Raw genomic sequence first — 50,495 nt, 5'->3', positions numbered from 1 at the left:
TGTGGGCATGACATGGTTGAGGGTGTGAATGGGAGCGGGAAGTGCCTTATGAGATGGGCTGCATGGTGTCTCACCAGCCCACCACGGCTGCAAGGTTGGAGTGACGTGCGAATGGGAAGAGACCCGTCGAAGCCGTCAAGCGAAGGTGTGTTGGCCGGGAGTTTGGATGGACGCGGCAGAGGGGTGTGGCGTCATGCACGACACGAGGATCAGGTCTCCACAGGACATAATTGAGGGTGAGGGCCATTACAGCCGACAATACTGGCTGGCGGCTGACGGCTCTTTTTTTGTCTTGTCGGGTCGAGTCCAGGCTAGACGAGGGGCGGGCGTGGTGTCGGTGGTGGTGGTGGTGGTAGTGGTGTTGGTGGGTGCGAGGGGCAGGCCACCTATCTTAGGCGTTGTGATAGATCAGGAAGTCGCGTGTCGTCAAACAAGGCACGTCACCGTCGCAGCCCACATAACCCTTGGAAGCAGCAGTAGCAGGAGCCGGCTAGGCAGGAAGACCCTTGGAGAAACGGCAGGGCGCTAAAGACGGTCCTTTCCTTGTGCTGTAGTGTCCGAGTGTCCTGTCCTGTCCTGTCCTGGCCTGTCCCGTCCTGTCCTGTCCTGGTCCTGTCCTGGCCTCTCCCGTCCCGTACCATGTACGCAAATGGTCGGTCGATGCTATGCCAGCGTACCAGTATCTTGTCACCCTGTTCTTGTCTACCGTACCATAGCACATGGGCATGTAGACGGAGCTCCACACTATCCATCCCGCCCGTAGCTGCATATGTGCCTGTGTGTCTGTGTGTCGACTGATGTTTTGCATCCACCATCCCAAGAAATGAAATGCCACGGGCTGATCTGGTCGCGGTACCTCCACAGCTCTAAGCTCCTTACGAGTAGAATACATGCACAACGTACAGGACTAGGTGGCTAGGTGCAGATGTCAAGACTAATAGGGGTCCACTGCAAGGGTCCCGCGCTCCACCCGTTAATTTCTGTCTGACGAGTGGCATCTGATGGGCGCTCATGTACTGTACTCTACCGTGCAAAGCTGTTTAGTACATCGCCCACTACCTAGGCCAGCAGTGGCCAGCTAGGTAGCTTGGGTTAAAAAGTCAACGCTCCTCTGAGCGGAGGTTATGAGGGTGTCATGGTGTCTGTCGACCTGTCAAGCTGCCCACAGCCCACACAGGCTTGCGACGACACTTTCCAGGCTCACTCAACCTTGCCCCTTTGCGGCCCCGAGCTCCGACATCTCGGCAAACGAGGTCGGATGGGTGCCTTTCCCAGATTTTCCGCGGGGTTTTCAACCTTCTCCTCATTGCTTCTTCCAACCGGTTCCCGCTGCTTCACTCGTTCATATTCCAATCTACGGTACACATCCCCCCCCCCCCGACTTGCGGTGGGGGACTCGGCATGTCGATCTCCCTTTGTTGAGCCTCATGTCTTCAATTGGTGCTAACCTGGGGTTGTACTGCCTCTGAGCTGGGCCCGCGGCTGCAACCCATCTGGCCGTCTCGGCCGTCCTTGTCGTCCAAGGAGGGCTGTTCGAGACCTACCTCTCCGTCATTGTCAATATCCGTCCCGTTCCTGAATGTGAAGAGGCACGGCGCAGTGCAGGACCAGAGCAGAACAGAGCACACTCACAGGCCGCGGATCGAGTCCGGCTCAGATCCATCCTGACTTGACTTGAATTGCAAATTATACGCGTACGTCCCTCCAGCCATGCGTGTCCAGTTGTCTGAATGGCTGTGTGACCGTCGCTTGCATCCGTCATGTCTCCGCAACAGTGGACCGCACCTGTCAATCAACATACGAGGGGTATCTCGCGCGGGACTGTGGTGCAGCCCGATGCCTGGAGGCCGGATGCTCGTTTTCGCCGCTCATTCTCGCCTCTGTCGTCAACACAGTAGCAACCGGCCGCTTTTCGCATACAATTCCTCTTGTCCAGACGCTTATCTGTCATTTTTCACATTTGCCTTCGCTCTTTTTTTTTTGTTCCATTATTCTCCCCGCTCTCGCCTGCCCAGGTGACTCTCGCGACTTGTCCCAGTGCTGGCCTGTCAGTTGCCTTGATCAGTCAGATCAGTCAGTCCTTTCCCGCTCCAATGGGCAGCCCCCACCATGGGACTCGACCTTCTCCAGCCTGTAAACCATACCCGCGCCCGCACCCGTCCCCGAGCCGTGCTAGTGCCCATCTCGATCTTTGCATGTCCCAACAACACAACACATAACCATATCAACAACCACCTCCACCACCGTTGGGAAGCTCCGACCGGATTTGTCTCTCATCTGTCCTGGTCGATGATATTAAACTTACCGTCCTTGGCCTTCACAAGCTTTTACAATTGGCTTTAATTACAAATCGACGCCACTCAGGCCGTGCAGCCAGACAGCCTGCAGCAAAACAAAAAAAAAACAGGGGCATGGCCGTGGTTGAAGCATGTTGGTCCTTTGACGTGCAGATGAGGCCATTCACATGCAGCAGCCGTCCCCTCCACCCTTCCCCGTCTTTTTAGTCATGAGCCCGGACACCTTGGGCCGGCCTGGCAGGGCGGCAGGTTGAGGGCCATCCACACATGCCGCAATGCTGCCCTCTGGATGCGGTATACACATATTGCAAGGCGCCTCTGCGTCTCCACCGCATCCGCAGCGTGACAGCTACAGTGGGGAGGGGCCCATGTCAGAAGCCAAGCTCTGGCTACTCGAACAACGGGGGGAGCCCATTGTAAGAATCCACAACGGGAGATGCGACGACGCCCTTTTTGATCGGCGGCGGGACGACGTGACGTTTGGCCCTCTACTGCTCCATCAGCGTCGGTGTCAGTGTCCATCTCCCCCTGTCCACGGCACGGTACTGCTCATCCATGGACCCCTGCCCTCCTCCGAGACCCCTGGCAGGAGTCCAACCCACCCTCTCGAGCTTGACAGGTGCGGGCCCCCGGTCTTCCGCCGTTCTCACCCTTGTCCCTTGCACACCTTAATTGTCCTCCTTCCGGCGCCACATATAAAGTCGTCTGTTCCTTCTCAGGTGATTTTGTCTTGTACTGCCGCTCTCTATCTATCGGTGTTCATTCATATACTCACGTCGAACCTCTCACTCTTGTTCTTGTCTCCGAGAGTTGTTCCCTCTCCAACCAAACCTCTGTTTCTTCTCTGCGTTACGAAAACCTGCTATTGCATTGGCTCCTCTTCAAGTGTGAACAGGCTTTTTCGAGGCTGTCACATCCTTCTTCACTCTTTGTCCATCATCATCCATCTTTCTCGAGCATCCAAAAACCACCACCAGTCACCATGAGCGGAAGCGGTGGATTCTACAAGTACAGGTGCAAGTACTTTTACACCCACAACTGCACAAATTGGGTCTATGTCAATAACTCACCCTGTGCCAATTGTCTCGTGAGTCCCCCAAACCACTTGGACATCCTACCATTGTGCGGGGGTCGAGCCAGCCGACTAACCTTTCCCACGTCCAGGCCGAGGGCAGGGATTCCGTCGAAACCCCAGCCCAGCAACCGTTCAAGGACATCATGGTGCCTTACTGGGACGTCAATGGCATGCGGCAAGAGTGCCTCATGGAGTATGTCGCGACGGACGCCTCGGGCGTCTACTGGAGCCTCAGGTATAAGGCCCCCGTGCAGATGGGCCCGACGGTCACGAGCGACACGCCCAGGCCGGTCTACCCTCCGTCGTAGGCACAGGTCTATGCTGCTGCTGGCTCCTGCAGCATCTGCTGTTGTGCCCCGAGTCTTCCGACCAGAGCATCCTTTGCACGACTTGGGGCCCGTGGAACCAACCCCAACACACCCAACCACTCCGAAGCAACGATTCCGGTCATATGAGGCTCCTTTCTCTCTTCTTTCTATCACCACAAATCATCCTCAATCGGGACCATTTTAGGATGGGGACGGCGAGATAGTGACGCCAGTCAGCAAGAGTGGCGGATTCAGTGGAGGCTCGCATGATGGCCACGGGTCAATGATCCAGCAGGAGAGGTGCTTGATACATTGAGATGACCGTTTCTCTCTGGTGTCGGGGCAGCAAGCAACAGGTATTCTTTTATGGGACGACATGGACGGGGTCAGGAGTGGGTGCACCAGCCAGACCAAGTGGCTGTGCTTGAGGGAAAGTTTGAAAAACAACATTTGAAAAAATCCCCGTGTATGGGGTTTACACGAGACGGGAAGGGTTAAGAAAAATGCCCCGGTCTTTCTCCGCGTGGGCTTCACCTTGGAACACGTGTTTTTTTGCGGAGCAACCGTACGAGAGCCCACATCCCCCAGGGATCTGGTCTGGCTATTCAACGGGGAGGGTTTTTGGTCTTTTCTCTGTCCGGGGAACAAGGATAAATGGAGATATTCCCTTGGTGGGACTACGCTACCCAGGTACTTAGGAGGAAGCTTGCCACACGGGGAAGGAGGGATGGAGGCTGCTTGAGCTTGCGGCATGTGCCGGCGGAAGGTACCGAGATTGTCTGTCAAGCACGGCGCTGGAGGAAAAGTTTGATTTTTTTTTGGTTTCCTTCCTACTACTCTGCAGGGCTCGCGCTAAAAATCTGATTTATGTTGGGTTGATTGGAACAAGGGCGGCCGGTAATGTGATTTGATACTCCAGCAAGGCATGGGCACTGCAGACAGAGCTGGTGATGCATGGAGGCAAGATCTCGGTTTCCGAACCAGCAGTTGCTGGCTTGTTGTTTTTGTTGTGGGACACGGCAGTTTTGATTGACAGGGCACACAATTTGTATATCACCCGCTCTTGCGCTATATTTAATCTAAGAATGGACGGCTAGGTTGGCCTCGCATCAAAAATCCCGGTATGATACCAGAGACAAAGGAAATCGAGCCATACATACCCTGGGTTGGGTGCCGACAGCTCCATCCCATCCCACCTCAGTTCCTCCTTGTCCCGGACGGGACGGATAGATAGATAGCTTCATGTGCCGACATCGGGACCCCAGGTCAGGTCTCGGGCCATCCTCACGTCCAGACAATCTCGGGGAATCGGCCCCCAGCATCCAAACGATTCGACGTCTCCCGCGGATCTATCTTGGGGGTTGCGAGCCGGGACCGTTGAGCAAAAAAGAAACGCCACCCCAAACTTGGCGCAGGGCAGGGGCCGGGGCTTGGGCAGCGACGACTGGGGTCCGCGGCCGAGCTTGTTTTGTTCCTGTTGGAGGGGCGGGTTGCATTCCAGGAACAGGTGGAGTCCTGGAGGCAGGTGAGTGGTGTGAGTATGGAGTGTATGTGTGTCTGTGCTTGTGCGGCTGTGCCTGGGTTATGGCCTCTTGTGTATATGTACCTACGCAGAGGAGAGACATGTTACACCAACAAGCACCAACAAGCACCAACAAGCACCAACAAGCACCAACAAGGCGGATTAGAGGCAGTACACGTGTAGCTTCCGCACATGTGGGGGGGTTTGTCTCGGGCAGCCGGTAGGAAGGCCAGCACAGTAGCCGCAAATTCAATCTGATATACTTCAAATAGTCCCGTCTGCCCCCATGTACCGATGTTCCATGTTCGATGTCGCGACAAAATGGAAAATAGGGGAAAATGAGATCTAGCCAGGTCTAGACGTGTTCCCTCTGATTGATTGCAACCTGCCGAGCCTGGTAAGGCAAGGTGAGGGAAGCTGTGGGCACCACGTTTTCCCCATGTGGCTTGGAGTGCAACCTCGGCAATGAGAGGGTTGTGAAGAGGCACGGTGAGAAAGGTAAGCAGGCTGCAAGGTGAAGAGTTAAGCGTTGGACAGTCCATTCCGTTGTGGACCGCAGAACAGCGCACGGCTGGTCACCAATCTGCGAAGAATTGCGCGCGAGGCTTTCGCCCGGAGAGTCACGACGGAGGCCGGAGGCCAGATGCCAGAAATCAATAAATCAAGAAATATCGGTGTGAATAGTCGTGGCCGCCCGTCACATGTTGTCCCATCCATGCCACGGTCGTACAGAGATCCCATAAAGGAACCCCTCCAAGACGCCAGCGGCCCAATCCGAGCTTATTCTCCAAGACACTCGGTAGCGAGCCGGAAGAGGGACGTTGTGCTCACTCGACTCGCCCGCAAATTGGGAAGCTTCCCGGATATGAAACGCTCCCCCGTCCCGAAGCTCATATAAGTTAATGGTTGCTGCAGCGCGGGTATGCACCTACACACGCGCACTCACGCATATACCTGGGGCTTCTTCATCTACCGGTAACGTCCGCCAACAAACAGCCTGACATGGCGGTGAGGCGAGCTTCGCCGTAGCAGGCAAGATTGATAAAGGAGGACTTTTGAGTTTATATCAAACTCGGAAACTCCCAATACCTTGATGGGTGGACCAACGCAGCGACGATACGAGCTCTCACCACGCCATGAGGCGCTCCACGTGTGGTTGAATGACACTTCGATGCTTTTCTTGGGATGACGAGCTCTGTCACGGCGGCGGCGGCAAGTGGGCCAGCCGGGCGCTGAGATGACCCTCTGTCTGGGAACTGCCGCTCGGCTCGTGGCATATTACCCGCTCCCGTCAGTGTGAGAACCGGGAAATGGAAGAAAAAGGGAAGAAGGAAAAGGAAGTGCACAACGGGGACGCATGCCGCTGCAGCGGGGGGGCGTGCCCCAACAGACCGCGCTGCAGTGACAGCTGTCTTTTCTCGGTTGGGCTCCGGGAGCTTCATCCATACATCCCTCTGTTTCTCTCCGCCTGCGAGCTGCGTCATGCGAGCTTGAATTGAGTTTACCAGGGCCCCGGAGGTCAAACACAGAAATCAACTGCAGACATGCCTGTCTGTGCATGCTGTACTGTACTGATCAGTAATATGTACAGATACATGACCATCGAAGACGGGGGTAGCATGTCGCCCTCTTCGGAGGCCTGGCCGAGTCACCGATCTGCCCACCTCCACCACTTGCAGGTGAGAGAGGAGGAGGTCCCCTTCACCTGAAATTCCCATACGGCGCACGGACCGAAGAGTACCGTTTGTGTGGAGTACTTTGTAGGGAGGGGGCCGGTAACCCAAACGTGATTGTGCCGTGCAGGCCGGCACGCAGACGGTCGCTGTCACATGAGCGATAGATCCGGCGACTGCGTGTTTCGATAAGAAGTCCACAATCGCCGTATGTTATGTTTCCGTTGAAATGGAGCCACCCTGACTGTTACGCGAAAATAAACGACTTGGTCGTAGTATCCCGAAGCCGATGATGACAGCAGCCGAGACGAAAAAGCAAAGTTGACGTGCCGGGATCCACCCACACGCGCGCACACATACGCATCCCAGGGTGGGTCAATCTGTCCCGGGGTCGTGGGCCCACTCGCTTCGATAGCGGCGCCATGCTGGGAAAAGCCGTGACAGCCCCAAGATTGAAGGGGATGCTCAACACGAATTCATGCCAAGTCCACTTGATGGAGTCTAAGCCGACGAGCCACGAGTCCATGACTGATCCCCGACCTCGCTCAGGGGGTTTTGACACGGGTGGTCGGGTGTTTGTCGTGCGTCCGCGGTTGACCGAAACAGGCACTTCCGGCTGTACGACGTCGGTCGGTCTGCGGGAGCGATCAGGGCGAGGTGGCAGGGTGGGTGGATGACCTGCATACTCAACCAAGAAAACGTCACTCGAGGCTGGCGCACGGTTGTGGGGTGGTCGCGAACCGCCCTGGGTGTGGACCACCTCTGTCAAACTCGCATGAGAACGGTGTAAGGCTTAGGCTGTTTATAGATATCTCCATCTTGCCAATCCTTCCTATTGCGTCGCCACCTGAGACCGAGAACTGCACCTAACGTGGAGCAGAGATTCAGTTGGGCGGTCCCGAAAGGAAATTTGACGTCCCTATTATCCGGTGAAGAGGTCGGGAGTAGCTGAGCTGTTCACTCGCTCGCGGGTCCCCCATCGGCAAGCTGTCGTCAAGATGCGTGTTGCCACAGTAGCATAGACAACAAAGTGCTGGGTTCGAAAGATACTGCACAGAATAGAGAAGATTGGGTATGATACGTGATATTGTCGGAGTGAAAATAAGTCCGCATGCCGTCGTAGATCATGACGCATCGAGTCAAGCGCAGTCTCACGCTCGTTATCGGCTCTTCGCATTCGTACCGTCAAGACTCAAGAGCATAATTTGTGGGGAAATAAGGAGGGAAAAGGGAGAAAAGACTACGTGAGGCTCCAAAAAGCCCACTATGAGAGGAAATCACAGACGCGCTCAAAAGTACCTAGGCCCCTTCTGAGTCAGAACAGCACGGGAAACGTGAAGACGGGGACACAAAGTGGGGATAAGGCAGGAACGTGGAGGTGAGGAAAAAGCGTAAAGACGAGGCAGTTACGACCTCGGGCATTTGGCAGCTAGACAGTAGGTGCGTTTTCATCAAGTACCGAGCAGTCTCGAGGTGCTAACATGGCAAGTAATCGAATTGACTTCATATAATCCATTGTGCAGAAAGCCATATCTACCAGGGGCTGGTAATCAATTTACATGGGCTCCGACCAGCCATATCCCCAAACGCCATTACCCCGTGCCATTCCTGTTGGCCTATCCAAAACTCATGCCACATTATGTCTTTTGGACGGACTTCATCCTTTGAAATAACTAAGTAGACATTGCCGCCACCAGTAGCGTCAGGCCCAGACCCCAGCTGACGCTCTTCCACCAGCTCGGAGGCGCCAGCGCACCCGCCGCACTGCCAAGGCCGTAGGGTCCCTGCAGCTGGAACGTCACGTTTTGCACTATGCTCGAGTTGAAGCAGTTCCCGTTGACGATGTCCAGGTTTGTCAAGTCATTCGGATTGTGGAAGAACATGTACTGGTTCTGGGGGATGCCGTTGAAGCCCTTCGTGTTGTACGGGAAGAGGTCGCTGCTGTCTGTGGAGCTCGTGTTGCGGAGGAAGATGCACTGCACCTGGTTGGGGAAGTCCTTGACCAGCTCTGGATAATCAGACATGATATCCGAGTTCGATGTGTCGCCCACGAGGATGAACTTGCGCTGCGGGAAGGTCTGGAAGATCTTTTGAAGCAGGAACTTGCGGATCGACAGCGTTGCCGACACATCGCTGAAGTTGAGCGGCCGGGTATCGAAGGAGCCCAGTGGGTAGGTCTTGTAGATAAAATCCATATAGTTCTTGGTGACCTGCTCCGGCGTCGTCGTGAGGTAGTGGAAGTGCAGGTTCTGGATGGACTTGGACCAGTTGGCATAGATCTCTGGCATGTTCTCCCACGGCGTGAAGGGACGGGCGAACGAGTTGAGGAGGCCCTCCTTCGGGTCGTAGATCTTTGTGACTCGAAGAATGTCGTCAATGTCCTAGTAACATTCGTCAGTATATTGAATCCGCGTAAGTACTGCGATGTGGTATATCATACCGAAATGATAGTAATACCCGTCGGCGGGACCAGATAAGCAGTAGCATTGCCTGTCGTCTCTGCGCCCCGGACCCAAAGATCCAGCACCTGCAGCCGGTCCGTCTCGTTACCTGGCAGCAGGTGGCCGCCGTTTGGCCCCGTGGTGTTCTGCAGGACGATGAAACTGTCGAAATCTCCCTGCTCGGTCGTGTTGAACGGCATGGTAATGTTCTGTGTTCCACCCGCTGCGCTGATCGCACCGCTGTCCGTGTTGGGGTCAACAGTCGCATCATTGATGATATCGATGATGACCTGCTCGTTGTCCTGCTGCACGACGAAGATCTCGCTTGTCAGGTTCCGCGCCTGATTCTGCTGGTCCTCGGGCAGGTCCGTAATGTCAGTGTCAATGAGGAACACGTTTGCCAGGTCGTTGAGCTTGTCCTGCGAGATATTTGGCTGTTTGTAGATGTTCCCGTGTATCCTCAGGTTCCACCCCTGATCCGTCCAGTTGGCGTACGGCGGCACGTTAAGTGCCTGTGTCGGCGAGGCATCAAGGTCGCTCGATGAGATGCCCAGGCTGGACTCGACAGCCGTGCCAGTTGGCAGGTCATTGAAGAACTGCGGGACGCCAGAAGCGACGAAGCTGGAGACACCGGAGCCGAGGGACGAGAAGACGGAGTTGAGGTAGCCGCCAAAATCGAGATCACGGCCTTCCAGACGCTCAAGAGCTCGACGGTCGAGAGACGGGGGAGGAGTGATCATGGGATGGGCGGCAGCCACAGGGTTGGGTGCTGCTGCTGCCAATTGCGCGCACGCGAGCATTGCCCCGAGGATGGAACTCCGTGAGAATGCCATGTTGTTTGCGAGGATGACTGAGGGCGGTAGCAAAGACCAAGCGTTGAGAGAGAGAATGGCGTTGATGGTGTGGCACCCAGTGGTCGTAAGGCCTTCAACCTGTGTCAATCGTCCTGATTGAGAGAGGTCGACACGTCAATCGCGAAGACAATTGACCGCTGGATGAGAAGGTGAAGTCGGGAAGATCGGCGTGGGTCCCATCGCCCTTTTCTCTGGGGCCTGGCCAGCTCCTCGGAGGGTAGATTACCTGCTAGAGCGAGTGAGGGCTAGGCTGTTGTCATGCTGGTGTTGTGTTTCAAGCTTGGTTGGAAGCTTAATACGCTGCTGACGGCATGACGTCAAACTGCCCCTTCTGGCCCTCGGCAAGCCCAATCCCCCGCCCTGATTCGTCGAGACCGGCAGCTAGTGACGCCTCCCCTGGCGGCCAGAACCAAGGAAGCAAGGTAGCGTCGCATCAATAAGCTCGAGGAGGAATCGAGGCTGAATTCCGGTCTGGTTGCCCTGGTGTGCCTGGCTAGCTCCCGAAATTGGACGGCCATGGCATGTGTATCATCACTCACTGCTTTGAATGATGGTGTTGAGTCTACACTGTAGTGGGTGCGTATTCTCTTGTTTTCTTTCCATTTTGTGTTGTATTGTATTGTGCTCTGTTGTCTTGGTTGTCTTGTGTACATTATGTGTAGTTGTCTTCTTGTCTGCTGTAGCACCATCTATCCAGGATGACTTTCCTGGTCTATCCTCCCGTATACGTCTCTGTCTCTCCTCTAACCCCTTCCCATCTGCTACCATTCTATCCAATGCATCAAGGCCACGCCTAAACACCACTCTGGGCCGGCATATCCCGCACTCTTGACGGCCGAATTGAGTTATTGTAGTATCTAGGCCATCCATACGAGGGTTCCTCCGCTGGTGGATCTTCAACTGGGGCTGCGTAACCCAGGAAGGTCCTCGGGTGAGGCACGTGTGTGAGAAACAGCACAATCACAAAGGTAAAGGTCATCATCGGCAGCGGCCACGGCGTGTCAAAGAAGCTGTGCAGGCTTGTGGCGTTGGTGGACAGCAGCGTGACGAACATGAGCGCCAGGCCGAGCACGCCGATGAACCCAGACCGCAGGATGTTGAATGGTGTCCAGCCCTCTCTCTTCGAGGCCGCGTGCAGGAGTACCAGAAGGATCACCAGCGTGCCGGCCGCTAGGAAGGCATAGACAAAGACGAGGTTGAACATGCGTGTCGTCGCCTCAAACGCCTCCCTCTGTATGCCAAAGACATCCGTCGAATTGGTTGATGGACCCTCGAACGGGTCGAGCTCGAAGTTGCTGAAGATGGTGTCTATGGTCGTCGAGAAGAGCTCCACCAAGTCATCCTGGAACTCGCGGAGTGAACTTGTCATCGCTCCACTAGACACAAACGACTCGTTGACGTAGCTGGTTTTGTTGGACAGCTCCTCCCAGAGCTCTTCAGGAAGTCTTGACACATTCTGCAAGGTGTCCATGACGCCTTGCATCACCAGTGTCCTGTCTTCCTGCGCAGGGTAAGTGTCAAAGACTCTCGTAACAGTCTCATTCAGCTTGGATGCAACCTCTAGGCTTGTTGGGACCGCGGGCAGGGTAGACAGCACGTTGAAGATATCGGCCGAAGACTGGGTTATAAGCTCCAGAAGCCTCCACCAAATGATGAACTGGTTCATGGCCTCCATGACCAGAAGTAGGGCAAAGTGGAAGGGTAGGTGGAGAAGAGCCCAGGCGGTCTGGGGCCAGGATGTCATTCTGTTGGGGTGCATCCAATCGAAGTAGATTTGGAAAATCAGGTAGACCATCGCTATTCCGGAGACAAAGATGAGCAGCATCTGGGGGCCTGAACAGATCGAAAATACCATATTTAGCAAAACAGCCGGCTTTAAATGAAAAAGAAAATAGGAGAGGAACGACTCACTCCAAGACATCCAGCTGTTCTGGGAGTTCCGCTCGATGTTGGTCAGGTCACGAGCAAGATTGATTACACCCTCTCCCAGTACTACGAGCGTAAGCTGGCTCAACCTCTCAGGCAGGTGGCTGCTTTCAAAGCTGACCACGCGAGACATCATTGCGACGACAAGGTTGCCCACAATCTCAGATGTGGACACAACCATCCAGGCAATGTAAGCCGGGCTGTTCTCATGAACAAAGAACGCTGCAGACACGATGGCATAAAGGCTGGCAGCCATGACATGGATGGCGAGGACTGCGATGAGACCACCGCGGCCCTGTCCGAAATATCGGGTCTGCCAGAGCACAATCCCGTACTGGCCTGCCAGAACCAGTCTGGAGAAGGCCAGCACGAGAGACAGCGAGGCAAAGACGCCACGGGTCTGGTCCGAAGGGTCGAAGAACGGCGCGGCCTGGACGAAAACCAACAGGACCCCGAGCTGCACCGCCCGGGTGACTCGCTCGACGACACTGTCCTCGAGGAAGCGGACGTCGTAGATAACTACCAGGAACCACGTCGTCCACAGCAGGAAGATGTACTGCAGGAATGAGCCCAGCTCGGCCCGGCTGGTGATCTCGTGCGCTGACGTGAAGACGTTGAGGGTAGCGACCACCCAGAGGTCGTAGAAGAGCTCGAGGATCGAGGACGTCTCGCGCTTTCTGAACCTGGGCTGCTCATCCGCGAGGATCACGCCGCTCTCGGGCCGGAGGCTGAACTTGTCGTCATCGTCGGCGTTGGCGGACTTGGAGAAGTCCTTCTCGTCCAGCCGGCTGCTCAGCCAGCTGATCTTGTTGGCACGGAACTGGATGACGCTCTGTCTGACGCTCGAGCGGGTACTCTTGGGGCTAGAGGGGACCTGAAGCCGCAGGCTCTCCCTGGAGTCCTTGAAGTCCTCCATCGTCTCTTCACCGGGAAGTAGGAACGAACATGAGTGATGTATTCAGAAGGCTGAGTAGTGAATTTGTTTTTGACCTGGATGCTGTCGGGAGTAGGTGGATCTTGAGGAGTCCGTCAGTGAGACTTTTGAGGATATTAGGCCCCCCTTCTCATCGCTCATCAAGATCGCCCGAGAAATGTGGTCACATTTGATCCGTCTCGACATCGATCAGCTCAAAGTTGTGGCATTTGCATCTATCTGCCGAAGGGGCCAGATTGTAAGCAGAGACACCCAGCCGCATATGGAACACTTTGCAAGTTAACTTACAGGTATAAGCTTTCGCGAGTGAGCACTTGTCTCCAGTCCGAACTCAATATTATTTGCTTGTTTACAGGGCATTTTGAAGATCTATCAGGCTTGGCAATGCCATTTAATAAGGCTGGCCGGCGGAATAGAGTGCATCGGATAGGCGGGACACCGTGAAGGTTGATTTGACCGGCCGATGAGCAAATCGGCAGGCCTGATCAGCAGCCTTGTGTGGGTCGCATCACGGCACGGAACAGTGGGCGACGGGCCGCGAAGTTTGGACGTTTCAACCCATCTTTAGGACAAGTGCGAGAGCTGGCGTGGGGGTCCACACCATGGCGACAGTGATGCTTGTGTACTGCGGGCCTGCATGATAAGTTTGCATGAGGACGTCCTCAGCGGTTTCAAGGCGAGGTCCGCCGAAAGCTTGACCGCTGTCGGGCGGATAATACGGATGGATCTTGACGAATGGGATGTGGCCCTTTTCGTCCCACCATCGGGGCGAAGCTTGTTTTCACAATACTCAGCCGCGCGTGCGTGCTTCGGAGAATTATTTCATTACACGCGGACCCTACAAAACTCTAGCGACGGCAGCTACATAACGGAAGAGATAAGCTTGAAGCTACACTGTTCCAGCCTCTCACATGCCAACAGAGTATAAATTAAAAGCATCAACGGCCTCTTTACTCCAAAAGGTGCCCAGATCATGGCGAAAAAGTATACCATAGTTATGGCATTAGTTCCCAACTCTGGTCTAAGTATGCTCGAGCTCTTCTGAATTGACTGCATAAAAGGAGAATTGTTTATCTGTATCATCTGGAATCTAGGTGATTGTCTGATGTTCGCTGCACTATCTTGGCAACAGATCAAATTTCTTGGCGGAGCAATTTACTACCGGTTTCAATGTGCTGAGTCAACCGCAAGCTTTCTACCTCATAGCTTCATTATCGTGTTTGTGCAGAGTAAGGATCTGGCTCTTTGGAGAAGGCCGTGCTCAAGTGCCGTAGATCCGAGGGCGGTTGAACTCAATAACAGTCATTCAAGCGATCTGTCATTCTCACATGCAAGCTTCAGAGTTTCGAAAGCAGAGTAAGATCATTCTAGAGACCCCTTTTTCTATGCAGACCATCAGCAGCCGTTGGAAATGGATCAATGATACCTCAATCTCTGCACTACAGGTGAAGAGCAAATACATCTGCTCAGCCCAACATCAATTAATCACGTAGCCTACAAGATAATCCGCCGCTATGAATGCTTGCAGGTCATGCGGGTATTTGTATACTCCGGAGATGAGCTCATTCCTCTCTGTATGAGGGATGAAACAGCGACTTGACTCGATTTGCTTTGCGGCTCTTCGGCTGCTTTGGACACATATTCAGGAGGAGGGACGACCTGCATGGTGATCAGTGCTGCAGTCTCGTCTTGTGTTCCAGAGATACAGATAAGGGCACATTAACTCATAATACAAATCTTCCCCGAAAGTCATATGCTCAGCCATAATTTCACCTGGCAAAAGTAGAATTAGTACGCGGAAATCATTGCCTCGACCTTTATCTTGAGGTATGCGCGATCCATCTGGACTGATATCACAAGTACATCCTCTGCAGAACTGGCCAAATTGCGTTCGCTAATACCACAAAGATATCTCAGAAACAGCAAGAAGGCCCATGAACCGAGAGATATGTAATTCAAAAACATCATTGTGTGGTTGTCCCGATGCAGACTCAATCACACTTGCTCGACAGCTCAAACTGCGGCTCGTCCATGCCAAGAGCTAACCTGAGTGTAGCTGCGAGATGTTGTTCACCTCGTTGTTTGGCCATGATATCCCAACAATTCTTCAGCGTTAAAAATTGATGCCGATGACATGAATCCGACCAGATTCACTTCAAAGCTCGGGAATTTGAGCTCAGCACGGCCACTGGACCGAACGTCCCAAATTCTGGCTTTGGTGTGTAATGACCCATTATTCCTCAACAACATGACAATGAGGAAGGTGATTCAGCTCGACAGGGGCGCTACTGTTTCCTTTCTTGGTAGTCTGCGCCCCTGAGCGCCTCAGCTCCTCCACGCTCGGGCCTTGAGTAAACGTACTGGTGCATCACAAACCCATAATGAGCATATCATTTCTCGCTTATGATTCTGGCACACTTTGTCTGGAGCTCCTCTGAGTATGCAGGAAAGGTGAGGTGGCTGTCGATCCTGCAGCCCCAATATCCAGTCTGACAGTATGCTTGAGACTTCCTACTGGCTTGTTGTGTGTTTCATGTACACGACCCGCCCGTTGACTGAATGAATAAGCCCAAGAGGGCAGTTTCCAAAACTGGTGGGGTGAGATACCATGGCAAGATCGGCTCCAACCCACGTACAGACAATGCCACACCGTGTATCCCAATGCGCATCAGCTCAAGGCTTTGGTATCCTGTAGACATGAGCTTCATAACAACGATATATGATGATGGTTTTGATTTTGGACAATGAAAGATCAGAAGCGGTGAAGATGGAGCACCCTTTTTGTGCAACTGCTGTTGATCAACATATATAAGTTCAACATTTGTGTCACGGCCAAATCGTAGGGCTCCATTGTGTTATAACCAATGTCTCAACAGTGGATATCCCGACAGCTCTTTAAAACATTACAGCAGCCTTAAGCGTCATTCTTCGTGGACGCCAATTCGCAAGCCTTTCAACGATATCCTCAGTCCAGCTTCAACCCTGCTTTCTCCGTCGCTCACGAAACGCCCAGTATGATCGACGTTCGTGTTAAGGAGAAGCACGATGAATACAAAGCCCGGACGAAATACCTTGCCGAGCGTCTCAAAGGTTATGGAATAGATTTTGAGTGCCCAAAGGGATTGGTGCAAAGACCTGATGGCGAGAACGGCCAAAGACACCTACTGCGTCTCGCCAACTTTGTACCCCTGGCCCGTTACTTGACCAGCCACAGAAGCTTCTCAGTCGCAGAATCTGTTATGTTCGCTGCTAAACGTAACGTGAAACTAAGGCAGGAATGCAACGACTACTTCAAGATGGCAAAACTTGGTTCGCGAGACTCATTCGAAAGGCACGAGGCTGCCATTCATGTATTTCAGGAAGTCAGGGACATACTTCGCCAGAGGCTGAAAGCCGATAGGGATCTCCATCCAAAGTTGGAAGCCACAAAAGTCTTGCCGGATGCAAAGCGTAAGGCTGCGCGGCTCGACTATACAGTCTTGCCTGTCGAATACCTCGAAAACGACACGGACGAAGTCCTTGGATCCGCGAGTGTTTATAGGCGAACGCGACCTAGTAAGTACCATTCGAGGCCGGTTTATTGAAAGGTCAAAGTTTCTGTGATCGCTACAGATGTGGGTCGTCATGAGATTGCTAACAACTGAACCATAGCCATCAACGAGACACGGGTCGCTGGGAGGCTTATCGGCCTCATTACAGTCGCCATGAAGTTTTTGACCTTCTCGGGCGGTCTTAAGTGGATCACCAAGCGCTACTGGTTTAGGCAGAATGCCGGCGTCAACAACGACGAAATTGTTTAGAGTGTTGCCTCGGGTTTTATAGACACATCGCGGGAGGCCATGAAGAGCAAGATGTCCATCACTTCAATGTTGCAAGCCGGCTCGCAGGACTGAGCTACTTGGACAACATGATGATACCCCATGTTGTCTCTTCGTGATGAATGACCTCGAAGATAGGATTCGTAGAGATCAGGTCTCATGATTCCTTGTTTCTAGGAGAGCAACTGTACACCATTATCGAGGGACAAATGTGGATATTGTGGGGTTGGTGATGGTTTCGGTGCTCTATTGACTTGGAGAATCTTTTTATATATGGGTCACAAATTTTCTAAATAGTACTGCGAAAACCTCACAAAAAGGAGCCAGTGAGTTCTCATGCAAAACTCATCAGGAAGACCTTTTCTGGACGCATCCAAAGGCTGCAGAACGTTCATTTCAAGAGTTTCTGACTCTAAGAGGCTAGGGTAGGGGTGGATGGAAACTCCCCTCAACGCTCCGTCCAATGTTGTATCTTATGTGTCTCCTTATATTTAAACACAATTCGTAAGTTTCCCGTCACTAGAATGAGCTGAGATATTGTGGGCAGCAAGCACAGCTGGAACTCCTTGACATTCCTGCTGACGGAGTCAATTAAAACTAGGTAGATACTTAGCTATATGTTCTTCAGCGCCATTCTATCACTTCCGCCTGGCTCAGTTCATCTGTCCTCTGTGGCAATGTGATCCTCAAGTCAAGGATGTGATGGTTCTCTCTCCAACATCATTTCAGAGAGTTGGAACAGAAACTCAAACGAAATGTAGACCAAGCCAGATGCTGCTCGATTGAGGCTTCGCTCGACATGGTGTACAGATAGGCAGTCATATCGACCGGATACCGCTGCTTTCGCCTACATCATATAAGGCCGTACGTATACGTAGGGGCAGAGAAGCACATCGAAGCACACACTGTCATTCACTTTTGATCCCTTCTATTGCGTGCACGAGAACTTATCACAACCATATCTCCGGAACAATGTCACATAGAACGCCACTGTGCAACATTTCAGCCTGCCTGAGCTCGATATTCAGGCCGATCCACTGCTGACTGACTCTAGTTGCGTCACCTAAGGAGGATATCATCTATGTATGTCTCAGTAATCCTGTTGATTCCTTGGCATGGATAGCCCCTGAGATGAGCCGCGCGAGGGTTCGACTAGGCTCCACGAAGCTTTTGCCCAATAACTGTCACTCTAGTCGCAAACACCTCGGATTCAAGAGTTCCAGCTCGGACTCGCCTTCCCGCCTGCGATGCCCGTTCTCCGGCTTGCTGGTGAAAGCTTCCCTTCCATTTCTTGCTCATATCATAGAAACGAGTGCCTGCCAATTCTTCATTCTTCTTCTGGAAACAGCATGATTCCAGGAAAGGGCGGGATTTTACAGGAAACGACATTTCGATCCAAATTGCCTTTACAAAGGCACATATTCACCTGAGCTGGGAGACGAAATGAATCTTCAAGTCGTCATAGTAAGCATAATACCCCCTGGGCCGAAGAATCAGATCATCGGCTTGCGCGGCCATGTCTCTGGTGAATCAAGTAGAGAACCCGACCGGAGGCCGATGGAGCTGTGTGACTGAGTCTCCGTCAAACCGAGGTGATCGGACTTGTCTTCTCTCACTTGCGAGGTCCCTTCAGAATATAAATACTCGTTCTTCGATCGCTTTCAACCATCAATTCCTTCCTACAGCAGCATCGCCACTTCCATCTCGGCCAGAATTTCGCCAAAGACACAGCCTCGTCCTCCTCATCTCTCGCAGCTTGATCAATTCTCCCATCCATCATGAAGTTCACCATCCTCGCCGCCACCCTGCTTACCTCAGTGGTTTCCGCCAGGTCTTTCACTCTGTATGACGATGTCAACTTTGGTGGAGCGGCCCATGCTGAGAACCGGAACAACGATGCCGCTTGCTGTATGCACGCGAAACACACTCTACAATCAGGAAGTCAGTTACTAACTGGACGTCAGGGAACCTCAACGGCGCAGGTGACCACACGAGCTCTGTGAAGGGTGGCTCTGGGTGCACCACGTTCTTCCAGTAAGTCCTCTGCTCATTCTCCCTTGGAAAATCCTTACTTATATAGCAACCAGACAACGGGACTGCCAAGGTAGCAACTGGCAGCAGCGTGGCAATGCATTCACGGTTCCGGACTTCCTGAACGACCACATTTGGTCATACCGCAACCAGTGCTAGGTGCAATTCGGATTGTATAAATTTGTCGGTGGTTGCCTGTTAGTGTGGGAGCAACCAGGGACAGACGATAATTGCATTCTGGCCAGTCGTTACATTGAGTCAGCATCTAAAATGCACCGGCACTTTGCCTTCACACTTACCTTTCAACAAGGTCCTTTACATGTGTCCTACGCTACTATTCTCAGCAGTATATTGAATAAATAATAATACTGCTTCAATTGGTTGCTGCTGAATGTGTGCTCAACTGAAAAACCTCAAGTGCTGTAGAAACTGTCAGTGGTACAAATTCTCACGTTATATCCTCTGGGATCTGAGACATTTCGCCTCGCTTACGATTCTCAAGCGGATTCATTGTTGGGATCACCAAATCCTTACACGGTCTCAGAGAAAACTATTAAAAGCCCCACCGGAATCAAGACCGGTGCGTGATAAGCTAGATATAAACATATCTATCATAAACGAATCTACACCTAATATCCACTGAAGTAAAAGTCATCCATCACCCTGGATCAAATCTTCACATAGCGGATGATGAACTCCGGAGAGTCATACCGGTCCCAGCTCTCCACGAGATCCCTGTCCGCCGCAATCTTCAACGCAAAGATACTCAACCGATACCGCCCAGCCGGCACCCACGAGCCGTCGGCCAGGCTGCCGTCCCAGGGGCTCATCCAGCCGATAGGTCGGTGATACATCATTGGGTAGCCAGCGACGTTCCCTAGCGTGACGACCCCGAGACCATTGTCCTTGGCATCTGGGTTCGGGTCGATAGGGACGGCCTCGATGCGGGTCTCGGAGCTGCCCATGACCAGCCACACGGACTGGTCCGGCAGAGCACCAAGCGGCAGGACCAGATCCGAGGTGTTGGACAGCGGCTGGCCCCAGTCCGGGTGGGCGGCCGGCGCAGGCAGCTGGAAGGTGGTGTTTGCGGGCACCTCCGGGTTGGTCTCGTCGTCGCTGCGGCTGAAGAAGAGGCGCTGGGAGGCGAGGACGGTGGCGTTCTTCATGGAGCCCGCGACGCCGATGTACGGCAGCGAGAGGGCGATGTCGCCGTCGCCGTTGGTGCCGTTCAGGGCGACCCAGCCGGAGTATATTGGCAGAGAAACGGCGTCGAGGCCCTTGGGGGGCACGACGCCCACGCGGACCTCGGCCGTGTCGTTGGGTTCAAGCATGAAAGTGGATGGCTCGAGGTCCAAGGTCGCGTAGACGGTACTCAGCTCTGGCGAGCTGCTGCGGTAGATCTCAAATAGGGTTGTAGCTGTCAGCGCTGGGATGTGGGACAGATTATAAGTTGCTGGCGTGTCTCCAACGTTGGTGACGGTGAAGGAAGCCTCGGTGACGAGGTTGTCCGTGTCGTTGAATGACAGGCTAGCGACGTTAAGAACAGACGTTGCATAAGCCGCATCGAAGGCCTGAACCATACCAGCACCCTGCTGTGGGACTGGGCCGAGAGCCACCTCGCTATTGGCTTCACCGTAGTTCTGTGATTTGGCTGGCTTGGCCGTCGATGCGAGCAGCCTCTTGATCAGGTTCGGATCCCTTGTTCCTCGAGCCTAACACTATTAGTCTACCAGAAAATGAAGCGCCGAGTTCAAACATGAAAACGACATACCTGGGACACAAGAGAGACAATGCTCGCTACCAAAGGCGTAGCCATCGATGTCCCTGACGCAACAGCATATGAGCCGAGTGCAACTGGCCAGGTACTCAAAATACCACCACCCGGTGAACCAAAGCTCGGCGCCAGCTTCAGCTCAAAGGTAGGACCCCAGCTGGTAAAGGCAGACACCCGCCCTGGGCTGTCCGCTCCCTCGCTCTGATACGAGGAGATAGACATGACCCCGTCCCCGGTGCTGGGCGTGCTGATCCCAAACAGACCCTCAGAGCCACCGACCTCGTTGCCCGCAGCAAAGGTGCACGGCACACCGGCTTCCACGATCCTTGAGACGGCGACAGCGAAAGCATCGCCAGCCCACCCATTAGGCCCGCCTACGGACCCTGTGATTATATCGGACCCATCCTCAAAGGCCTGGAATGCGGCAGCCAAAAGGATATCACCCGTGGTTGCGCCAGGGCACCCAAAGGTACGGTACATGCCGAGCTTCACGCCGGGAGAGGCACCGGTGAAGCCCATGGGATTCTCCGCTGCCGCTATGATGCCAGACACATGTGTGCCGTGGCCAAGGCAATCATCGAATGGGTCACCGTCAGGGACTGGAGCGCTGGTGCCATCAAAGGCATCGCCCACGAGATCTGCCCCATACTCCACAAGACAGCCAGAGCCAAAGCAGCCACCAAGGGCGGGGTGCGTGTAGTCGACGCCGGTGTCCACAATGCCGATGCGGAAGCCCTGGCCGGTAAATCCCTTGGCGCGGAGCTTGTCGACCTGCGTCAGGACATGAGGCGGCCAGGAGTCGGTAGAGTTGGCCTGGCGCTTATACTTGGAGGGGGCATTATCCTTACCCGTCCATGTGACGTCCAACTTGGGCACGGAGATCAATGGCACAGGCCACAGCTGCTTAACTTGGGGCAATGCGGCTATCTTGTTGGCTGCCTCGTCATGTGGGCCATCCACCTGGAAGGACACGCCTTTGAAGACCTTTGACTGAAGTTTGACGCGCTGGGAGACACCAGAAACGCCTGCTTCTGACTCGACCTTGCCGAGAAAGGTGGTGGCATCCTATATTGAAGTCAGGTCGAGTTACATCCCCAAAACGGTCATGAATAATACCTGGTCGTCGGAGAGCTCAACGATGTATGCGCCGGGAACGTTGATCTTCTCAAATGTGGGCGAGGTATTGTCCCTCTTGGTGGGAGAGGCACAGGCGAAGGCGGCGAGGCCAGCCAAGCCCGCAAGAGAGGTTTTCCAGCCGACCATGATGAAGTGAGCTGTCTGTTTTCCACAGAGAAGCGAACCTCAAAGTCCTGGGCTCTCAATCGGGAGCAGGCTTGGAAAACTGCATTGTACCTGCATATCAGGCACCTTTATATGTCGGCGACTTACACGACCTCGAGGGGTCAAGGGAACATTCCCAGGGGACATGACTATCTACGTTGCATCAAAAACCATCAGGAAGCCGTGAAGGGAGCATTTTCCCCCACCAGATGCACCCGAGAACAAGGTGCGGACGGATAAGACAGTTCTGGTGCGGGGCGATACGAGAGGACTGAGAGCATTTGAGCAAGTTAAGGCCGGACGTTGACGGGCCCCGGCGGTTCCTGGACGGTGGAATTGAGAATTGCCCATCTCAGGGTCGAGATAGGGGATTCTCCGTGCCGTGACAGCATCAATTTGAGGTTAGTGGCGCAACGACCGGTTGTATTGCCGGGCACATCAACAACGGGCGAAGAGGTTGAGAAGGGAAGGTAGTATTTGGCGGATGGTGAGATGTCGCCCAAGTTGGCGCACTCGGACTGCGGGAGACCGTATTGAGCGACTCATCCGGTTGGCATATACTCCTGGGGCCAATGTAGGCCATATGGCCAGTATATACGTGTATAGCCATGGGCAGCCCGTCAACTAGTCAGCTTGACTAGTCAGCTTGAGCATCGTGAGTAGACGAGAGAAGATAGCACCGGCAATGGCGGCCTGTGTGAAGAGGTCGTCGGTCCGGTTAGAAACTTGGCACCCATCATGGTCACCTGAGCGCTGCCGTCTCAATGCAGCGTCTTTAGGAACCTCGTGCGTTGAATGTGAGCAAAGTGGGCCTATTCGAGTGTTGGTTATAAGGCCAGGCCCATGAGAGATGGAGTCCAAACGGTCACTTGACGAGAGAAAGGGAGTGAGTGGGCTGTTCACAGAGAGAGTCGGGCCCGTGGAAGAAGTGGTCAACAAAGAAAGGTACATCACAGGTCATGTAAATGCATGTATCTGAGCAAGTACTCCAGGTACCCGCTAATCTCGACCCTGGGGCCCCGGACTGGCAGTGGGACCTTTACCCCTGTCGAGGGATTCGCAAACTGAGGAGCTCTGACCTGATTTTCTTGTCGCACGCCCATTGCCGCTGCACGTGAACCCCTCCAGCTCGCCGCCAACCATCACCAGATCTTGCCCTCCCCCTTGCGAACAGGCCAGCTTCACATAAATTGGGCTGCGCTGTGCTGAGCTGTGCTTTGCCAAATAGCACAACGTCCAATGCTTACGGCTACATGCAGTATCACACACCCTGCCCTTGTTGCACCCAGCCCATGACACAATGAAGACCGCCCGAGGGGCCTTCACATGCCTGCGATGTCGCATCTCGCAGTCGCAGTCGCAGTCGCAATCACGAACACAGGTGCGGCTACAGGCGCCGACACAATTACATAGCACACCACAAATCCGCAGGCAATTCCACATCTCGTCGCGACTGCGCTCAGAACAGTCCCTCGCCGCGGGCAGGCCCACCATCGCCCCCAAGCCGACCATCGACATCAAGCACATCCGCCAGAATCCCGCCCTCTACGAGCAGACCTGCCTCGAGCGCAACTACAAGGCCCAGGCCGCGTACCCGGCCCGCATACTCGCCCTGCATGAGGAGTGGCAGGCCCGCCAGCGCGACGGCCGCGCCCTGCGCGAGCGCTCCAATCTGCTGCGCCGCCAGATCGCCAACCCCTCGTCCGTGAGCGCCGACGAGGACCCGGCCGCTGCCAAGCCGCGCACGCGCGACGAGCTGCTCGACGAGGCGCGCCAGCTCAAGCAGCAGCTCGGCACCATCGAGCAGGACGAGGACCGCCTGCAGGCCGAGATCCAGGCCCTCGCCCTGTCGCTGCCCAACCTCACCAGCGACGACACCCCGCGCGGCGACCTCCCGGCCGTGCTGAGCTACATCAACGACCACCCGGAGCCGCACCCGCAGTCCTCGGACCGCGTCTGGCGCTCCCACGTCCACATCGGCTCCGAGCTGGGCATCCTCGACTTCGCCGGCGCCGCCACCAGCTCCGGCTGGGGCTGGTACTACCTGCTGGGCGACGGCGCCCAGCTCGAGCAGGCCCTGGTCGCCTACGCCCTCGACACCGCCCGCCGCTACGGCTGGGCCCAGGTCAGCCCGCCCTCCGTCGTCTACAGCCACATCGCCTCCGCCTGCGGCTTCCAGCCTCGCGACCAGCACGGCGAGACCCAGGTCTACACCCTGGGCCAGAGCCCCCGCGACAGGGAAAAGGGCCGCCCCGAGCTCAGCCTCGCCGCCACCGCCGAGATCCCCCTCGCCGGCATGCGCGCCGACACCGTCATGGACGAGGCCGACCTGCCCAGCCGCCGCGCCGCCGTCAGCCGCTGCTACCGCGCCGAGGCCGGCGCCCGCGGCGCCGACACCAAGGGCCTGTACCGCGTGCACGAGTTCACAAAGGTCGAGCTGTTTGCCTGGACGCCGCCCGACGCGGACGCCGCCGACGAGGTCTTTGAGGAGATGCTCGACATGCAGACCGAGATCCTCGGCTCCCTGGGCCTGCACTGCCGCGTGCTGGAGATGCCCTCGGCCGACCTGGGCGCCAGCGCCGCCCGCAAGAACGACATCGAGGCCTGGTTCCCCTCGCGTGCCCGCCGTGACACCACCGCTGCCGCCGTCGGTCGCGACGGCCAGGAGGGGGCGGCCGACTCGGCCGAGGAGGAGGGCTGGGGCGAGGTCACGTCCGCCAGCATCTGCACCGACTACCAGACGCGCCGGCTGGCGACGAGGGTCCGCATCGGCGGCGCCAACGGCAAGATGGTGTTTCCCTGGACTGTCAACGGCACTGCGCTGGCCGTGCCGAGAGTGCTGGCTGCCATATTGGAGACTGGCTGGGACGAGGGCAGCATGACGGTCACGATCCCCGAGGTCTTGCGGCCGTGGATGGACGGGAAGGATACCATCGGCCCAAAAAGCCGCACGCGTTAGTTGCGCCGGCGCTTGGTTGAGCCCAGGCTGGTGAGAAGAGTGGCAAGGGCGATGTAGAATATGCACGGTTCGACGATGGGGCTAGATAGCGAGGACACATGCATAAGGATAGGATACATCATAGCATGGCATACCCGGCAGGCTGGTTTATCTACGCATCAAATTCATCACTCAAAGCATAATTAGCATGGCTGGCGGTCGCATTGCATCATGAGTAACGCTATCATATTGACCCGTGGGCCTCTGGACTATCTACCTAATAGTTGGAGAAGGAGGTGACAATGAGACAAAATACCATGTCATCCATGCCTTCTTCGCTCCGTCTTCCATATCCGTGTTTGATTGTAGTGGTCGCTGTGGGACGTCTCATCGAAGGCAAAAAAAGACCAAAACACCCGTAACACCCAGCTTATGTTCGAAACCAGAACAGACCTCGTGACGTCGTACAAACACAAAGGGGGGCCATTCTGCCATAACATCCATTGGTCATCCCTTCACAGTTCCGTTTCCTCCATTCCCGTGTCCATCCGTCCGCCATCCCAAATCGTAAGTGCACCATGCCATTCATTCATACAACAGGTTTTCCTAGCCCTCCAACAGGGCAGGTTGACCTCCCACAGAGGACGCTCCATCACCTATCGTGCTGGTCGCGCCGAGTCCGTTCTCGCTCTCCGAGCCACTTACAACGCTGTCAGTGACAAGCGAGCTGCCCACCGCGCTTTCTGTCCAGTCGCTACCCGAGTCAGAGTACGTATCATAAGGGTCCTGCTCCTCGGTTCGTGCGTCCGTGTACTCCGACCCTGTCACCGAACCACTGCGCACACTTGACCGCCGCAGCGTTTCCGTGTCGCTATGATCGCCTTCCCGGTCGTCGGCCTGGCTACCATCGACAAGACTCTCGGTGCCGGCATCAGTGAAATCCTCACTCACAGCACTGCCACCATCGACGAGGCTCTCGGTGCCTGGATCGCTCCAGTTATCACTCAACGTGCTGCCGCTGAGCTCCGACGCTCCCACAGCACCGCCACCGCCACCAACAAGGACAACCTCCCCGCCTGGGTGCTCGCTGGCAGGAGTCTCGTCAAACCCTTCCTCGTCGCTCTCTCTAAGCGCGACGACGTCCATGTTGACATTCTCCTTGTCGCCTTCGCCACCAGCGTGGAGGTCACCGTAGCCCTTCTTGCCGGCATTCGCCCGCCCGTTCCAGCTCGACTTCCGGAGGGCCCCTGCGCCACCGAGAGTCTTGACGCTCTGACTCCTCTTGAATCCAGCGCCACCTGCGACTGTCGCAGCACTGAGGCCTGACTGCTTGTTAAGCTGGCTCAGCGACAGGATGCGGCGGGTCTGCTGTGGCGGCTGAAGGCCGTTGCGCTTGGAGTTCACGGCAGTCTTGAAGGCCGTCTGGTGGTGGCCGCCTGACTTGGAAGGTGCCGTTGGCTTCTCCTCAGGAATGCTGTCCTCAGCGGGCTTCTGCTTCGACGTCACCCGCTTGCGACTCATGATATCACGGGTCTCACGGTCCTTCTTGCTTGACTTGGCCATGAGAAGGATCCTGCTTTGGTCCATGACGCCCTCCAGGATGCGTCGTTCCAGCGCCTCTGCCCGGAACTCCATGTCATGGAGCTCCTCGCGGCGCAGCTTAAGTGCCGTCTCCAGGGAAGATACATCGCCGGTGAGCTTGACCTTCTGCCTAACAAGGCTCTCCTGCTCCACCTTTAACCCGACAATGCTATCCCGTAGACGGTCCTCTTCCATCTGGAGATCCACAATGGTTACCTCGGCCTGGTCTTTCTGGGCAAGTCTGCGCTCCAGGGCAACATTGGTCTCATGTAAAGTTTTGACCGTCTCCTGGAGTGTCTTTTCCATGTCCTCGTGGTCGTCCTCGATCCGCTGGGTCTGGGATGCCAGGAACGCCGAGAGCTCTGCAGCCGTCTTGACGACCTCGCTGTGGACCTTCTCGAGCGTGCTCAGCTGCTCGAGGGACTTGTCGGTTGTTGCGGTGTGGTCTACGAGCTTGTCGAGCTTCTCGTGGACGCCAGAGTCGTCATATTTCTCGGGCGGAGGCGGCAGCATGAGTGGTTCGGGCTTAGCCTCTTCGATCTTTTGGCTGATCTTCTCCTGCATCTCGTTGACGGACGTCTTGGAGTGCTCAAAGTGTTGGTCGACCATGGTGAGGACATCCTGGACTGCTTCGAGGATCTTGGGCTGGAACTCGCTGACCTCGCCCTTGAGCCCTTCGAACACACCCATGGCTTCCTTGACTTGATCGCGAGTCTGAGTGTGCTCCGCCTTGTTGTCGGTGTGGTTGTCGTCAGACTTTAGGTACATATCCTCGACACGAGTGAAGACGGTTTTCGACGCCTCTTCCATCTTTTCCAGTGAGTCAGTCACAGTAGAGCCCAGCGTGTCGATGAGGGTCTTGAGCTCTTCAGCAACAGCCTTCGTGCCGACGACAGACTCCTCGAGGTGCTCGTCACGGGTGTCTGCAGTCTTGTGGCGTTCCTCCAGGGCGGTCTGAAATTCGTCGTATTTGGTAATCACTTCGTCGATGCGTTCATCAATCTTGGCTCGAAGTGTGTCGGTTGTCGAATCAATTTTCTCGTCCGTCTCGAGCTTCGCGCCGACCACGCCGGCCTTGGAATCTTCGAATTCGGTCTTCATGGTCTCGAACATCTCCTTGAGATCCGAGTGGACACTGGCATTCGCGCCGATTGTCTCGCCCAGGGTCTCAAGGGACTTGCTCAGGCCCTCAACGCCAGTGGCACCTCCCTCGAGCTTCTCCTTTACCATGGTTTGCATCTCCTCGAGGAACGTCTTGACTTCCGTCACCCGATCAGCGACACCAACAGTCTCTGCCTGACGCTCCTCGAACTGCTTGGCGTTGGTCTCGGCATGCTTGTCCGCCAGCTCCTTGAGCTCGGTCGCGTGCTTTTCAGTTGCCTCCTTCAGCTCCGTGGCTTGCTTTTCCGTGGCCTCCTTGAATTCCGTGTTCTGCTTCTCCGAAAGCTCTTTGAACTCCGTGACTAAGGTTTCGAGGCTCTTCAGGTCGTCCTTTGAAGGGAGTGCGGCAATGTCAGACTTGACCATCTGCTCGACAACAGCCTTGACGTCGAGACACACCGCCTCAATGGCGTCTGTGTCGGTCTTGGTCACCTTCTCCGGATCTTCGAGCTGCTTTTCGTGACGCTCCTTCAGATCATCGAAGGCACCAACAAGCTGAGTGACGAGAGACTCGACGGCCTTGGTATCCTCACGGTGTGAGATGTCCTCGAGCTTCGTGGTCAGGCTGCCAAGTCCTTCTTTCGTCTCGAGAATTAAGGCCTCAAGTGCGTCGACGTGGTCCTTGCGAATTGCCTGCTCTCCATCCATGAGGTCATCAAGACGTGCCTTTGTGTTGCGAAGAATTGTCTCAATGGCTTCAATGTCTTCTCTCGTCGCAGCATCGGTGGGGGCGGGCCCTTCTCTTGGAGCCGGCGTCTCCCTGCTGGCCAAGTCATCGACTTGGAGCTTAATGCTGTCCAACATCTCCACCATAAGTTCGAGGTCGTCTTTCGTAAAAGACGGGCCTGACTCAGCTGGCGCGGGCGCGGGTTGAGGCGGTGGGCTTTCCATAGCCTCAACCTTGATGCGGAGTTGTGAGATGAGCACTTCGAGGTTCTTAATATCATCTTGTTTCAGCATATCCGCTGGCACGATGGCATCGGCGCTGATCGGTGCCAAAGCCTTACTGTTCTCACGTAGGCCTTCGATGTCAGACTTGACACCGTCGAGACCGGACTTGAGAGCATCAAGGACCTCGTCGTTGGCGGTCATATCAGCGGGTTTGTCGGCGATCTTCTCAATGCTGACCTTCAGATCGTTCAGACCCTCCTGTAGTGCATCGAGGACCTCATTTGTTCCGGCAATCGGACGCTGACTGATTTCTTGTCTGAGGCTACCAAGCCCTTCCTGCAGTGCATTGATGACTTCTTCGTGGCCTCCGTGCTGAGCTTGTGGAGTCACCGGTACCAATGTGCCATTGACCGTTTCTCGCAGAGCCTCTATCTCCTCTTTGATCAGGACCCTGGATCCGTCACCCTGCTTGGAGACAAGGTCCCCAATCTCGTCACGAAAGTCGTCAAGGCTCTTCAGGAGCCCCTCCATGAACTCTTCTTGACTCGCGACACCGGTGGCCCTGTCGACATAGCCCTCAATATCGGTTCGCAGTCTTTCGAAACCATCTTTGGTAGCATCGAGGACCTGCTCAGTATCTCGGCCGTTGGCAGCAACATTTTGCTTGGCCTCCAGAGAAACAGCCTTGAACTCCTCATGCATGGACTCCATAATTTCGTGAAGGCGTCCAATGATCTCCTCATTGTTGCCTTGGAATGGGACTAGAGGGCCTCTATCCTTTGCGGGCAGCTCCAGAGTCTCGAGGCCCTGCTTAACGGCGTCGATCATGTCCTGCTTGGAAAGGTCTGCTCCCAAAGCAGATGCGGCCACGGGGAATTCAAATTCCTCGAGGCAGTCCCGAACGGCTTCGACGATCTCGTCACGGGACAGTGCAGGTGGGACGTCGATCGGCGGAGGCGAGAAGTGTTGCAGGCCTTCTACCACTGCTTTGAAGACCTCCTCCCGTGTCGCTGCTTGAGGTTTGTCATCTTTTGGTGCATATTGCATGAAGCCCTCTTTGAGACAGGCGAGGACCTCATCCCTCTCGAGACCGACCTGTTCCACGGTGATTTCTGGTTTGTACCTTTCCCATGCGTCTCTGACAGCTTCAATGACGTCCTCCCTCTGAAGTTCAGGAGCATCCTTTTGCAGTGCTTTCGAGTCCTTGAGCGCTGTCCTCAACGCATTGTAAATCTCGTGATAGTCCACTGTGGGCGGCTTGTTGGCAGCCACGATGGCTTGCGATTGTCGGTGGTGCTCTTTTGTGACGCGGTTGATGTGGTCCTTCATCTCAAGAAGCCCCTCTCCGACAACCTTGTTGATTTCGGCCTTTGTTGCTGCAGCGGACTTGGCCTGGCTCGTCTCACCGACGTCGTCAAGCCTGCGGCCGATCTCACGCCCCATGCCGAGAACCTCGCCGCGAAGCTCTCGAACAAGAGCCTTAACCTCAGCCGTCAGGCCTCCTCCTTGTGCGACGCTGTCCTTGACGGTGCGGATGATTTTGACAATATCATCACTGATCAGATCAGCAGCTGCTCTCGCCATGGGTGCTGAGGCCCGACGCATGTCCTTATCCTGGACGAGTTGGTCCACACGGGATTCCAAGGACCTGTTACTGTACATCTCAGCTCCTTCATCGAAACTCATATTCCTGGGCAGTCCTGGCTTGCCCCTGACAGCTCCACTGCCACCAGGCTGAGCAAGGACAACAGACTGATCCATGTTGTTCTTAATAAGACGCTGGAGATCCTCAACCTTCTTCTCGACAACCGAGCCATTGAGTTTCTCGGCCAGGTCGGACAGCCGAGTCAAAAGTTTTTCCTGGCCATCCTTGGTTCCCATCTCACGAATGATCTTTTCGAGGAGTGTTACCGAGGCGGACGGATCACTGCCATATAGTGACGGAGTGCTAACGCTGTCCCGATCTAGCGACGCTGAAAAACTATTTGGTGATGGAATGCGAGGTAATGCGAAAGGGCGAGAGTTTGAGCTGATTTTCGAGGAGGGAGAGAGCGAATACGGTTTGTTGTCGAGCAAGAGTGGCCCCCCATGCAAGTCTCGCGATGTTGTCCGTGAGTGGACTTCCTCCATGTTATGAAGCAGGTCACGTAGGTGCTTCCTGATGTCCTCATCACGGGTGTGAGTAGCTTCCTTCAAGCTCAGCAAGTCTGTAGCATTATCCCTGCTTCGTCGGCTCAGCTGCGACATCTCCTTTTGCAGCGCTGTTGCTATGCTCGTCAGATTCAGAATTTGGCCCGAGAGGGTGTCCAGCTGTGGTTGAGGCCTTGCCGCCCCTGTGGCGCCATTGGTGACGTTGGCTAGGGGCTTGTCGGCGTCCCTCTCGCGGGGGGAATCTTTCGGAGTTGACATTGTCTGAAGTGCCAGCATAGTCGCGGACTGTGGGGGTGTATTCTCGCCGAGAATACTCTGAGGACGCCTCGGAGTCGGCCTTAGTACGGGCGTTAGGCTCTGACCGAGGGGGGTGAGGCTGATCTGTTTCTCGTCCTTCTCATCCAGATTGTGTCCTACGGAAGTATCTGTGTTGGTTCGGGACGGGGTTGTTGGTCTCTCCTTCCTTTCTGGTGATCTTGTGGGAGAGCCACCCCCCTCGATCATCAGGCTCAGGTCGCGAACCGACGACGGCTGCAATGACTGCATGCGCCGGTGCGCAGCGCCCCTGCCGGTGGTCCTCTCGGGAGAGACGTCTGGGGTTCGTTTTGTGAGAGGATGTGGCACGAGCTGGTTCTCGCGGGCTTTTTCTGTGAGGGCGGCATGTGCAGTCTGGATGGCAGACGAGGTGCCTGCGCGGGAAGTAGCCGTGACAGGCGACTGCGGGTTCAAGGGCAGCGGAGGAGGAGCCCGCTCGGGGTCTGAGCTGTCCCACCTGATAACTGTACTTAGCTTGCGCCAGAGTGAGGGCATGACATGGTGTGTAAGGACTCATCATTTGATGAGTGGGCGTGAAGCGGCGTGTAGAAGAGGGAGCCACAGGCTGGTGGAGGAATGTTCACTTACATGGGCACTAGAGCGCGGCTCTGGTCGAACGAGAATGACTGAGAATGGGAATGTCTTGAAGAATGGCTTGACCAAGGACGATCGCCATGGTTACTTGAGGAATCCCTCTCGCTGGGAGGCATGGTGGAGTATGTCCCGGGCTATCGTGGAGTCTTATTGTCGGGCTGGAATGGAGGTGTCTCTAGGCGGGAGCGGGTTTGTTGATCGAGGTCGGGGTGCAATGGCAGGGTATCGCGGCACTGTGTAATTAGGAAATGGCAGATAGAGCCAAACAGCTCGAAGAATACCTGGACGAACTGAGAAAAATTACGGGATGGGGGAGCAGAGGATCAAGGAATTGCTCTATAGCCGGCAGCGTTATTATGAGAGAGCATGAAGTTGCAATTTGACATTGCCATTCATGTTGGGCAGTGATGGATGGCTGGGAGGATTTTGGACGGGGCATGGGGGGATTGGGTGGATGAGGCGTACCAACAAAAGCTGCAACTGCGTAAGCGCATCTGCAAGGTGCGACTGTATCGAGCACCTCCAGCCATGTTGTTTATTCCTGCCAAGCTGGTTTCCACAGCACCCAACCACTCAATTGGGCCGATTGCCTGGAAGGCGCCACTCGCAACCGTGTCACCCCTGTCGCGTCTCTCTCGGTTCATCCCGGGATGACTGGGGTACCTTGCACATGTACTTTGCACACAGCCATCGATAAGCGATAGCAGCCTCACAGGCGGTGAAAAGCTGAGAAGACGCGTTTATTGTACGATAGTGCAAGGACATCACCCTTTCTACGTCACCACGCCAAGTGTATACCCTTGAGCACGGCACGTGAGTTTTCGGCAAACGACTACTCTGGGAACGGGTTCTTCATCAAATGAACCGTAAAAGGTTTGTATTCGCCGCTGTCTATTCCTATTCTGACCCAGCAAATCCCCTACACTCAGCAATTTAGCTAGTGCTGGTCGCAATCAGCTGCGACAGGCCGAGGACCTGCGCGGTGGTGATCTGCGCCGATGAGGTGTTGAAGCCCTCCTTGAACGGCAGGCGCTCCTCCTCGAACACGACCTTCATCCACTCCAATGGCGCGGCAGGCTCAGTGAAGCTTCCCCCGAGCGTCCCCAGGATCACGGCAGACTCGCCCAGGGACACGGTGACCTGGCTCGAGGTCAGGTTGAACGACGGGTTGGTGGCCTGCGCGGTGGCTATCCTCTTGCTCCGCGCCGAGGCCATGGTCGCGACGTCGACTGTCGACTCCACCGCGCCCGCCTCCAGGTAGCCCCTCGTCTCGTCCCAGACTGTCTCGTTGAACGTCTTGGCGTCGCCTGTTACGGCGAAGTCGGCTCGGGAGAGACTGCCGTCGTGCTCGATCACGTTGTGCTTCGCGATGTCGTCGAGGTTGAACGTGCTCGAGTTGCCTGTTGTGGACGTCGCAAAGGCGGCTATTATGCGTTAGTCACCTGCTACGGAGCCGAAGCGATGCATTCTGGAAGAGTGTGGTGAAGGACGGATGGGCAATCGTGACAGGGGAAGGTTAATACGTACGGGTCCCGAGTGTGCGAACGAGCGCCTCGTCGAAGTTGATGGCCTGGCCCAGCCCCGTGATCAGGTCCTGCATGCTGATCTCCTTGCCGTCTCGGGCCAGATAGCCGTGGTTGGCAAGGGAGTTGAGCATCGGGCAGGGTGAGCGTTTAGCCGCGGCATCGGGGGCTTGCCAGCTGAAGTTGGGGTCTTCATCGCGGCGGATGGCCATGGCGTGGGCTGACATGGCGGCTGAGGCGGCGAGGACTAATGAAGCGCGCATGGTTCAATGAGTGTCTTGGATCAAAAGAGAGGCTGTGCGTGCTGCCAAAGAGAGAGTGAAAGGCTGCGAGCGGGAAGAGTCGTGTGATGCAGAGTCAGGGCAATGATCTGGAGTCCACGTTCAAGCCATCTTATTATACGTCTTCTACCTCCACTTCGTGGGTGGGTTCCGCACGGTCAGTGCTGGCTGTATGCCTCGGTCGACGATGGAAAAAGTTTATTATTAGCCGTGTTGTTAGTTCTGGATATATCGTCCCATTCCACGTTCCCCGTTCGCGATTCCCCAGCGGCCGCTCCGAGAGGCCGGCTAATCCGACAAAACCGTCCCATCTTCCACATGGCAGCTTCGCCGAGGCGGCCGCGCTGTCCAACGCATGAAACTTCAACGTCGAGTCTTGGGAATAAGGGGTTGGCTAGAATTGCATGGGCGGGGCAAATCCACTTCGATCTTTATTTACCTTGGCTATATTAAGCAAAGGACGAGTTACACAGGTTCATCCTGACCGTTTCTGCCTCGATGGGCTGACGAGTGCCGCTTGCTCGCAAATCCCTACGCTATAATTGGCCCAGGGGCGATTGCTACCGTGGGTCGTTTGAAAATAATGAATACGGGTGGTATCTTGCCTAGTTGACTACTGCGTAAGGATCTCCTATGCGTGCGAGTAATGTTGAGCTTGGCACCCTGAGAAAATCGAACGCTAGAAGGTCCGAAATGCTGCGGCGAAAACACATATTTAAGGAGGGAAAAGAAGGGGCGCGCGCACATAGCCTCATTGCCAACACTAGATTTGCTGTTCTGTTGCCGTTTACTTCGAGTGCCCTGTGATTACTTTCGAGTTGCGAGCCCGTTGGCGTTTCTGCAGATGGGTGCGGGCTTACATAACGGCTGGTTGACATTCGTTGAGAAACTCAGCCCTACAACATCGTTTCAACAACCGCGGAACTGCCGCCGGTATGAAGCTTGCATATAACCTTAATTGCCAAGAGTTAAAGCTGGAGGCCAGTCTGATCGAGTTTAGAGCCGTCTTAAGAATAGCAAGCTGTTGGAAGAATTATGCAATATGTAGTTAAGGTAGTCGATATACTTCGGCTTGGCGGATAACAGACAGGGAGGGTTCAAAAGCTTATTTGATAGCGCAGGAATCATGGGATTGCTTCAGATGCAGAAAATGGCTTACACATCAGATGGCCGCCTTTTTCTTTGAAGGAGTTGGGTATTTTTATTTTCCGGCCAGTCCTCTAAACCGGGCATCCCTACTGTTGGTAGGCAGGAACATGGCTGAGCCAGAACTTCATCGCTCGCATATACCTGCCAAAGAATCAAATAAATGATTTTGCACCTGCTGAACGCCGTTTCCCTAGCCGATCTATTATAGGCTTGTACATCTTGACCACTTCATCGTCAACGCGACACGTCGTTTTTCCAGAATGTCCTATTTGGCAAGCGCCTTGTCAAAGGCCGGGATCAGTGTCTGGGCAAGCCAGAAAGAGAACACAAGCTTGGGCCCAGTCATCAGGAGCTGTGCGGATAGATAGTCAGCCTGTGCCCATTCCACGTATTGCGTCATCGCCAGGAACATGTAGGCGCTATACGTACCTTGGGGACAAGGCCCTTGAAGAAGGCACCCACGCCCTCGTTCTTGGCCATCTTGGTAAGGATCCGGAACCCGCTCTCGGGGTTCTCAAAGTTTCTGTTCTGAATGCGCGTCTTGATGACATCGAGCGGCGCGGACACGACGAGCGAGGCCGTCGCACCGGCGATCGAGGCGACAAAGTTTTGGAACCACGTCGCCTTGTTGTAGTCCTGCAGCTTGAACATGTACTCCTTGGCGAAGGCGGACCCTCCGAAGAGCGCGAAGCTACCAGGGGCGTTGCGCGCCGCCGTCCAACCCCATCCTCTGTACAGGCCGAAGCCCTCGTCCGCGACAATCTTCAGCACGCCTCGGCCACGGAAGGCCTCGGGGTTTGTTTGGCGCTTGATCTTGAGCACGTCGAGGGGCAGGAGGACGATCTCGCCGATGCCGATGAGAGATCCTGCGGTAGAGTGCAGGATGGCCTTGCCGGTCTTCTTGCCAAAGGCGTTCTCAAAGTCCGAGCCGTAGTGCTTGGTCAGGTAGTCACGGGCCACGGGCTGTCCGCCATACTTGTATATCCTCTGGAGGACCTTGTATCCCGCTGCGTATCCCAGACCGGGGAACAATGACACGAACTTTCGGCCGATAGGGGCGGCGGCCTTGTCCTTGAAGATGACGGCGGATAGTTGCGACGAATTCCTGATCTTAGTCTCGTTGCTCATGAGTCGCTTCGCGATCGTGTCGACCTGTCACCAGCGGAAGATTCAGTACAGGTACTGCAACGATTGGTCTCGTTCAGAGCTATAGGAAGCTTACAGGATGGAAGACAGCGAGCTCAGAGATACCAGCAGAGCCTGGGAGAGTCAGAACAGGTTCGTTTCAAGCTTATCACAATCGCGGGCGCACGCACCAGAGCCCAGCAGGCGCGCCAGGTTGGACTCCTTCTCCGTCGTGCGAGATGGGGGAGACATTTTTGCAGGTTCGAGTGGTCTACACAAAAAGAACGGCAAGGAAAACTGGCGGGGACTGGCTTGCAAGAAACGACACAGCGGTGGGAGTTGAACAATTGATCGCGTGCGGGAGAGGAAAGTCTCGAGAAAGTCTAAGCTCCGAGTCTCGCTCGAGATTTTTTTACGTGCCCTGCCCGCGGTGGAGAGCTGCAGGGCCCAAGATCCCCGCCTGGCTCTCCACACTAGCGGTAAGGTTACCGACTGCATGGGTATTGATCGTGTCAGGCAAGCTCCGACTTCGAAATGCACAACTCAACTATCCACAGATGGCAACTGTATGCTGGTGTGCTGAAGGACTAATTGAGTTGTTCGTTAAGAGACGGAGCTGTATCAGGTTAAATTCATCACGCGTGCTGAAAGTGCACAGGTTGTGTCAGTGACTCCGCCACAATGGCTGGGTAATCTCTATTCAACTATGCCGTTTTGCTATTCATTGAAAAACATTCATTCCGTGGTATCCATGCTCTCAGAATAACTCAAAGAACCGCTGCCCATGATATATCTACCATCTCGCTTCAGGGTCTTCAGTACTGGGTATAGTTGATCCCGCCCATATCTGGGCCATCGGCTGACCAGCCGTAAGAGTCCGTTCAATACGCCGCCATGTTGTGAAACCGAACAAGCTTTTTTCCCCAACGCCGTTGATGCAATTTTCCTCCCTGGGTCCGGCGACCAATTGAAAATCCCTAAAGGTGCCAACTAGAAATCCCTGAGGGTGCCAACAAGGCTGTCCAGTCTCGCAACCTGAGCCAAGAGCTTCTCCTGGATCTCCGAGATCCGGACGAACCGATTGTAGAACCGCCCCTCGAGCAGCTCCTTCTCCCGACCACGGACGTCGTCCCGCTTGACTGTGTCCAGCACCTCTCGCTCCATCTCTCGCTGGACCTCGAGCCGTTGCAGACATCGAAGCATAGCCTTGTACGTGTTATCGAGAAGGCGATCGAGGCAACGGCTCGTGTCTGTCCAGTATAGGAACAGGGTGCGGCTGGCAGTCCGGTTGTTGTCACGCGGTACCTCCTGCATGTCGACATACCCAAACATCTGCATCTTGAGCATCAATTTCTGGACCTCCCCTTTCGACATGAGGGCCAGGCTCGGCAGTGTCTTCTCGTCCATCTTGCCCACGCGTCGGAGGATGCGCACCAGTCGGAGTCCCGTCTGGCCGACGCTGCGCTCAATCATGGTGTCTAGTTCCATCTGTTGCAGACCTCGCATGAGCGGCTCGAAATCAACAGTCCACTGCTCCATGGCGCAGTGACGGAGGAATGTGTGCTGGCTTTCACACAGCAGCAACAGATGTTGGCGGAAATGCTCCTTCCGCGATAGCTTTGCTGGTCCTGTGTCGTTGAATTTGACCTTGCTTTCCTTCGTCCCATTCGCACCATTGATGACCGGCTTCAGGTCTACGCCTTCATCGTCATCCTCTGCAACGTGCTCCTCCACCTCCATCTCCTCATCCTCGTCGGAACTAGCTTCGCCTTCAACCTCGGCCTCATCGTTTGGCAGCTTCTTCATGTCTGGCGGGTGTTCCTGGATCTGGTTTGCGCTCTTGCGGTCGGTTGCCTTGGCACCCACCTTACCAATACCAGCGGAAACGTCAAGCGATGGACTCAGATTGTCGTAAACCTCGTTCGTGGAGACTCTACGGTCGTGCGGATATTCCTCGTCATCGTCAATGTCAACCTCTGGGTCCGATCGACACCTGGATATCTTCTTGCTGAGTTGCTGCAACAGAGTTGCGTAGACCTCGGCGGTAGTCTCGCCGTAGACCTCTAAAACGACGTGAGTGAGCTGTTGGTTGCGGAGCTCTACGGCGCATTTATCGTAGTTGACACGCAAGGCGACATCTCCCTTAAGCAAAAGTCAGCTGAGCTCACTGAACACCAGTCAGGAGCAACCTACATCGATGATCAAGTCGCTTTCAGAGGCACCGCCGCCATTTGTGTAGCTCCAGCCCGACAACTTTCTCCGCTTGCTCACTGAGATCTTGGATTGGAGTGTACCCTTGAGGCTGAGCGGCTCGTCTCGTACTTCCCGCAGTCTCTTGGCCCTCCTACTAGCATAGTCCTCCTTGCCCTTGGTGCCACGGACGCCTCCGGCGAAGAAGGTCTTGATAATCTCGTCTTCGAGGGCTTTGTACTTGTCGTCCAAGCTCCGGAAAGAACTTTCGGTGACCGTGACGACCAGCTCGGCCTGGATCAGCCGGCAGAGAACGTCGTCGAGCTGCTCCAGCGATTTGACGTAAAGCCCAGTCTTGCTGTCCTTCTTGGCCTCGCCGGACTCGTCTTCGTCGTCGTGATCCGCATCTCCGTTGACGGTCGTGGCGAGCCGGGCAGCTTGCTTGAACTTGGCTTGGTAGGCGTCCCTGAGATCCTCGACCTTGGCATGACCCATACTCAACAAGTTCTGCGTGACCTCCTTCTCTTCTTCGCCGTAGACGGCACCGATCATGTCCAAGATCTTGCCGATGCGAACAATATTATAGGCGGCGTCGACATTCGGTGCGTAGATGGCATGGCCGGACTCGACTTTCCAGTACAGGAGGTTGTTTTGCACGAGCACTACGAGCCCATGGCGAAGTTGCCGGGTGGTGAGCGAGGTGTACTGAATGAGCTGTGGGATTGATGATCGGCCCTTGCTCATGAGAGCGGCAAAAATGCGCTGGGATGAATGTCAGTCAGATGTCCGACCGCAGTGTGCCCCAACTGGGAGAGGTGCACGATGTGCGACGAATGAACATACCGATGGCAGTTCGCCATAGACATCGTCGACAAGAAGAGCGCACAGCTCAGCAAGGCTTTTCGTCTGCGCGCAAGGTTGTCAGCGACTGCCGCTGAAGCTCTCATAACCAGCTGGCTGGTGGGGGCATTGCTACTTACCACCTGCATCGCAACAGGCAAATGGGGGGGGGGGGATATGCAGGCGGAAATGGGTGGATGCTGGAGGTGCGGCCGCTTGAGATCCTCTCACTATCCCAAGTTGGCCTTCAATGCTACCGTGAAGTCATTTGGTGATATCAAGAGGGTCCGTGATTGACGAACGAAGAAAAGGGCAACTCGGTACAGGTACAGTGGTATGTATGCAAAAAGAATTAGGTAGTGAAGCTGTTGCAGGAAATTTTGGCTGGGTGGGTAACGACAAATTTGTGAGTGAGTCGCATGCGGCCTACTTGCCGCTTGCCCCTCCATGGGGCGGCGCCGGTGACTCGTTGGAGCCTCGAGCTCCACGAATTGGGGGATTTTGGGGTACGTGGGTACAACTCGTGCCTGGACTGCTTCCTTGGGCACCCAACGGCTCAGACACCTTGAACCGTATGACACAGCTTACTGTGAGATGGCTTCTACAGAGCAGCCAGGCTGCTAACCCGATACCAGATTGCTGCCCTCATCAACCCGGAGATTTCATCAAAGGCCTTGGGGCCCCCACTGGTGACCCTCCTGGTTCAAGAAATGAACTCGAGATTACATCGGGCTAGGAAATTGTACCAAAGCAGAGGCTGTCTCTGTGCAGGCCCTCGACCAGATACCCACCACCGTAAGAGCGAGCAACAATGTCGAGTCTAGGTGTGCCATCTTGGGTGCAACAGTTGTTTCCCTCCATGATATATGTATAAATATATCATGGTTGAATATAACGATATGTATATACTCGGGCAGACCATTGAATATGGCTTTTCAATATAAGATAAGTACCGAGTAAAAAAGGAAAGCGTCCAGTTGACAGTTGAGGCCGTACCTGTCTGTCTACATGGGTGTTGTAATCCATGACTGCATGCATACCTTGGTACTTGGAAAACGTGGTGGTTTTAAGAGCATTCACTCCTTGAGCAAGGACGCCAAACAAGATCCTTTGACCAGCAACTCCAGCACCCTCTGATACCTGTACCTCTCTCATGAGCAGGAATTCTAAACGAATGCCAAACACTCAGTTTACATCAATTTAATCCAACCTCGAGGCCAAACAATTCCCAATCCTGCCAACCCATCGTTCGAGGTGAGTTGGCTGCCCCCAGTGCAAATTGCTCAGCCGCCAGCCAATCCGAGCCCAGCGGTTGCTGCTTAGGCCGGAGCGAACCGGAATTTCTTGCTGGCCCCCCAGGGTCGGGTCAATCTCGAAAGCTTCGTTTCCTGACAGAACAAGGTCCCGTCACCCGGTCGCAGACACCACAGTCCCCGTCAATTGACACACACCCACCACCCACCCCTCACATCATGATCGGCCGATCAGCTCTGACGAGGGGAGCCCGTCTTGCCCTCCGCCGGCAGGACTGCGCCAGCCTCGCCCAGCGACGCGGGTACGCTGCCGCCGCTGCTTCTACCGAGACCGCATCCTACGAGTCGACCGACATCAACGGCATCAAGGTCGCCAGCCGCGACCCCCGAGGCCCCACCGCCCGCATCGCTGTCGTCGCAAAGGCCGGAACCAGGTACCAGCCATTGCCTGGCCTGTCCGTGGGACTTGAGGAGTTTGCCTTCAAGGCGAGTCAACACAGCACCCACGCCCGCGACGCACTCAGCGGAGGGATGAGCTAATTTGTTTTCCGTCATGCAGAACACCGACAGGCGGTCGGCCCTGAGGATCACAAGAGAGTCTGAGCTTCTGGGAGGCCAATTGACTGCATATCACACGCGAGAGGCTCTCGTCGTGGAGGCTGCCTTCCTGCGGGATGACCTGCCCTACTTCACAGAGCTCCTCGGTGAGGTCATCACCAAGACGAGATACACGAGTACGTTGGATGTCCCACATGCGGTAATGATGGAGATGGGGGGAGGATCCCTAACTAATGTCTTTGTGTCCAGCCCACGAGTTCCAGGAGGAGATTGAGAGGATCGTGCACCTGAAGCAGGCCAAGCTCACCAACGACGCCCTGGGCCAGGCCCTCGACAACGCCCACTCTGTTGCCTTCCACAAGGGCCTCGGTTCCTCCATCTACCCATCCAGCTCGACGACCCTTGGCCCTTATCTGAACGAGAACTCCATCGCCGCCTTCGCTGAGGCTGTCTACACCAAGCCCAACATTGCCATCGTCGCCGACGGTGCCACCCAGGCGAGCCTGTCCAAGTGGATCGAGCCCTTCTTCAGGGACGTTCCCGCGTCGGCTTCTAGCCCACTGCAGCTGTTCACCGAGGCTTCCAAGTACTACGGTGGCGAGCAGCGGACGTCTTCGGCCGGCTCCAACGCCCTGGTCCTCGCCTTCCCTGGCCACAACCTGCACTCCGACAAGGCCGACGTCGCCGTCCTGACCGCCCTCCTCGGCGGTGAGTCCAGCATCAAGTGGTCTCCCGGCTTCAGCCTCCTCGCCAAGGCCTCCGCCACCGCGCCCGGCTCTACCATCGTGGCCAAGAACCTGGCCTACACCGACGCTGGTCTCCTGACCATCCAGATCACCGGTAGCTCTACGGCTGTGAGGAAGGGCGCCGAGGAGGCTGTGAAGGCCCTCAAGAGCGTTGCTGAGTCTGGTGTTACCAAGGAGGTTCTGACCAAGGCCATCGCCAAGGCCAAGTTCGATCTGCTGTCCCAGAACGAGCTGACTGGCACTGGTCTTGTCTCCGCGGGCAACAGCCTGATTCACGGTGGAAAGATCTTCCAGGTTACGGAGGCTCTGAAGAGCTATGAGGCAGTGACTGCCGAGAAGGTTAAGGCGGTAAGTTTTGCCATTGTTCTGACTCGGCTATTTCCATGTGCTAACGCTTTGTACTTCAGGCGGCGAAGGCGTTGTTGGACGGCAAGGCGACGGTGGCGGCAGCGGGAGACCTGTACGTGCTCCCATACGCAGAGGAGATCGGCCTCAAGGTATAGAATCTTAGTTCATTACACGCATCAACCAGGGGGATGGGGAAAATGTATCAACAGTCCAAGCCGTTGTAGACGTGCCATGAGGCTTTGTGAATATAGCACTTTTCTAGACAAGAGAGAGCATCGCAAATTTCACTTTGTTCGCAAAACTACCATGACAGGAATATGATATGGACCAGACTTAATCTATCAAATAAATCAATGGCAACAACTCATCAACGCAATATGTGAGAAGGGCTGGCAGAGAAAGGCTGATGGATGCGCCATTGAGGGTGTCACGTGATGACTAAGGACCGGTCCCGTTCCGTAGCTCGCCGGCTGGCTCGTTCGCTTGAGCTGTTTTGTCGCGGACCTTGGAATCGCCGTCACCACCCTTCATCCAAGAAACCCGTTCACTTTCAACCCCACAAACAATCAGACAAGATGACGTTCGCGTGGAAAGCCGCAGGCCTCAGGTGAGTACCGATGGAGGCTCCTTTTGGAACTGCATCTACCCATTGCCCGCCGCGATTTCGGAGACTGACGGTGTGGTTCTTCCACCGCGCAGCTACAACCGCTACCTCGCCGTCGCCGGCCGCGTCGTGCGCCGAAGCCTGAAGGACGACAAGAGACTCGCCGCCGAGCGCCGTGGAGACATGGATCTGCGATTCGCTAAATGGGAGGTGAGTTAGACCTGCGATACAGTGGATGAAAGGGTCTCGAGGCAGGCGGGAGCTGATCAATGCGACACTACAGAACGGCAAGCAGGGCGACGTCAAGAACCTTGCGCAGGCGAACGCTGCCCTGGCTGAGAACGCTGGGTCTTCCTCATAAGATGCATCAGGGAAAGGGAAACTGTGAGGTGGAATTGGGATGGTGCGTGCATAGAGGTCAAGGCAGGGCGTGATACTCCCGCAACCTTGGGATGGATTTGCCGGGGGCCAGAATGGACGTATAGACTGGCTGTACCATATGGTTGAGTATCGAGAAGCATCAATTGATACTTGACAACCACCAATGTTGGTGTCTGAAAGCCATGATATGCCGTAAAGTGAATCGCGATGCCATCGGTAACCACGCGCTGCTGCATAAACGGCGGGCAGCAAAACGGACACTAGCAAACCGTCTCAGGCTTGTCCGCCGCGGATGCCAACTTCAACCTCTACCATACGATATGTCCTTTTCATACCAGTCAGAACCCACCTCAATTCATTCGCCATCATAGTAAAGTGCGTGCAGTTTGACGTTCGATTACTGAGTTGCGGTGGAACTACGGAAAGCCGTCATCAAATCTCTGCCCGATACACTCCGAGGTCGTTGGAACTGAACCTTCGTCAATTAGGCAGGGCCACCTGCGCTGCACTGCACTGCACCTCGCGCTGCACTTGCGCCATTCCCAACAAAAGCCAGGTTACGTCTCCCACTTTGCCGTGCCGCATCGATGAATGATTTCAGTCAGCCATCAGTGACACTGGATCTTGACGAGGCAACATGATGATGGTGGACGATTCCGGGATGTCCAGAGGTGTGGATCGATCCCCAGCCCAGCGCACCCTCCACGCGTTATAAGCATCTGCAAATCCTCTAACGAAGCTTAGAGTTTCTGGGCCTTTCGCTGAACCAACACGGCCTATCAGACCTGGACGATGAGCCTCCGCCGCCCAAGATCACGAGTGAAGCCGTCATCACCACAGATATTACCAAGAAGTTCCTTACAGCTTGTAACAGTGAGCACCTAAAGCTGTCAGGCCACACTCTAGCCATCTCACTAACCGGTCCGTAGCACTCGAGCCGGGTGAGCTGGTCAAGGATGGCTTCTTCACATTGTTCGAGTCCGTCGGGGCCCTCGAGGTAGTTCCTTCCTGCCTGTCTGTGACAGCCTCTGCACCTAGTGCTGACTTCCTCGTGTGTCACAGATCATGGACCCCAAGATGGACAGCGGATGCCTCGCAGCAGGCGAGTCTTTGGACGACGACTACGATGTGACACGTCCATTGCTGCCAAAGGAGGTGCTGGGTATCATCGATCAATTGCTCTGCCATGAGGTGCGTGATCAGGCCTACTTCCCCCGGCACAGTCTACCTTGTAGCTGACCTTGACAAAGGTGGCCTGGCATTTGGGGTACCCCTTATCCCAAACCCTATTTACCAGTGTTTATCTAGAGGCCATCATGATGCCGCAGCCTCTTGTGATTCAGGAGGCTCATTTTACCCGGAACGCAGAGGACTTCGTCCACAAAGACCCGATGCTTTCAGTCCTGAGGGCGTACTGCCTGGGTCTGCTCAAAGCATGTTGGTACGTAAATGAGCGCATCAAGTTTGAGCATTACTACGAGGTGAGCCGATGAACCCGACGTCTGCAGTCTATGTGCACCGACTGACGAGTGACGCAGGAGGAGGACTTTGTCACAAACACTTACCACCGTTCCCTTCTCGATAATATCGACAGGGAGGAGATCAGGGATGTGTTACAAGAAGCCCGTCGCCTCCTCCGCAGCCACCAGCATGACATAGGACAGGAAATTGTCGAGGCATTGGACTTCCGCCTCGAGCTCAGATATGCATTCCTGCGTGCTATAGAGCTGTCTGAGCTGAGGAGCCATCCGGAGTCCTTGAAGACGCCATGGATCCAAATGAGATCCATTTTGGAACCCATCAACAAATCTCACCATCTTGGCACACCTGTCGCCGAATGTTTCAGCGCAAAGCTTCAGCGGAGGCTAGCCAGCACGATGCCGCCACGGCCGATTGTCCAGCTCAGCTTTGAGGATACATACTTGCATCTCAAGCGCCTGTTTGTGGATGGCATTGAGGTCACTGATGTCCTCAAGTACTCCGATTCACAGAGCCTGCTGGTGAGTCACGGCGTCCACTGCAGTCGGCGAGTTGTTGGCTGACACAGACCACAGAATTTCGCCTTGTCTTTTCAGGCCAAGAAACCACAGCCTCTGGTTTATATCCGCACGCTCTTGCAAAACTACCTTTTCAAGGACATGGTCCTCCTAGGCTGCCTCAGCATCCGCCAGGTCTTTGACGACGACCTGTCCATAGTCGTTCTCCCATGCAGCAGGCTCCTCGATCCTGCCAATGATAAGGTCGAAAGCCCTAACGACGCTCGATTCGCAATCGCGCACCAGATGGAGATCTTCCGACAGCGCGCGGCACAGTCTTACCTGGACGTGTTCCGCGCATTTTGCCAAAACCGCTGCCGCGTGCGGCGCACCTTGTGCCACGCCATCCAGGACTGGGAGGCGGTGCAGGCCGACGCCGAGGAGCTGGACCAGCTGCTCCAGCTGGCGCTGGACGAGAAGCCGATGCTGTACCAGCCGTTCGGGTCGGGCGCGGCCAGCCCGACCTTCTCGCTGCCGCTGTCGAGCTGGGCGTACCTGTACAAGCTGCGGCTGATGGAGTGGATCGTGCAGCTCGGCTTCGAGCTCGAGGTCTACCAGCCGGACGAGCTGGGCGGCATGTACTGGTACCTCAGCTACCTCGCGCGGACGCGGGCCGCGCACGTGGAGCGAATCAAGGCCTTCGCGGTGCGCACGCTCAACGACCTGCGGGCGCGGCCGTCGTCCTTCACGGCCAGCCAGGAGGCGCAGGTGACACGGTCGCTGTCGTACCTACGCGCGACGATCCTCGACGCCGCCGTGACGTGGGAGCTGGCCGACGCGCTGGCCTCGGTGTACGCGTTGGTCTACGACCGACTGCACTTAGCCTCACCACCGCCCCGGCCCTACTCGACAGACGCGCTGCGCTACGAGATCCGCATGCGCCCCTTCCTGTCGGTCGAACTGCCCGAGCTGCCCACATTTGCGGACTTCTCCCACTCGGCCCGCCAGCCCGACAAGACTGACCGCGCCCTGCTCGAGCAGGCCGAGGCGGCCGTGGCGGGCGCCAAGAAGGGCTACGAGCTGCTGACCAAGTTCGACGAGAAGGAGGCCTTCGCCGCCGGCGAGGGCACCTACGGCCGCTGGCTCGCCAGCACGAGGAACGGCTTCAAGAGCGTCATCCAGGCCGGCCTGGCCACGACGGCGCTGAGGAGGATCATCGACGCGCGGGAGAAGGGGGAGGACGTCGAGGCGCCGCTCGAAATCCCGGGGCCGGACAAGGGTTACCACGAGTGGTGGATTGTTCCCAAGATCACTGTCAAGAGCGGTGCTGCTGCTGCTGCTGCTAAGGATTTATCAACGTGATGCGTCTAGACATCAATCATATCATATTAGACGGCACATGGCGTTCTAGTAGTTTGCATTGGAGCCTCATTTATTCCTCGTCCTCTTCGTTATTCTCGTACAACACAGGCACAATCAAGCAGATACATACAACATGTACAGGCCCTTTGATCAGGGGATCGGGGTGGGTGGGTCCTCGTAGCCGTCAGCACCCGAACCTAAATAATCACATGCTAAATTCCCCGGTAACCCCTGCCAAGCCGAAACCATTGACCTTATTTTCTTTTTTGGATCACATGTCACGCTGCTGAAAGAAAACACCATAGATCGAAGTAGTGTGCCCTCGGAATAGGAAGATCGCCTGTTGCCATCTGCCAAACTCCACCGGAACAAACTGCGGTCTATACTTCAGGTGCAAAGGAAGCCTGCCTGCTTTCGATCAAGCCAAAGCCTTCCGCTGTCGCAGCTTCACCGTCTGCTCGTAGAGAACGTCCTTGAACGCAAAAAGGAACGCAGCCGTGAGGACGCTCTGCGTGACCTTGGGGCCGATGCCCTTATACAGGCCGGCATAGCCCTCCTCCTTTACGATCCTCCTGATGGCGCCGGACATGCCCTCCTTCTTCTCACCTGGCTCCGCGCCACCGCCCGCGACGTGGGCCTGTGACTTGACCGTGATGTACGGATATGTGATGCTGGTCGCAAACAGCTTGCCCAAGGCGCCCAGGAAGAAGGCGATTGTTGGGGTCACCCGGCGGCGCTTCTCGACGGTGTTCTTGAGCTGCTCGAAGAGCGTGTACTGCAGGATCGGGTTGATGACGAGGACCAGGGCCGGGAGCACGCCCGCGAACAGCGCCGTTGGGCCTTCCTTCTTCAGAAGCGCGAGGAGCGTGCCGATGGTTGATGGTGCCTTGATGGGCTTTGTGCTTCCTCCAGGGAGAACTTCCTTCTCGCCCTCCTCAGCCTGGTGTTTCCGGGTGGTCATGCGCGTGTTGATGACCCAAATTGGGTTCGTGATGATGACGGTAGCAGATCCGGCCAAGGCACCAGCGATCATGCTCTCGATAGTTGTGAGGTTCTTGGACGCTCGGCCGGCCTTCTCGGCAGCTTTTTCAAAGAATGCGCGGGTCCATTCGTACCAGTAGTAGTAGACAAAGTTAGTCACGGAGATGCCGAATACGGCCGAGTCGAGACCAGCGTAGAGGCCGGCAACACCTTCACGAGCGGTGATTTGGCGGACGGCTTTGAGGAAGGTGGAGTCGGCACGCTTGGATTCGACCTGGGCGCGGGTGGAAAGAGTGATCAGAGGATAGCTATGAGCGACGAGGCCAAGTCAGTCATTATTTTGGCATGATCAAAGCTTGTGCACGTAGAAAACACGGGGAGACGCGTACGTGAGCACCATGGACAGGATTCCGCCACCTGCACCGGCAAGTGCATGGGCGACATTGTCGTTTTGTGGTATCACGGGCTTCGATGCAGCAGGCGCCATTGTGAATGATTTCGTGTTGGTGAGCCTTGCAGTTGGAGATTCCAATGCCAAAAAAAAAGTATAGGTGGTTTGGGTGAATTCAGAAGTCAAAGGTTAGTTGATGTCTTCGTTCATCACGTCGCCGTTGAATGCGGAGACCAAGGCATGGCATTGATTGTGGTCAGTCAGTTGACCAAGGGCGCCGGCGTCTGGGGCACGCAAATCAGCCGAGGTCCGAGTGCAGCAACGGCGCGGCAGTGGTCGCACCCAAGACCCAGCAGCTTGGGACAGGTCTCCGAACCGCCGAAGATTGCCGGATCTTCCCTCGATGACATGTCTTTCTGCCGCCCGAGTTGGGTCGAGCTGGCATCTGACAGCCAGCTGGGGGGCTCCGTCCGGTGATGACTGATGATTGGCACTTGCTTGTGTCGAAAGCCGTTCTCGTTCTCGGTTGGCATCTGCCGACCCAGCCTGTTGGGATTGGTCGCGCTGCCCGCAATACACTTGCAGTAAGCTCAGTGACACAATGCAGCACAGTACAGGGCCACACAGTACAGTCTAGGCACTGCGAGACCCCTTCAGCCCCCCGCAGTTCCCAAGGATCAGGATCAGCCGGCTCCCCCGAGTTTCCAGAACCAGACTTCCATGAGCGGCAGGGCGGCCGTCGCGGATAGATACCAACGTCGTGCGACCCAGCCCAGGTCAGCCCAGTGGTGATGGCCTCCAGCATGGGCGAGTGCATCGGGAAAGGCTCGCACTTGTCGTGTCTCAGTCACTGATGTGGCCCGCGGATGACTTTCGACCCGGTGAGAATGACCTCGAAACGCTTTGGAATCCAAATGTCCCGCGAGAGGGGAATGAGAGGCCGGACTTCCATCCTCAGACGCGGTCTCAAAGGCCAACACAATTAGACCAGGCTGAGAACTTTGGCAGGATGAGCCTTGCGGAATGCCGTTGGTTGAGCCATTGAGCCAGTGCGGTTCAAGTCTCCAGCTGGCAGGCTGCAGCCAGGGTTCTTTTGTCTGATTGCTTGCTTGATTTCTTACGCGGTCGACAAATGGATAAATGGTAGTCTGGGTAGTGTGGTGTATGTGGGACGGGGAAGTGTGAGTGTGAATGTGCGTTATGCACAGTATCTACCTACCGTATCCAGGCAGATGGTAATAACGTCGCCGACTACAGCAGCAGGTGCGAGGGGTTGCTTTAGGTGCGTTGGTTGGCTTGTGGTTCCCCGGCTGCACCGTCAATCCTTCTTGCAAAGGTACCAAGCAATTGCTGCTTGCCCGTCGTGCACGTTCAGCCGTTTTTTGCCTTGGAAGGAACAAGTGCCAGTCGGTTGTGAGCGAGTCACCTCCCAAAGCAGCCGCGAAGGATTCCAAAAACTCCAGCTCCTACACTCCCACTGCCCACTGCCCGTTCTCCGCGCCCACTCCTCCTGTCCTCTCGCCCACTATTCACGCCCACTCACTCCCCCAGTCCCCCGCCCATACGTACGTCCATTCCTCTTCTCTGACGATGATGACGGTCTGCCGCCTCAATTCTCTGCGCTGACGGCGGAGTCAGGGAGACATATCCAACGCCTCGGGTCCGGGCTGTCCCACCTGGCCTCCGCGATGGCCGCCGCGCTTCTCCACGTGGCCTGGCATCGTCGACATGGCTGGCATCGCAGGCGTGGCGGTGTATGCATTATGCTGTCTTGCGTTGTTCTGTCTTGATCGCCCTGCAGTGTGCTGTCATGTCTTGTCCATTCTCGTCCTGCTGTGTGATGATGCCCTCATCTCTCGATCTCGCCTCGTCTCGCCTCGTGTGGCCTCACTTACCTCGCACCCACTCGGCCGCTCGCTCCCAAAGTGTGCCCTCACCTCGGACTGCTTGGCAATTATCCAGGCTTTCAGTGCTCGATGCTCACTCGCCAGTTCGCGAGCTCGACTCCTTGGTGTTGGGTGAGCCTCGTGTCATTAGTGATCAGTCATCATCATCATCAGCCCAGTTTGGGAAGAATAAGCCAGAACTTGACTCCCAAGATCTATCCCTCCAGACTGGCCGCGACTAGCAGCCCCCTACCAACCCCCTCCCCCTGCTGTCAGTGCTATTTCGGGATAAGTTAGGACGGCGACTGCTCCTGCCGCTATCCGTCTCTGGGGACTACCCTGCAGTCGACAGCAGACTACTGTAGTGTGAGATCCACCAGAAGGAACAAACAGGCAGACACTTGTGGTTAGACCTCTCGCCGACCACAGCCCTCAGCAACCTGTAGCTAGGTAGTTCAGTCCGTCAGTCAATTTATCTGCACTCCTGCTTTGAAACCGAGAGCTGTTCATGCCATGGCACTTCAAAATCCGAGCATACAGTACCATCGCTGTCGTGTCGTCTTCGTGTCGTAGCTGACACGGGCTCAAGCTGATCAGATCTGATCTGATCTGATCTGATGCCATCCCGCCCGTCACCCTTTTCTTGCCGTCTCAAACACCCGCTCTCCTCCACAGGTCAACTGCCAGGAAAGACTTGCACGCACGGTCTTATTGCAAAAGGGTCCCTCGTCACCTCGACCAAGCCTTCAAACTGGGGTCCCCAGAAGCCATGGAGGATTACCATCAGATCCAGATGATTCCATAGTCCTTGCACCGCTATTGTTCCAGGCTTGGCCAGCAGAACGCCCCCTTTCAACGCCCTCTGCCGGCAAAAAGCAACTACCTATTTGCCTGGCTTGCCAGGCTTGCCCAAGTACCTGTACTGCTACCTCACGATGGCCACACCAAGGTCTTCGACCATCATCAGGGACCGTTGCGCTCGCGAACACCAGATCTGAGGTGATCTGGTTCTTAGTCTGCTGCCGGTACTGTAATCCCCGTGGCTGTGCTTTCGGGCCTCCCTTTCACTTTTTGCATTTCCTGCGCCCTACACGGAAACCCCAGAGCCCCAGACAGCCAGACTGGACCATGGCCCACTAGGCATCAGGATCCCATGTGCCGTAGCGAGGCTGATCCTTCACTCTCCTAGGCTGGATAGGAGGCTCCGAAGGCAGGCCTGTACGATCCCTTGAATCCACGAGGTGATTGGTTTCTTGACCGACCTGCTCTGCTCCTCCTTCTATCGGCCGAGAAAGCTGGATGACTACCTTGCATTCCCCCGTCATGCCGTCCTTTT

At 55.5% G+C, this 50,495-nt stretch overlaps 14 protein-coding genes across 14 annotated transcripts; 7 read left to right on the top strand and 7 right to left on the bottom strand.

Annotated features, from left to right (window-relative positions):
- Positions 1–3,279: 3,279 nt before the first annotated feature.
- Positions 3,280–3,680, top strand: J7T55_015747 (uncharacterized protein; the record flags this gene model as incomplete). Its single annotated transcript, XM_053134754.1, has 2 exons — positions 3,280–3,384; positions 3,462–3,680. 2 exons carry the CDS (start codon positions 3,280–3,282, stop codon positions 3,678–3,680), a joined length of 324 nt encoding a protein of 107 aa, XP_052987445.1.
- A 4,868-nt stretch (positions 3,681–8,548) lies between these two features.
- On the bottom strand, positions 8,549–13,012 carry J7T55_015746 (uncharacterized protein; the record flags this gene model as incomplete). The annotated part of the gene is made up of 5 exons (XM_053134753.1): positions 8,549–9,256; positions 9,316–10,248; positions 10,710–10,737; positions 11,043–12,003; positions 12,082–13,012. 5 exons carry the CDS (start codon positions 13,010–13,012, stop codon positions 8,549–8,551), a joined length of 3,561 nt encoding a protein of 1,186 aa, XP_052987444.1.
- A 3,032-nt stretch (positions 13,013–16,044) lies between these two features.
- On the top strand, positions 16,045–16,830 carry J7T55_015745 (uncharacterized protein; the record flags this gene model as incomplete). The annotated part of the gene is made up of 2 exons (XM_053134752.1): positions 16,045–16,585; positions 16,682–16,830. 2 exons carry the CDS (start codon positions 16,045–16,047, stop codon positions 16,828–16,830), a joined length of 690 nt encoding a protein of 229 aa, XP_052987443.1.
- Positions 16,831–18,626: 1,796 nt separating this feature from the next.
- Positions 18,627–19,038, top strand: J7T55_015744 (uncharacterized protein; the record flags this gene model as incomplete). Its single annotated transcript, XM_053134751.1, has 3 exons — positions 18,627–18,756; positions 18,813–18,882; positions 18,957–19,038. 3 exons carry the CDS (start codon positions 18,627–18,629, stop codon positions 19,036–19,038), a joined length of 282 nt encoding a protein of 93 aa, XP_052987442.1.
- Positions 19,039–19,547: 509 nt separating this feature from the next.
- J7T55_015743 (uncharacterized protein) lies at positions 19,548–21,916 on the bottom strand (the record flags this gene model as incomplete). Its single annotated transcript, XM_053134750.1, has 3 exons — positions 19,548–20,591; positions 20,651–21,718; positions 21,770–21,916. The coding sequence occupies 3 exons, from the start codon at positions 21,914–21,916 to the stop codon at positions 19,548–19,550; spliced, it is 2,259 nt and encodes a 752-aa protein (XP_052987441.1).
- Positions 21,917–23,234: 1,318 nt separating this feature from the next.
- Positions 23,235–24,893, top strand: J7T55_015742 (uncharacterized protein; the record flags this gene model as incomplete). Its single annotated transcript, XM_053134749.1, has 1 exon — positions 23,235–24,893. The coding sequence occupies one exon, from the start codon at positions 23,235–23,237 to the stop codon at positions 24,891–24,893; it is 1,659 nt and encodes a 552-aa protein (XP_052987440.1).
- Positions 24,894–25,478: 585 nt separating this feature from the next.
- On the bottom strand, positions 25,479–31,466 carry J7T55_015741 (uncharacterized protein; the record flags this gene model as incomplete). Its single annotated transcript, XM_053134748.1, has 1 exon — positions 25,479–31,466. The coding sequence occupies one exon, from the start codon at positions 31,464–31,466 to the stop codon at positions 25,479–25,481; it is 5,988 nt and encodes a 1,995-aa protein (XP_052987439.1).
- Positions 31,467–32,498: 1,032 nt separating this feature from the next.
- On the bottom strand, positions 32,499–33,351 carry J7T55_015740 (uncharacterized protein; the record flags this gene model as incomplete). Its single annotated transcript, XM_053134747.1, has 2 exons — positions 32,499–32,989; positions 33,093–33,351. 2 exons carry the CDS (start codon positions 33,349–33,351, stop codon positions 32,499–32,501), a joined length of 750 nt encoding a protein of 249 aa, XP_052987438.1.
- Positions 33,352–34,783: 1,432 nt separating this feature from the next.
- J7T55_015739 (uncharacterized protein) lies at positions 34,784–35,895 on the bottom strand (the record flags this gene model as incomplete). Its single annotated transcript, XM_053134746.1, has 4 exons — positions 34,784–34,870; positions 34,948–35,670; positions 35,741–35,778; positions 35,835–35,895. The coding sequence occupies 4 exons, from the start codon at positions 35,893–35,895 to the stop codon at positions 34,784–34,786; spliced, it is 909 nt and encodes a 302-aa protein (XP_052987437.1).
- Positions 35,896–36,633: 738 nt separating this feature from the next.
- On the bottom strand, positions 36,634–38,822 carry J7T55_015738 (DNA-directed RNA polymerase III subunit RPC3; the record flags this gene model as incomplete). Its single annotated transcript, XM_053134745.1, has 4 exons — positions 36,634–37,785; positions 37,837–38,595; positions 38,677–38,739; positions 38,814–38,822. The coding sequence occupies 4 exons, from the start codon at positions 38,820–38,822 to the stop codon at positions 36,634–36,636; spliced, it is 1,983 nt and encodes a 660-aa protein (XP_052987436.1).
- A 1,323-nt stretch (positions 38,823–40,145) lies between these two features.
- J7T55_015737 (uncharacterized protein) lies at positions 40,146–41,733 on the top strand (the record flags this gene model as incomplete). The annotated part of the gene is made up of 4 exons (XM_053134743.1): positions 40,146–40,360; positions 40,497–40,660; positions 40,734–41,578; positions 41,638–41,733. 4 exons carry the CDS (start codon positions 40,146–40,148, stop codon positions 41,731–41,733), a joined length of 1,320 nt encoding a protein of 439 aa, XP_052987435.1.
- A 420-nt stretch (positions 41,734–42,153) lies between these two features.
- Positions 42,154–42,543, top strand: J7T55_015736 (uncharacterized protein; the record flags this gene model as incomplete). Its single annotated transcript, XM_053134742.1, has 3 exons — positions 42,154–42,185; positions 42,278–42,392; positions 42,466–42,543. 3 exons carry the CDS (start codon positions 42,154–42,156, stop codon positions 42,541–42,543), a joined length of 225 nt encoding a protein of 74 aa, XP_052987434.1.
- A 657-nt stretch (positions 42,544–43,200) lies between these two features.
- On the top strand, positions 43,201–45,901 carry J7T55_015735 (uncharacterized protein; the record flags this gene model as incomplete). Its single annotated transcript, XM_053134741.1, has 7 exons — positions 43,201–43,234; positions 43,308–43,436; positions 43,493–43,560; positions 43,626–43,754; positions 43,814–44,044; positions 44,102–44,563; positions 44,618–45,901. The coding sequence occupies 7 exons, from the start codon at positions 43,201–43,203 to the stop codon at positions 45,899–45,901; spliced, it is 2,337 nt and encodes a 778-aa protein (XP_052987433.1).
- A 418-nt stretch (positions 45,902–46,319) lies between these two features.
- Positions 46,320–47,369, bottom strand: J7T55_015734 (uncharacterized protein; the record flags this gene model as incomplete). The annotated part of the gene is made up of 2 exons (XM_053134740.1): positions 46,320–47,190; positions 47,272–47,369. 2 exons carry the CDS (start codon positions 47,367–47,369, stop codon positions 46,320–46,322), a joined length of 969 nt encoding a protein of 322 aa, XP_052987432.1.
- Between the last annotated feature and the right edge of the window lie 3,126 nt (positions 47,370–50,495).

Source organism: Diaporthe amygdali, assembly GCF_026229845.1.
Source record: "Diaporthe amygdali strain CAA958 chromosome Unknown NODE_48_length_299215_cov_64_995801, whole genome shotgun sequence".
Classification (NCBI taxonomy): Eukaryota; Fungi; Ascomycota; class Sordariomycetes; order Diaporthales; family Diaporthaceae; genus Diaporthe; species Diaporthe amygdali.
The sequence above is the reverse complement of the archived record's forward strand: the minus strand, read 5'-3'. Positions and strand labels throughout refer to the sequence as shown.